This window comes from Nicotiana tabacum, chromosome 22 (assembly GCF_000715075.1).
Source record: "Nicotiana tabacum cultivar K326 chromosome 22, ASM71507v2, whole genome shotgun sequence".
NCBI classification, from domain to species: Eukaryota; Viridiplantae; Streptophyta; class Magnoliopsida; order Solanales; family Solanaceae; genus Nicotiana; species Nicotiana tabacum.
This window is the reverse complement of record NC_134101.1, coordinates 55,096,570-55,168,658: the sequence shown is the minus strand read 5'-3', so window position 1 is coordinate 55,168,658 and position 72,089 is coordinate 55,096,570. Positions and strand designations below refer to the sequence as shown.

The following is a 72,089-nucleotide window of genomic DNA, read 5'->3' as shown; positions in this document are numbered from 1 at the left end:
AATCAGATGAGGATGAGGAAGATGACGATGAAGATGAGGTAAACTTTCTGTATGTTCAAAGAAATCTGAAATCCTATTCTCAAAAGAAGCTTATAACTTTGGCTTATATTTTAATTGATGCTTATCACAGTCTCATTAATGATAAAAATGTGCTAACCATGGAACTAGGAGAAATAAAACACGAGAGATATGATTTAGTGGTGGTTTCGGTTGATCTAAGAGAGACCATTGAGAGTTTAAAAGGGGAAAAGGATATTTTGACTAAGATAATTGCAAACATAGCGTATGAGAGAGATGACCTATTGGTAGTAGTTGTAGACCTAAAGGAAACAATTTAGGAACTAAGAAGGGAAAGTAGGCCTATGAACACTCAAAAGGGAAAGGAAGTTGCAAGTGAGGCACACCTTAGGCTTGAAAATGAGCTAAAATCAGTGAAATTTAGTCTGTGTGCTGAGCTTGAGAAAAACAGACAACTTCAGGAAGATCTAGGCAGAGTGAAGAGTGACCTAGAAAAATTTCTTAAGTCGACTTGGTCCTCTGATGCAATCACTGCTCTGTATACGAACAGTGGGAGGAACAGGCAGGGAATCGGGTTCCAAAAAGAAACAACCCCTTACAACCCACACAGTAAGTATGTTACTATTCCTGATAACTGGATCTGCACTCATTGTGGTAATACTGGGCACTTTAAGGAAACCTGTAAGGCCAGATTTCAGTTTCAACAGAAAAATAAAGTTTTTGCAAAAAAGAGGGTAACTACTGCTAAAGAACCTGGTCCCTTATATAAAACTCGTGTGATGCCTGTTTGGACCAAAAAGGTCTTGATTCATCCATTTCCTCATTACAAGGGACCCAAACTTGTTTGGGTTCCTAAGTCTAACCCTTGATTTTCTTGTGCAGGAAGCAGTGAAAGGAAGCATCCAGCAATGGTACATGGATAGTGGTTGCTCGAAGCACATGACTAGAAGCACAAATTATTTCCTTTCACTCAAAGCCTTGTAAGGAAGGAGTGTATCCCTTGAAAACGGCAAAAGGGGGAACATTCTGGGAGTTGGAAAAATTGAGAAGTTTCCTTCTCACTCAATTGAAAATGTGGACTACGTGAATGGGTAGAAGTATAGCCTGTTAAGTGTTTCCCAAATTTGTGACAAAGGAAACAAGGTAGAATTTGTGTCAAAAATATGCACGGTCACAAACCTTGTGACTGGTGAGGTGGTTTTGGTAGCTAAAAGATACAAAAACATCTATGTTGCTGACTTTGAATCTGTGCAAAAAGGAGATCTCAGTTGTCTGAGTGTTGTAGATGATGATGTTGAACTATGGCACCGAAGATCGGGTCATGGAAGCTTTATGTTGCTAAACAAATTGGTCAAGAAGGACCTGGTTCGCGGCCTGCCCAACTCAAGATTGAAGGATCACAAGGTGTGTGATACATGTGTAAAAGGAAAGCAAGTCAGATCCACCTTCAAGCCCAAAAAATATCAAAGAAGTATTGAAAGATGCTGACTGGATTACGGCTGTGTAAGATAAGCTTCATCAATTTGAGAGGAACAGTGTATGGCACCTGGTTCCTCGACTGATGACAAATCTGTCATAGGAACCAGGAGGGTATTTAGAAACAAACTTTATGAGTTTGGAAACACCACAAGAAATAAGGCAAGGTTAGTAGTTCAAAGGTATAATCAAGAAGAAGGAATCGACTATGAAGAAACTTTTGCTCCAGTTTCTCGAATGGAGGCCATCAGAATCCTTATTGCCTTTACATCTCATATGGAATTCAAATTATTTCAAATGGATGTCAAAAGTGCATTTCTGAATGGCTTTCTGAAAGAAGAAGTTTTTGTCAAGCAACTGCCTGGTTTCGAGTGCCATGAGTATCATGAGCACGTGTTTAAACTTAACAAGGCATTATATGGACTGAAGTAGGCTCCTCGTGCATGGTATGAAAGGTTATCCAGGTTTCTTCTAGAAAATGGCTTTTCAAGAGGGTAAATTGACAACACTTTATTTTTGAAGAAACAGGGGATGAACCTGCTCATAGTGCAACTCTATGTTGATGACATTATCTTCGGAGCAACAAATGACTCTTTGTGTGAGGAACTTGCAAGACTCATGAGAATTGAGTTTGAAATGAGCATGATGGGGGAATTGAATATATTCTTGGGTCTACAAGTCAAGAAAACTCTTAGGGGCACAATGATAAGTCAGCAAAAGTACATCAAAGAGCTTTTGAAGAGATTTGAGATTGAGTGTTCAATGATCATTGATACACCTATTGCCACTGCCACTCGCCTGGACATGGATGAACCTAGTTCTCCTATAAACGAGATTATGTATATAGGCATTATTGGGTCACTTCTATATCTCACAGCAAGTAGACCAGACATTGTTTTCAGTGTGGGACTCCGTGCCAGGTTTCAATCCAATCCAAAGGAGTCTCATCTGAAGGCTGCATAGAGAATTCTGAGGTATCTCAAAGGAACGTAGGACCTGGTTCTCTACTATCCCTCAGAAGATCAAGTTGCAGATATCTTCACCAAATCTCTTAGTATAGAGCACTTTAAAAGAATCGCATGGCACTAGGGTTGATAAAATCAATTTGAGGACCTGGTCCCTTAATGATTGGCTATGAGGGAAATGTGCAGGTAAAATGGCTAAAAAGAGTTTTCAGGCAAAGTCTAACTCATCTCTATACCTCTGCAGGTAGACACGCATGACGATTATAGAGCAAACAAGTAGCCAATGATATCACATTTCAGCTAAAAGGATGAAGTCCACATTTACAAAATCTGTTAGGGAACCTGGTTCCTTTGACACACCGTCCTAGCCATTATGAAACGATCCGTCTACCTGACTTGATACCATGTTACTGACCAGTCCCTCATCCCTCTTAAATGACCTCTCTCATGGTCACTATCATAACTGTTCACATCAAAGCCAAAAATTTCCTTTTTCCTTCAAACCAAACACTCTCTTCCTCCATCAAACACTTACTATCCTCCAACATATCTGAAAATCTGGAAACTCAAATTGCTCCAAGCATCATCCCCACTGTGCCATCACCCATTGAAACCCCAATGCTATAACCTACAATCCCTACACCATCTAGTCCAAACCCTAAGTTAGAGTCACAACCATCTACTGGTTCCTCTCCAACTCAGTCGAGCACTGGCTCTCATAGGAGTCGCAAAACCTCGACTCCTAAGAAATTTATGGCAGCAACTTCTCCTTCTGTCTCGTCTAAAAAAATGGTAGAAGTAGATACAATGGCGGAAAAAGACAATCAGGAAATTTCTAGTCGACCAGTGGAAGAATGTTCTGAGATGCAAGGAGTGGGTTGTAACAGTGATGAATCGGCAAAGACTACCCCGGGTCTTGATTTGAATGTCTCCAAGTCTACAGGTAATGCTCTTCTTATATCTTCTGAGTTTACTTTGGGTTTGGAAGAACAAGAGGTCATAGAGAATATATTGTCAATCGCTACTGGGGGCTATGTAGTTGGTGAGTATGAAGGCGTGTCTGAAACAAATGGGTCTAAGGGGGAAGGTGATAGTCTACTGGTAGAGGAAAGGGAACGGGTGCATGTCAAAAATTTGACACCGGACAGTACTACTGGGGAACTTCCTGAGGGACCTGATCCCTCCACACAAGAGGAGAACTATGCCCCTACTTGGGATGAAACTCCCGGCTCTTCTAAAGAACCCCAGGTCAGTATTGATCCCGCTCCCTCTCATCATTTCTATGCTGAGCCATTGGCCATTGTTTCTCTCGAGATGAGATCTTTGTATAGGGAGGAAAATGAAGGGAGTGAAAATGACTATGACAATGTGGATCTTACGATCTTCATTAGGGCTAGGAGTAGTCAGGCAACTCTCCAAGAGTCAACTTCTAAGAGACCTATCACTAGGTTGCAGAAGAAGGAAGAATTTGAGTCAGTTTTAAGGAAAAGCAAAAAGGAAAAGAAGAAGAGGAGATTGGTAAAAGATGGAAAGGTTGTAAATGAGAAGGTAGTGTATCCTACCCTAGTCGTTGATGTTGATGATGAGTTAGAAGAGGAACCTGGTTCCTTGGCTCGTAAGTCCTCAAAGAAACTTACTGTTCCAAAGTCCAAAAGGAAGTCATATGTGAGTAAAATGGACTTGAGCAAGGTTGAGGATGAAAAATTCTTGTGAGAAAGTAGCTGAGAAATCTGGTGAAGAGTTAGTTGAACAAGTGTCTGAGAAAAAGGCGTCTGAGAAATCTGGTGAGAAAAGAAAAAGTGCAAGACAATCAGTGAAAAGGAAGGCTAGTGCTAGTGAAGAACCCGGTTCCTCCAAGAGGGCCAAGGTTGGTGCAACCCAGGATGCTAGAAGGGAAAAACTGAGAATCCAAAAGGTACTGTGGGGTCATACATATGTCAGGAATGCGCCAATTGGTAGAGATCTGTGAATTCCAACAGTGGACACATTTGTTCACAACTGACAATCCTAAGGTATATGAGGTAGAAGTGCGTAGCTTTTATGCTGACTTCTTCACAGTTTAGGATGACAACATTTGTCTGAAAGTGAACGGTGTTGATTTTGTGATGGACACTAGTGTACTGGGAGCCATTTTGGGCGTGCCCACTGATGGGATGTCATCCATTGAGGGGGTCTGCTCTACAAATTTCAGAAACACCACTATAAAGGATAAAGCAATACATCAAGGGGAACGGGTACACAAGAAGGCCCTCCTTCCAGTGTACCAATTTCTGTTCAAAATGGTGAACAAAGTTCTGCTCCCACGTGCTGAAAGATGCTCCATTACATCATGAGCAGAATTGGTTCTCATGGAAGCACTGGATGGCTACACTACCATAAACATGCCTGGTCTTATGATAGAGCACAAGAAGAAAGTAACATAGTTCAAGGAAGGTAATCATGGGTTGTCTTACGGGTTTCTCCTCACTAAAGTGTTTGAATTCTTCAAGGTTCCCTTGGGACAGGCAAAAGTAGGAACTCACAAGCAATCTTTCTCCAAAACCACCCTTGAAGAGTATGAGTGCATTGATAGGAGTGGAGAGGTAGGCAGCAATTCGACCATTTCTCAATTGATCAACGCTCAAAATAGTGCCACTGAAGAAATAAGGAAACTGAAGGCTCGAAATGCCATTCTCGAAGGTCAGCTCAGTCAGACCCAAGAGGCAACTAGTTCTAGTAGTGCCCAAAGCATAGAGGTTGCCCGCCTGACAAAGAAAAATGTTGCTCTCAGGAAACAGGTTGAGGACCTGAAGGAAAGGTTGTTAACCAAGCAAAGGTCTGCAAATGCTTGTATGGACATCATTCTAAGAACCCTTGCCTCTTCCACTGCCTCCACTGCTCCCCATTCCAGTGCTCCTTAATAGTCATCTTGTTCCCAGTGTCAAGTTCCTAGTGTTCGTCCTCTGTTTTTAGTCTTATTTATGTTTATGACTGGTACCTTTTGTTGTTTTTATTTTTTGGATGTTGGTAACAATGCAACTGCTCCCTGCATAATTTCCAAACATTAATGAAAGTTTCATCCCTCTTTTGCTCTGTTTTTATTCATGACTGTATGCACACATATGGCATGAGTTAACCAAGCTAGACTTCTTTTTGCTTCTTGCTTGCTACTGATCTTTTTATGATGCCAAAAGGGGGGAAAATAATTGAGGGGGAACAAGCTGGGGAACAGATTCAGTGGGAATACAGGAAACTGATCTACCATTCTGGCTCTTAGGGTAAACTTCAATTATAAGTTTGTCATTATCAAAAAGGGGAAATTGATAGATTATATGTATCTCTGTTATATTTTGATGATCTAACAAACTTAATGATAAGAACCAGATAAGAAACGTGTTACACATCCTCAAGTACTTAAAGAACAACAAGTCTCAGCTCGGGGACGTGGTTCAACTCTTCAGAGTCAAAGGAGCAACAGAGAGAACAGATGGCCACCAGTTCCCGTGGTGACTGTACAAGTCAACTCCCCACAGCAATAAAATTACTGCATGTACATGTAACATTACAAAAACAGTGTAGCACTCAACTTTATGGGGAATGACATTTACCTATCTTGCTTGCATCATTCAAGTGATATCACAAATGAGTTATTAACATCAAGCAAAGGTAAAACAAAACACTTGTACATTCAAGAATCGATCAAGCATTTTCTCTCAAGTCTGTGCCAATCTTGCAAGTGATTCTCAAAGGCATCAAGAACAAAGAACAACATAACGAAGGACCAGTTTCATGTATTGAGTCATTACATGTCCCTAGTTGTGTTGCACCTTTGTTAAAGCACTTTACTTGTAATTCCTACTTAGCTTAGTTAGAAGCATTGTGTGGGAAATCTTTGTAAAATGATAAACCTTGTGTTTGTGTGTTGGCTAGAGTTAGTCGAGTTGTATATCTTTGTAATAGAGTTATTACAAAGTGGCTTGTAATAGAGTTATTACAAAGTGGCTTGTAATAGAGTTGTTACAAGTTAGTGAGGTATTAAGAGGTTAATTCCTAGGTTACAATAGGTTGTAATCTGAAGTTTGCTCAGTAGTGAAGTTAAAATCCTACAATGGTAGGTCATAATTTTTAATCCCGTGAGCTGGGAGTTTTTCACGTAAAACTTCTTTGTGTCATTTACCTACTGCAATGTGTGTGTGTTCTGTGGGAACTTATAGAAAACCTGGTTCTTTACATAGTTTGGTCGGCCCTTAGTTTCTATCTAAACAAATAGTTCATTGTTGTAATTCCGACCTCATGAATCAAAGCAACAAACACAAACAATTAAAGCTAATAGGATAGCCAAAAACCTATTGTCCTTAGTGAATTAAGAAAAAAAGAAAAAAATGATAATTCTGTAATTGATTTCCTTCAGACACGAAACAGGGCATGGGAGAACATCCAAAATAATTTACTACTTCAAAAGAAAATCAAATCAATGATATCTTTCCAAGTTAATGTCGATTATTTATCAGAAAAAATAGAAATATTAACCTAAGATAAGGATAAAAGCCATTTAAGTTCATTTTCTATATTAAAGAACTTTAACACAATACATAATCAGAAATGCACTTGGATAAAAAAAATTATTTTTTAATCAGATGTTGAAAGTATAAGAGTGTGTGTGATCAAAATGAAAAAAGAAGGTCAGAATCACAATGTGTAATTCACTATTGTATACAACCATGATCAAAAGTCAAAATAGGGAACTTTATAAGCCTATAGTCCTGAACTTTATATCAATTTCTCAACATTGACTATTTGCTCTTTCAAAAAAGATGTTGATAACACAGCCACTTGCTGTTTAGGAACCTTACATAAGGAAAATAAGTGAAGCAAGCCACAATATCCAGAAAGAACATTCAGAACCTTACACCAAAAAAGTAGCCAAAATAGTAGAGAAGATCAGAGACGGGTTTAACAAGAAAAGTGAGAACTTCATATCTTACCCCTCAAATATGAGTCACCTACAAATCACTATCAAATGGCTTCTCAATTCCCTTGAAGTCGAAAAACAAAATCCTATGTGCAGCCGGAAATCTTCAATTATTTGAACCATCTCTGATATGAAAGTTTAATTGAAGGTTCAAACCGCCGATTTCAAATCCTATCCTAAAATATCAAATTCTTAGATGAAATTATTAAGTAAAAGAAATTACATGCATGCACTAATTTAGGAAAATCTTGTTCCAACTCGGAACCCAGTCCTCATACTACAAATCTGCAATGGAACCTGTATAGGCCAAAATCCGTCTTCAAAATATTTAGCATAATATGGCATTAAAAAACGTTATCGGTAGAGCTCGCTCAAGACGCGGCAAGGTCAATAGAAAAGGAGCCGACATATGCCATGGTCAAGATATCGACGATTGTCGTAATCAAGATGTTAGCAAGAGTCGAGGTCGAGATCGACTATTGATGATAGGACTTGTAATGGCTAATTTGTCAAGATAGAGTATTACAAGGGAATATTCTAGTGAATATTCCTTGCATTTGTACTATTAGAATTTTCTTGGAAAAAGCATCATATATAAATATAAAGAAGAGACAATTATATGGGCATGTAATATTGATTCTCATAAGAACACTTTTGAGAAGATGACTCTTTCTCTTGCAAAAATACAAAGATTACCTTTTTACAAAGATTCTTGTTCATATATTATTCTCCACCTTTCCATCAGATTCGAGGACCGTTTATGTGAATCTCGGATCTATCTGTCATTCATCATTGTCAGGCAAAATACTCGTCCAACTCATCCATTATTGGGTGAATTATTCTTTTTATTTACTTAAATGCTATTTATTTACATTTATTGTTGGCTATATCTCCCTTAATGTTCTTGCTTTAAGAGAATTCAATATTTGTTGTCACCAACCACATACGGAATATGTCCCATATAATATACATATTTGTGCTTAACATCTAGAGTAATTATCTTTAACTAGATCTAACCTCTCATTATATAAATTTAATAGTTTAGCCGGAAATTATATTTTTTGGTCAAACAATTTGGCGCTGTATGTGGGGATCTTCTAGCTAAGTTTTTTAGTTTCTTCTAGATCTACAACCAACACTGATTACCGACGCAAAAAAAAAATACCCAAAAGAAGAACTTTTTTTTTTCTCTCTCTGCATGCACAGATCTAACGTGGCAGGTAACAGAGAAGAAAGAATGAGAATAATGAGTGACCTCCCAACCAACCTCATGGACATCATTCATGAAAGCTCCGAAGCAGTGGACGAGGACACAACGCCCAATGCCTCCCCTAGGCGAGGCGGATCACCCCCTCCCCACTGCAATATCACAAAATTCCTTGGCAAGACAGCCTTCACATCTGTGGGAGAGGAGACACCGCCAGCGATAAAGAACTCCTTGAGGCCTGGCTGACTGATACTCTGACTAGCGTCCTCCATAAACTCGTTCAGGACACGGCCGCAGCAAATGCGAGATCATGTACTGCACCACCAGTGAACGAGCAACATGATCAACCCTCCCCCCACCCGCGACGACAGGTATCACTCACAATTTTGTTAATAATACATGCAATGATGCTCTCATAACCATTCTGAAAAGGATGGAGGAAATAGAAAAATGAGAACAAGACACTTCGGGATCAAATGAGAGAGCACCAAGAAAGGGTCGATAAAATACCGGGCGCTCCTATGTTATTACCGAAGAGAGATGTCAGTCGGTTCGTTGAGCAGTCATACAGTGATAGCGCTGCCTCACATGCCATACCGAAGACTTTCAAAATGCTGCCTTACCTAAAAATATACGACAGCACGACCGACCCCGAGGATCATGTGACTCACTACGTCACTGTTGGGAAAGGAAATGACCTCGCCAAAGAACAAGTGTCCTCCATTCTACTGAAGAAATTTGGCGAAACCCTCACGGGAGGGGCACTAACCTGGTACTCGCAACTACCAACTCGTTCAATCGAAACCTTCGAGGAAATGGCCAATAAGTTTGTGACAGACCATGCCGGGGCCAAGAAGGCCGAGGTAAGAGTGAATAATATCTTTGTTATCAAACAGTCCCCGGGAGAAGGACTGAGGGATTTCCTCCCCCGTTTTAACCGAGTGAGATTGACTTTGCCCAATGTATCAGAAGGAATCGCGGTAGCCGCTTTTCAAAATGGGCTGAATAGAAATAGTTCAAGAGCGACGAGAAAATTATTAAGTTGACTTATGAAATACCCCCAACAACTTGGGGCGAAATACATAATGCATATTGTGCCGAAGTACGAGCAGACAAAGACGACCTCAATGGGCCGACTCATCGACTGACCTCAGTACAAGCAGAATCCAAAAAAGATTGAAGGAGCGATATCATAAGAGATCTGGCGACTTCATGGCTGAACCGAGAACAACATCTCTCATATGTCAGAACTACCGTTGTATCCTCACTTCAAAATGAAGAAGGCACACCCCGATCAAGAACAGGGACTCACCGGAATGAAAGAGGTATGCCCATTTTATTATCCGCTCACAATTTTTGCGTGTCACCTACAGAGATCGTCTACACTTTGGAGAAGCTCGAACGAAAGGTAAAGTGGACACAAAAAATGAGGTCAGACCCGAATGCCAGAAAATCAGACGCCCTCTGTGAGTTCCATCAAGAGCGAGGACAAAAAATTGAAGATTGCATCGCCTTAAGACAGGAGGTCGTAAACATGCTGTGACAGGGACACCTCAAAGAATTACTGAGCGATCGGGGAAGAACCAAATTTGCCAAGGGACGCGAACAACATCAAGGGCCACCGAAGCCGCCCTCGCCAGCCCGCATCATCCACATGATCATCGACAGCGGAGACGACGCTTCTACCAACAGCGTGAAGTTCACTATGACCCATGAGTTCAAATGGTCGATCACCCACGAACAGTATGATGAACTCGAAGAAAGTATCATCTTCGATAAGTCAGATACCAATGGTTTGGCATTCCCTCACTATGACGCGATTGTTATTACTTTACGAATTTTGGATACCGACGTAAGATGGATTATGGTAGACGATGGGATCAGTGTGTGAATTATCCACCCTCGAGTACTCACACAAATGAAACTCGAGGACAAGATAGTACCACACTGCATCACACTAACAGGATTTAACAATGCAGTTGAACGAACATCTGGCGATATCACACTCCCCGTCCTGGCAGGGGGCATCACTCTGGAGACCATATTCCATATTATGGACCAGGACACGGCATACAACGCCATAATAGGGCGATCGTGGATACACACCATGAGGTCCATACCCTTCAGCTTGTACCAAGTCATCAAATTCCCAACTCCATAGGGCATATTCAGCATAAGCGGGGAAAAACACACATCCCAAGAGTGCTACCGCATCGCCCTAGACTGCACGACCATCCAACAAATAAGAGACAAAGAGAAGGAAGCATAGCAATCAACAGGGTCGAGGCCGGTATGCGGCGACATCGAAGACCTCATCAGAGACCACGATGTGTCCGAGGCCGCAAGATTGACCATAGAGGACCTCGACCTCGTTCAACTAGACGTTAACGACCACAACAAGAAAGCTTACATCGGTTACAAACTCTAAGAATCGGGTAAGTTTCACAAATTTCTAATTGCTAACGTGGACTTGTTTGCTTTTAGCCATGCAGATATGACAGGTATCCCAAAGGAGATTGCCATACATAGATTGATCGTCGACACACTTTATCCCTCGGTAAGGCAGGTTCGACGTAGGTTCAACCCCGCAATAAATAACGCAGTGCGTGAAGAAGTGGAAAAACTATTGGAAAATGGTTCCATCAGGGAGTCAAAGTACCCACAATGGGTCGCCAACGTGGTCATGGCGAAGAAGAAGAAAGGTAAGTGGTGGATGTGTGTAGACTTCACCGACCTGAACAAAGCATGCCCCAAGGACTCGTTCACATTGCCCCACATCGACCACCTCATCGACGCGACAACCGGGAATGAGTTGTTAAGTTTCTTGGATGCCTACTCGGGCTACAACCAGATCCTTATGGTGGAAGAGGATTAGGAAAAGACCACCTTCATCACCCACCAGGGGACGTACTGCTACAGGGCCATGCCTTTCGGATTGAAAAATGGGGTGGGAGGGGCAAATTACCAAAGGTTGGTAACGAAGATGTTCAAAGAACAACTCGAAAAAATGATGGAGGTATACATCGACGACATGCTGGTTAAGTCCAAAAGGAGAGAAGATCACATCGACCACTTAAGAGAAGCATTCGCCATACTCAGGCAATACGACATGAAACTGAACCTCGAGAAATGTGCGTTCGGCATGACCTCAGGGAAATTCTTGGGTTTCCTAGTGTTGCAGCCGGGTATCAAGGTCAATCCCGACCAAATCAAGGCCATCGAGGGTATACCTAAACGCTTGACCACCAAAAAGCAAGTCCAGAAGCTAACCGGCCGAATCGCTGCTCTGTCAAGGTTCATCTCGCGATCCTTCGATAGGTGCCACAAGTTCCTCAGCGTACTCAAAAAGGAGAACGGCCTCCAATAGACCCCTAAGTGCGACCAAGCACTAAAGGAGTTAAAGGTCTACCTATTTTCGATGTCGTTGCTCTCAAAACCGGAACCAGGACAGCCTCTTCTCATCATCTCGTTGTGTCCAAAGTAGTTGTAAGAGCAGTCTTAGTCCAAGAAAATAAAGGTATGCAATCTCCCATCTATTACATAAGCAAAGCACTGGGTCGATGCCGAGACAAGGTACACCCATCTTGAAAAGCTGGCTCTGGCCTTAGTCGTAGCTTCACGAAAGCTTAGACTGTATATCCAATGCCACCCCATCTCAGGCGTCACGACTCTCCCTTTAAGAAGCATTTTACATAAACCCGAACTTTCGGGCAGATTAGCCAAATGGGCCATTGAACTAAGCGAGCACGATATTACATATCTACCACGAACGGCGATAAAGTCTCAGGTCCTCGCCGACTTCAGTGCGCACATACTGCCCGAAGTCAAAAAGGAAGTCATCCACGCTCCTTCCCAAATACACGACCTTTGGGTCCTATACACTGACATTACATCTAAGGCGTCGGGGTCCGGGCTAGGACTCACACTCGAAGTCCCAACAGGCGAAGTGATTCGCCAGTCCATAAGATACCCGGACATAACCAACAAAGAGTCCAAGTATGAGGTCGTAATTACAATACTAAGACTAGCACTCCAATACAGGGCAAAGTGGCTAAGGTTGCGCTGCGATTCTCAGCTCGTGGTCAACCAAGTCACAGGGACTTTCCAAATTAAGGAGCAAAGGTTACAAAAATACCATACCAAAATCTGCAAACTATTACCCGAGTTCAACGACTGTCAGCTCGACCAGATTCCCCGAGCATAGAATATCAAGGTGGACGGTCTCACCAAATTAGCGGCAGCCACCACGAATATCACAACCGGAGACCGAAATGTGGTCTACCTCCTCAACTTGTCGATAAACCAAATCGAGGTAAGAACTATAAACCTAACTTGGGACTGGAGCAACTATATTATTACATATTTGCAGGACGGCACACTCCCCAGTGACCAAAAAAAGGCCAAGAAGTTGCGAATGCAAGCGGCCAGGTACAATGTCGTTTATAACGACCTGTACAAAAAGACATATGACGGCCCCCTGGCGAAATGCTTGGGCCCAAATCATACGCGATGCATCCTTGAAGAAGTGCACGAAGGCCACTATGGAGCTCATTCTGGCAATCGAGCTTTAGTCAGGTGCCTCATACGAGCAGGATACTATTTGCCCACCATGAAAAAAGAGGCCACAGATTTCGTGAAAAATGTGAGCAATGCCAGAAGTATGCCCCAATGATCCACCAAGTAGGCGAACACCTATACTCGGTAACTTCCCCTTGGCCATTCATCAAATGGGGAATGGATATCGTGGGCCCCCTCCCGGCCGGACGAGGTAACGTACGATTTCTCTTAATTTTAACTGATTATTTCTCTAAATGGGTGGAAGCAGGAGCATTTGCCCAAATACAAGAACAGGAAGTAATCACCTTCATATGGAAGAACATAATATGTCGTTTTGGTCTGCCCAAAGAAATCAGCTGCAACGACTAACCTCAATTTGCAAGAAATAAGGTCGTCGACTTTTTCGTAAAATGGCGCATCAAAAGAATACTGTCAACGCCTTACCACCCTATGGGTAATGGGCAAGAGGAATCCTCCAACAAGTCAATACTGAACATCATGAAGAAGAAGCTCGAAGACGCCAAGGGACTATGGCCGGGGATATTATCAGAAGTACTCTGGGCCTACCGAACAATGCCAAAAACGAGCATAGGGGAAATGCCATACTCGTTAGTCTATGGGACTGACGCAGTAATACCAGTTGAGGTCGGGGAGCCCAATCTAAGATACTTCCGCGAAAGAGGACTGTCACGACCCCATTTTCCCCTCCGTAGGATGTCGTGATGGCACCTAGTCTTTAAGACTAGGTAAGCCTAACAATTTGCGGAATAACTGAATAAAAACAACTGAAACTCAAATTTAAACATGTGATATAATTCAAACTACGATTCAAAATCAATATATCTCCCAAAACCCGGTAGAAATAAGTCACAGGCTTCTAATAGAAATACTAAGTGTCTTTATACATCAAGTCTAAAGAGAATAAGGGAAATAACATAATAAGGATAGAGGGGGACTCCGAGATCCGCTAACGCTGGCAGATATACCTTGAAGTCTCCACGTGCGTTCCAACTCACTAGTATCTAGTCAGGTGGAAGAACCTGGATTTGCACAAAAAGATGTGCAGAGTGTAGTATGAGTACGCCACAACGGTATCTAGTAAGTTTCAAGCCTAACCTCGGTAGAGTAGTGACGAGGTCAGGTCATGGTCCTACTGGTTTAAAAGAAAAGTAAGGCAAAAGATATAATAATATTTTGAAATGACTGAGAATTTAAACAATAAGAAGTTTCAGAAAATATCAGCACAATAAATAGAGGTACACAACAGGGGCACTCCCGAGGTACCGCCTCCTAGTCCCAAATATAAAAATGCAGTACATGGAGATCTCCCGAGGAACCGCCTCGTAGTCCCAAAGTAAATATGCAACAGGTAATCAAAGGAAAACACAAATTTTCCGCAAGAATCTTACAATTAAAGATTTAATTCAAATCAAGGAAAAATAGGTAATTCAACTAAGCATGTTGCACAAATTGCAAGTAAGAGTTAAGGCACGTAGACATGCGATGCTAGGATAAACATGATCACTACATCTGCTAAGGCAACTCAGTTAATGTATTTTAAAAGAAGACAACTCCGTTAATGTATTTTAAAAGATAACAAATCAGCAAGAATCGAATTTTCCATAATCAGCCTGTGTACGCACTCGTCACCTCGCGTATACGGTGCTCACATATCACAAGTTGTTACAATAGTATCAAATCCTAAGGGGGTTTCCCCCACACAAGGTTAGACAAGTCACTTACCTCAAATGTCGCTCAATCAATCGGTAAAAATGCATTTCCCTCGACTTTCCAACTCCGAACGGCCCAAATCTAGCCAAAAGCAATTACATAACATGAATACAACTACAAGAAACTAATTTAAATAATGAAACTACAACTTTAGCAAAGAATCAAAAATTCAGCCCAAAACGTCGACCCGGGCCCACGTCTCAGAATCGGGTAAAAGTCACAAAGTATGAACACTCACTCAATTACGAGTTCACCCATACCAAAATTACCAAAATCTGACACCAAATCGCCACTAAATTCCTCAAATCAATTCTCCAAATCACTAACCTCAAACTCCTATTTTCCACCTTAAATACATACTAACTAGGTGGAAAAGCAACGGGGAAATAAGATTATTGATCAAAAATAAACACAAGGGACTTACCTCAAGAAATCCCTCGAAATGATCTATAAAATCGCCCTAGACCGAGTTTGCAAAGTTCAAAATGACAAAAATCACGAAGCCCTTCAGTTTTAAACACTGCCATGACTTCCGCTTCTGCTGGTCACTTGACCGCATTTGCGGTCCCACTTTTGTGGAACATGCACCGCTTTTGCGATTAACCACTAGAGCTGGGCCTCCGCTTTTGCGGTCTTCTCCCTCGCATCTGCGCACCCGCATGTGTAAAACACACCATCACACTTGCGCACCTTCCGCATCTGCACCCAACATCTCGCTTCTGCGAGCTCGCTTCAGCGGAGCCATGACCGTATATGTGAGCTCAGTTGGACAGCTCCAATTCCGCTTCTATGGCTCGAAGGCCGCTTCTGCGGTGCCGTACCTGCGGCCTAAAATGCGCAGGTGCGATTACACCAGACGCAACAAAGCTTCAGCTATGCTTAAAGTCAAAGTTTTATCCGTTAACCATCTGAAACTCACCTGAGACCCCCCGGGACCTCAACCAAACTTACCAACAAGTCCTAAAACATCATACGGACTTAGTTGAGCCTTTAAATCACATCAAACAACGCTAAAAATATGAATTTCACATCGATTCAGGCCTAATGAACTTTAAAACTTCAAACTTCTACATCCGACGCTGAAACCTATCAAATCAAGTTCGATTGACCTCAAATTTTGCACACAAGTCATAATTGACATTACGGACCTACTCCAACGTTTGGAAATAGAATGCGACCTCGATATCAAAAAGTCTACACCCTGTCAAACTTCTCAAAAATCATCCTCTTTCCAACTTTTGCCAATTAACGCTAAAATGACCCACGGACCTCCAATGTAACATCCAAACACGCTCCTAAGACCAAAATCACCCTACGGAGCTATAGGAACCGTCAAAACTTCATTCCGGAGTCGTCTTCACACAGCTCGAACTACGGTCAATTTCTATGACTTAACCCTCCATTTTAGGGACTATGTGTCACATTTCTCTGAAACCAAAAACAAATCTTCTCGGCAAATTACATAACCACTAACTGAAATAGAGGAAACAATAAATAGGGTTCGGGGCTAATTCTCTCAAAAAGACCGGTCGGGTCGTTACATCCTCCCCCTCTTAAAGCATACGTTCGTCCTCGAATGAGTATAAAGACATACCTGAAGTGGTGAAAAGATGAGGATAACTGTTGCGCATATCATGCTCGGTCTCCCAAGTCGCCTCCTTGACTGGATGACCCCTCCACTGAACTTTCACTAAAGCGATGTTCTTTGACCTTAACTTCCGAACCTGCCTGTCCAAAATGACCACTGGCTCCTCAACATAAGATAGATCCTTGTCCAACTGGACTGAGCTGAAGTCTAACATATGAGATGGATCGCCGTGATACTTCATGAGCATGGAAACATAGAACACTGGATGAACTACAGAGAGACTAGGTGGCAGTGCAAGACTGTAAGCCACCTCTCCAACCCTCTCAAGAATCTCAAAAGGTCCGATATACCTAGGGCTCAACTTGCCATTCTTTCCGAACCTCATAATACCCTTCATGGGATAAACACAGAGCGAAATTCGCTCCTCAATCATGAATGTAACATCGCGAACCTTCTGATCCGTAAAACTCTTCTGCCTAGACTGGGTTGTACGAAGTCGATTCTAAATCAATTTAATTTTCTCCAAGGCATCCCGAACCAAGTATGTACCCAATAGCCTAGCTTCGCCCGGCTCGAACCAACCCACTAGAGACTGGCACCGTTTACCATACAAAGCCTCATACGGCACTATCTGAATGCTCGATTGATAACTGTTGTTGTAGGCAAACTCCACAAGTGGCAAGAACTGATCCCAAGCACCCCCAAAATCAATCACACACGCATGAAGCATATCCTCCAATATCTGAATAGTGCGCTCGGACTGTCCATCCGTCTGAGGGTGAAATGTTGTACTCAACTCCACGCGAGTACCCAACTCATGTTGTACAGCTCTCCAGAACTGTGATGTAAACTGCGTACCCCTGTCAGAGATGATAGATACCAGTACGCCATAAAGCTTGACAATCTCGCGGATGTAAACCTGAGCCAGCTACTCTGAAGAGTAAGTAGTAACCACAGGAATGAAATGAGCTGAGTTGGTCAATCTATCCACAATCATATAAAACCGCATCGAACTTCCTCTGAGTCCGTAGGAGCCCAACAACAAAATCCATAGTGATCCGCTCCCATTTCCACTCTGGAATTTCCATCTTTTGAAGCAATCCACCTGGTCGATGATGCTCACACTTCACCTGCTGAAAATTTAGGCAACTAGATACATATTCCACTATGTCCTTCTTCATCCGCCTCCACCAATAGTGCTGCCTCAAATCCTGATACATTTTCGCAGCACCTGGATGAATGAAATATCGCGAACTGAGAGGCTCATGGAGAATCAACTCATGCAAACCATATACATTAGGCACACATAGCCTGTCCTGCATCTGTAATGCACCGTCATCTCCAATAGTGACTTCTTTGGCATCACCGTGCTGAACTGTGTCCTTAAGGACAAGCAGATGGGGGTCATCATACTGATCCTCCCTGATACGATCATAAAAAGAAGACTGAGAAACCACACAAGCCAACACTCGGCTCAGCTGAGAAACATCCAATCTAACAAACTGGTTGGCTAAGGCCTGAACATCCAAGGATAAAGGCCTCTCTGCTACTGGTAGATATGCTAAACTGCCCAAACTCTCCGCCTTGTGACTCAAGGCATCGGCCACCACATTGGCCTTCCCAGGATGATAGAGAATGGTGATGTCAAGCAAATCCAACCATCTTCGCTGCCTCAAGTTAAGATCCTTCTATTTAAACAGATGTTGAAGACTCTGGTGATCAGTGAAAACCTCACAAGGAACACCATACAAATAGTGCCGCCAGATCAAGGCATGAACAATAGCTGCTAACTCAAGGTCGTGGATAGGATAATTTTTCTCATGCACCTTCAACTGTCTAGACGTGTAGGCGATCACCCTACCGTCCTGCATCAACACCGCGCCGAGACTAATGCACGACGCATCACAATACACCGTGTAGGACCCTGATCCCGTAGGCAACACTAACACTGGGGTTGTAGTCAAAGCAGTCTTGAGCTTTTGAAAGCTCTCCTCATACTCCTCGGCCCATCTAAACGGAGCACCATTCTGGGTCAATATGGTCATAGGTGATGTAATAGACAAGAAATCCTCCACAAATCGATGGTAATACCCCGCCAAGCCAAGAAAACTCTGGATCTCTATAGCTGAGGATTATCTGGGCCAACTCTACACTGCTTCAATCTTTTTCGGGTCTACCTTGATCCCCTCACTCAATACGACATGACCCAAAAATGCCACTGAATCTAGCCAGAATTCATACTTCAAAAATTTTGCATATAACTTCTTCTTCCTCAAGGTCTAAAGCACAGTCCTCAGGTACTGCTCATGATCCTCTCGACTCCGGGAGTACACCAGAATGTTGTCAACAAACACAATGATGAAGGAGTCAAGATAGGGCTGAAATACACTGTTTATCAAGTGCATAAATATTATTGGGACATTGGTCAGCCCAAATGACATCACAAGGAACTCGTCGTGACCATACCGAGTCCTGAAAGAAATCTTCGGGATATCTAACTCCCGAATATTCAACTGATGATAGCCTGAACGCAACCTTGTTCAACCTTGTCATTTTTGCAAAGTCCAAAATGACAAAAATCACGAAGCAATTCGGTTATAAACAATGCCCAGGACTTCCGCTTCTGCGGGTCACTTGACAGCATTTGCGAAAAATGCACCGCTTCTGCAGTTAACCACTAGAGATGGGCCTCCGCTTCTGCGGTCTTCTTCCCCACATCTGCGCACTCACAGGTGCAGAACTCACCATCGCACCTACGCACCTTCCGCATTTGCTCCCAATATCTCGCTTCTGCGGAGCCATGACTGCATCTGTGAGCTCAGCTGGACAGCTCCAATTCCGCTTTTGCGGCTCGAAGTCCGCTTCTTACATGTGCATAGCTGAAGCTTTGCTGCGTCAAGTAAGGTCGAGGAACGAAGAGATATGGCCTATGTGAGAATGGTCTCCCAAAAGCAGCAAGTAGAACGCTACTATAACAAACGACCAAAGATTAGTCCACTTAAAGTCGGGGACTACGTGTTGAAAGCTAAAACACAAGCAAGCAAAGATCCACGGGAAAGAAAACTAGGAACAAACTAGGAGGACCCCTACAAAATCACGACAGCGGCAAGCAAAAGGTCATTCACACTAGAAACAATGGAAGGAAAGCGACTACCAAACAACTGGAACATTACAAACCTTAAGTACTTCAACTTTTAAAGGACGAGGTCCCTAAAGTCACACTCCTTTTCCCTCACTCAATTTTTGTCCTAATTGGGTTTTCTCGAGGAGTTTTTTAACGAGGCGAGGACGGGGATACTTCAGGATTGTGGTGCGCACAGACAAGGGCATTGGACGACTAGTTCATTGCTCTATCTCTCACTATTTTTCCAGTTCGACCAATGAAGGGACTAGATAGACTGGGACTGAACTACCAGCCAGCACCCGGAAAATATGTAAATCTCTCCAAGAATATGAATAAAGCACAAGCACATGAAGTTTATCCCCGCTCTCCCCAAGTAAAGGTTATATTTTACCTCGTTTGAATTAACACTTATTCAGCCTACAGACTAAATTGATTAAAGGTAGCATTCGACCTCGTTTGAATTAACACTTATTCGGCATATGGCTTCAATTAATTAAAGGTTACATTCGGCCTCGTTCGAATTAATACCTATTCGGCCTACGACTTCAATTAATTAAAGGTTACATCTGACCTCGTTCGAATTAATACTTATTCGGCACACAACCTCAATTAATTAAAGGTTACATTTGACCTCGTTCGAATTAACACATATTCGGCCTACGACCTCAATTAATTAAATGTTACACTCGACCTCGTTCGAATTAACACCTATTCGGCCTATGACCTCAATTAATCAGAGGTTATATTCGACCTCATTCGAATTAACACATATTCGTCCTACGACCTTAACTAAATAAAGGCTACTTTCAACCTCGTTCAACCTACTCAAACAAATTAGTTACAACAAAGGCAATCAAGCAACGAAATCAGGAAAATGCACGAACCTGAACAAAGAAAAGGAATCAGGTACGAATAGAAAAATACTTCATACTTAGAATATTTGTTCTTTACAGAGGCTCGAATTCACGCCTACAAAGAGTATACACAAATTTGTGACTAAACAAAAAATAAAAACTAATCACCACTAGCTTTATCGCCAGACCATCTCCACCTACCTCCTCGCCATCTCTATCGCTAGTAGGATATTCATCCTCATACCAGGCATCCTATTCAATCCGATCCACGCTCATATTCTCCTCCTCGTCATCGGCTTCCGGTGTAGCGGGATCATATCCACAAGAAAACCAAGCCTCACGCGCCTTAGCACGAGCATCCTCGAGGTCGGCTTTTGAAAAATTCCCCACCCCATCAGATTATTGAATAAGTCCAGTTGGGCCTCAGCATGAATCCATTCTTCGTACAAATCCCGCAGAACATCAGGAAAAGCAGAAGTCTGAGAAGAGGACAGATGAGCCAACAACTGCGCCTTCTCGGATTCGAGAGCAACAACCCAATCACTAAGGCTCGAAACCTCTTTTTCAAGATCCCATACCCGCTCATCGAGCCGCTCCTCTCTGAGCCTGGCCATCTCAAGGGCACTCTCCCTCTCAGAACGTAGAACGTGGATCGCAATTGTAAAAGCCTTTGCTCTTCTTACGGCCGACAACTGAGCTGACTCCGTCTTCTCTAAGCTCGCCGCCTTCTTAGCAACCTCACTACTCAAAGCGTCTACTTTGAGTTGGCACTCCTCAAGCTCGGTGCGCAGTGAAACCACCCGAGCCTGAAGATCGGCGCATTGGGCCTCAACCCCTTTCTAACCTCAAGTTCTTCATCTTTATCCCTCAGCGCCTCCTCGAGGATGATGCATTTTCTGATGACCCTCACCAACTCGTCATCCTTTTCCTTCAACTTGTATCGGAGAGCCCGAAAATTATTGTACCCACCAAGCCACCTACAAAGCTCGCGTTGTTTATCACAGTATTCGAGATACTTTCGCTAAATCTTCTGAAAAATGGCCGTACGCCTATCCTCCCGTCGGGCACTCTCGATCTCCAATATCACGGTCTAAAAGAAAGATAGAAAATAAGGAATAAGAACAAAACTGAGCTCAACAAGAAAAAAGAACAAAAAAATCAAAAAGCTTACCCTAAGAGCGAGTCCGGCTATACTCCTCAACAAAGTATCATCCTTCAACTTTTCGAGGGTCTTACCCTCCACATCGGAATAGAGAGGACCAAGAGAAGGGACCATGTCCTCGGTATTCACCAGCAAATCCCCGTCCAAGGGGATCGCAATGGTCCGTGTGGTCCCCTCTAATATCACCTCAAGTCGAGTAAGCCCTTCCCCCATCATCCTCACCTCCTAGACATCCATGTCGAAGCCCGTCTCGTAACCTTCTTTGGCTACGCTTTTACCCTTTGTGTCAACCCGGGACTCGCCACCCAGACGACATCAACGCAGACATCTACAGATCGCCTCTTACGAGGGAGAAAGTTATCATTATTCAGCGACAACTCCTCCTCATCGTCCTCGGCTACTAGATGGCGTAGAGGGGAGGTCGAGATCATTGCCACAGGTAGGGTTGTTCATGGTTTGGTTTGGGTCAGTTTTTCCATTAAAAGAAACCAAACCAAGTAAGTCAGTTTTTCAAATATTGGAACCAAACCAATTAAGTTGGTTTTTTATCGATTCGGTTTTTATTGGGTTTTTGGTTTTTTCGGTTATTTGTCGGTTTTTTCTTAAATATGAGACATACACTACCAAACGCATATTCTGGCGACTACATTTTCAACGTAACAGTATCAAACCAATTGCTCTTTGAGAAATCTATCGTTTACTAAGATATATTGATGATAGTTGACTCAAATAGTGATGAATAACTTAAGCAGTCAATTAAAAATTAATTATTTATAACATGAAATAAATTCTTATACTTAGTAAAAGAAAACTACCAATCAAACTAGAAGGTAGAGAATAATATTATTATAATAGCAAAGAACTAGATTAAAACTACAAATGACTAATATATACTATAAAAATTTTGAAACTTTATATAAAAATATACATATATATAAGTGTAATAATAAATTTAAATAGCTACTTTTATAGTCGGTTTGGTTCGGTTTTTTCAGTTATTTTTTTATTAAAACCAAAACCAAATCAAATTTGATCGGTTTTTAAAATTTAAAACCAAAACCAAACCAAACCTAAAAATATCGGTTTTTTGGTCGGTCTGGTTCGGTTTTCGGTTTGGTTCGATTTTTCGGGTTTTTATGAATACCCCTAGCCACAGGTGTGGTCGACGACCAAGCAGACCTCACCGCAGCAGAAGGAATAGAAGTTGCCTTCCTTTTACAAAACGCCCGAGCTGGAGCCCTGGACCTCCTCAAAGACCCTCGAGCAGAAAAAGAAAAGCCAAAAACTTTTTTAGAAGACTATCACCTCTTGTGAAAAATCGTGCCGAATAGATGACAGCGTTGTCAAAATGATAGAGATAAAGGATAGCAAATGCCCGTGTATAAATAAACACATATAGGCGAACTCACCGATCACGGAAGGCGCGGGCCCGAATTTCTTAATAAAAACCAGCCATTCATGAATCCCCACTGTGTGAGGTAAACCTTAGCTGACCCAGTCATGGATGTCCCCAACCAAAGGAGGGGGCGAAGTCTCGGCTGTACAAAGAAATGACGAAATGTCAGATCACAACTAAAACGGATAAAACAAATGCTAAAAGAAAATACTTATGGGCGTTATTCCAAGCCTCAGGAAACTCGCTCGCGTTGGCTATCACGTCCTAGGTCTTGATGAAGAAATAATAGAGCCAGAACTGACGATTCATCTTATCATCCATCTTCACCACCAAACTTTTACTTCCTCGGCGGTGAAGATGCAGCATCGTCCCCCTATAGAAACTGGGTGCAAAGAGATGCATCAGGTGGCGAAGAGAGACCCCACGGCCAGCCAACTTTGCATATTTCGTCAATGTGCGGATAAGATTATAGACGTAGGGGGAAAGTTGAGCCGGGCAGACGCCGTAGTAACAGCAAAACTCCTCCGCCAATGGAGAAGAGGAAAGGAATAACTAACATAGAACGGGTATGTGTAGAACGCGCAATATCCCGAGCGATGTATCTGTACAACATCGCGGCCCACCGGAATCAGATCGATGTGAGCTGGGATTTTAAACTTTGACCTGAACTCAACAAGGTTGAACTCGTTTATCATCGACTCTGAGGCCTCAGAATCGTCTTCAGGTAATTTCGAAAAATTAGATTTATTCTCAGTGCGAGGAATTATTTCCTCTACTGTAGGAAATCTCTCGTCTTCAAGGGCAATGGAAACATCATTGCCATGAGGAGACATACGCACCGCCGAAGGGGTAGGACCAACCGCCATGCAAGAACCAGAAGGTGCGTTAACCATATTCGTGAGAAAGGAGATTTTAAGCACATAAGGGTTGAAAAATAGTAAGAATCAGTAAAACTGTTGAAGAGCTTCGAACAATGGAGGGAGAAAAAGATACAAAGTATGCTGAGTATTAGAAGCTTCGTAAATGTTAAAACGTTGCCCACACATCCATATTTATAAGGATACATGCATCGGAACCGAGAAATCATGCCATCATTACCCAGCGCAGGTATGAAAACGACACAAGGCGTCGGGAAAACACATCATAATGACGCATGATGTCGTGACGTCATTATGAAACAATGCATCTCCAAAGTTTGCATCCCACGAAGGGTCATGTTACCACCTCGCCTAAAGCGCTGCTACCCAGCCCGCTCACCTCATTTCATCGACTACGACATACAGAATCTGCTCACCAAGGTCGTCTAAGCTCGGCCTTAATAAGCGGAGGGACTAACTGTATAGGCTAAAATCTGTCTTCAGAATATTTAGTGTAATATGGCATTAAAGAAAGTTATCGGTCGAGCTCGCCCAAGACGCTACGAGGTCAATGGCTGAGGTGCCGACATAAGTCGTGGTCAAGATATCGACAGTTATCGTAATCAAGATGTCAACAAGGATCGAAGTCGAGATCGACTATTGATGATAGGACTTGTAACGACTAATTTGTCAAGATAGGGTATTACAAGGGAATATTCATTTGTACTATTACGGTTTCCTAGGGCATATGCCTTTTATATATATATATATATATATATATATATATATATATATATATATATATATATATATATATATATATATAGAGAGAGAGAGATAATGATAGGGGCATGTAATATTGATTCTGATAAAAACACTTTTACCTTTGGAACAAACACAAAATTACCTTTTTTACAAGATTCTTGCTCATATTGTTCCCCACTTTCCATCTGATCCGAGGAGCGTTCATGTGAATCTTGGATTTATATTCATCATTGTCAGGAAAAATATTCGTCCAACTCATCCATTATTGGATGAATCATTCTCTTTATTTACTTAAATATTATTTATTTACATTTATTGTTGGCTATATCTCCCTTAATGTTCTTGCTTTAAGAGAATTCAATATTTATTATCACTAACCACATACGGAATCTGTCCCATCTAATATGCATCTTAGTGCTCAACATCTAGAGTTATTATCCTTAACTAGATCTAACCCCTCATTATATACATTTAATAGTTTAACCGAAAATTATATTTTTTGGTCAAACAGAACCCAAATGGAAGAAGGTGAAATCATAAATCAAAAGCTAGTTGGAAGAAAAAATACAAAGAATGAGAACAGTACAAACCTTACAATATATTACACCCGTGTTGGTAGTAGAACCAATTTTCTTTTCTTCTTTTCTATCAGTACACTAAGAGCCCGTTTTGACATAAGAAATTTTTCCCTTTTTTCCAAAAATTTTTTACTTTTTTTCGAAATCAGCGTTTGTTCATAAAATTTCCAATTTTCACTTGAAAATGCATTTTGAAAATTTTTGAAAATTTGAAAAACTCCAACATCAGCAGCCAACATCTGCACACAAGGTGCATAAGTGTAGTATGAGTACAACTGATCCCATGTACTCAATAAGTAACAAACCTAACCTTAGGTTGAAAGTAGTGACGAGCTAAAAGAAAGGTCGGTCCAACACTAATATTCCACAACAGTTCATAACAACATAATACAATAACAAAATAATATCTCAGAAATAAAAGGCTCAGTCTGTTCACAGTTCCGAAAAAATAGGCATTTCTTTTCAAGTATCTCAGTAAAAATCCAAATCTTTTACCGAAAAAAGCCAAAATACGAGCAAGTTTGAAAACTGTGATTTTTCCCAAAAACTCCTTTCAACAAATAGTAAGATGTTTTTTTTCCATATAGCATGAGGAAAGTACTTCTCTATGCCTACATGTCAAGATGCAGGTAAAATCACAAATGTCCCCAAAATTGGGTAGCAGAAGGAAATGCACCTCTATGCATGTATCTCAAGTACGTATGTCAAATACAATGCATCTCGATGATGAGCTCATGTACTCACACTCTCAGAGTACTCAATCTCACTGTCTTGCATTTTCTCTCACTATGCTCGGCACACTCAATCACTTAGCACTGTACAATACCCGCTGCGACGTGCAGCCCGATCTCTGTTTATAGTCGACTGCGCTCACTGGGGTTTGTAGACTCCGAAGGGGCTTCTTTTAGACCAAGCGTATGGACAACTCACGTGCCATAATATCAATACCTGGAATCGCACGGACAACTCACCCGAGCCATATACAATTTAATCAATATAATATGATGCGGCGTGCAGCCCGATCCCAAAATGTCACTCTTACGTAGGCCCTTGACCTCACTCAGTCATCAATCTCTCCAGTCTCACTCACGGGCTCACAATGTCATGAAACTAGCCCGGCAACAATGATATGATGTATCAATAAATAACCGAGACTGAGATATGATATGAATGCATGAATATGACTGAGTACGAAAATATCAATGAAATTAGTGAGATGACAGTAAGAAATGACCATTGTGGGTCCAAACAATATCGGCATAATGCCTAAACATGATATCTAGCATGATTGACAACTTAACTACTTTATCGCATGGTGAAAACATGGATATCAATAAAGTAGGGCAACTATACAGTGCCATGGGAACAATAGAGTCCCAATTCACATGGTGCACGCCCACACGCCAGTCACCTAGCATGTGCGTCACCTCAATACCAATCACATAACATTTATTTCGGGGTTTCATACCCTCAACACTAAGATTAGAAGAGTTACTTACCTCGAACAAGCTAATTACAACACCGAGCAAGCCAAGCGATGCTCTAAAATGCCATCCAGCGCATTTCGACCTCCGAACGGCTCAAAACTAACCAAAAACAACTCAAATATATCAAACAATGCTAAAGGAACCAACACCAATCGAAAAAGATCAAATCTTGAATCAAAAGCCCAAAATCGGCTAAAAGCCCAACCCGGGCCTGCACCTCGAAACCCATTTTTTTTCTTTAAAATCCAACAACTTATTCAATTACGAGTCCGACCATACTAGTTTCACTCAAATCTGACTCCAATTCAATGTTCAAAACTCAAGAATTCATATTATGAAACGTTAGGCCAAAACCTCCAACTTCCTCTATAAAATTCACAATCCAATTACTAAAAACGAAGGTAGATTCGTGATATAATATCGAAAAATGAGTAGAGAACACTTACCCCAGTCCAAATGATGAAAATTGCTCCACGAATCGCCTCAATCTGAGCTTGGAAATGTTAAAATGAAGCCAAAATCGCAAACCCTTGTATTTATCATTTTGCCCCAGCACTTTCGCACCTGCGGCACATTAGTCGTTTCTGCTGCGCCGCATTTGCGACCAAAATACGCTTCTGCGGAGAAGCACCGGAGGTATGCCTTCGCACCTGTGGTAAAATACTGCATCTGCGCACTCGCAGGTGCGCGCCCAAATGTCGCTTATGCGCTTCCAACTGCTTTTGCGCTTAACTCACCGCATTTACGCCTCCGCAGATGCGAAGGAATCTCCGCTTCTGCGAAACCCTTCTCCCAACAATATTTCCTCTCTTGCGACCCCTTCGTCGCTTCTGCGACCCTCGCACCTGCGCAAACCAGCCGCAGGTGCGGTCACACCAGAACTAGCAATATAAACATTGAAGTAAATGATCCAAAATCAATTTGAAACATGTCCGAGCCCCTTGAGACCCCGTCCAAACATACCAACAAGTTTCATAACACAATACGGACCTACTCGAGGCCTCGAAACACACATGACAACATCAAAACGACGAATCACGCGTCAAATCGAAATCTATGAACTTTGAACTTCAAACTTCCACAACCGATGTCGAAACCTATTAAATCACGTCCGATTGACCTCAAATTTTGCACACAAGTTACATTCAGCATTATGGACTTGCTCCAACTTCCAGAATCGGAATATGACCCTGATATCAATAAGTCCACTCCCGGTCAAACTTTTCAAAAATTCAACTTTTGCCCTTTCAAGCTAAATTCCACTACGGACCTCTAAATCAAAATTCAGACGCGCTCCCAAGTCCAAAATTACCCAACGGACTTATCGGAGCCATAAAAACTCCTCTCTGAGTTCCAATTCACAAAAAGTCAAACTTAGTCAACTCTCCCAATTTAAAGCTTCAACAATAAAATTTATTCTTCCAATTTCGATTCCGAATAACCTAAAAACCAAAACCGACGATTCACACAAGTCAAAATACATCAAACGAAGCTACTCATGCCCGTAAACTACCGAGCGAAGTGCAAATACTCAAAACAACAGATCGGGTCATTACATTGTGGTCGTGATTGAGGAAGGTGGTGGTAGTTGATAATAGTGGCAATACCGGTTATGGTTGTTGATGGTGATGGGGTAGTTAGTTGTGGTAGTTGAGGTGGATCAGTTTGTGGTTGTGATTGAAAATGATGGTGGCAGGGTAGTGGGATAGTGGGTGGCGGTTTGTCATTAATGCTGGCAGCTATGATTGAGGATGGCGGTGGTGGTGACATGATGATAGTTGATAATGGTAGGCGGTGGTGACAATCAATAATGAGTGTGGATGATATTATCTTAATGAAATTAAGTCTTTATTATATAACTTAATTATACAGACCTATTCAGACTCATTAAGTGGTTGTGAAGTTAAAAAAACAAACACGCTTATTGATTAAGATCTGAATGATTAAGATTCAGACTTTAAAAACAAACACACTTAATATCTTAGATTTAAAAGATTAAGATTCAGACCTCCATTAAGTTTAAACAAATGAGGCCTTAGTCTCGTTAGTCTAGTGAGCTAAAGTTGTCAGTAACAAGAATTTATCCAACTTCCTTTAAAGACAACTTAACCCACTAAATTAACGGATAACAAAATTTAAAGAGTAACATTAAAAAAAGGTCATACTGTGCAAATAACCCGTAAAAATTGCATGGGGCATCCTATTTGGTCGCCCCTATTTAACTTATACCCATTTTATTTTTTCGTTTGCATCTGTACCCATTTTTTTTGTTAAAAGCATTTTAAAAATACGATTTTCCCTTTCTTTAATAAAAGACTATTGACAAACTACAGGACAAAAACTTAAGCATGTTTAGGCTGAAGTTTTAGCAAATAAACTAAAAAACTTCAGCTTGTTTAGACAGAAGTTTCGGATAAAACTCAGGACAAAACTATAGACTACGTTACAAAACTTTAGCATGTTTTGGTATGAAGTTTTAGCAAATGCACTAAATAACTTCAGCATGCATTAGCAAAAACTCTTTAGAAAATTATATACTGCAAGACAAAAATTTCAGCATGTTTAGTATAAAGTTTTAGCAAATGAATTAAAAAATTTCAGCATGTTTAGTCTAAAGTTTTAACAAATGAACTAAATAACTTCAGCATGTTTTGTCTGAAGTTTTAGCAAATGAACTAAATAACTTCAACATGCATTAGTAAAAACTCATCAGAAAATTACATACTACAAGACAAAAACTTAAGCATGTTTAGTCTGAAGTTTTAGCAAATGAACTAAAAAATATAAGCATGTTTAATCTGAAATTTTAGCAAATGAACTAAATAACTTAAGCATGTTTAATCTGAAGTTTTAGCAAATGAACTAAATAACTTAAGCATGTTTAGTCTGAAGTTTTAGCAAATAAACTAAATAACTTAAGCATATTTAGTCTGAAGTTTTAGCAAATGAACTAAATAACTTCAGCATGTTTAGTCTGAAGTTTTAGCAAATGAACTAAATAATTTCAGCATATTTAGACTGAAATTTCGGATAAAATTCATGGCAAAACTGTAGACTGCAGGATGAATAACTTCAGCATGCATTAGCATGAAGTTTTAGCTTCAATGTGAAACAACTTCATGCTACATTAGCATGAAGTTTTAGCTTCAAGGTGAAACAACTTCATGCAAGTGTGATTCTGAAGATGAATCTGGACAAGCTTCTGATTTTTTTATAAAGTTGCTGAGAGGAGAAGAGGAGATCGTTTTATATCTTTTGTCAGGAGTGTAATTGTCATATTATTACGAATTTTTTGTGAGATGGCTATCAAATCAATAATTTTAAAAAATAAGATACAAGTTAAAATGTGACACAAATATAGGGTACGGTTACAAATTCCCAAAATAACCCTAAGCAAATTGCCGTTAGCCCACACTACAGGCCCATCACCATTGCGATTTTGTGAGCGGCCCAAAACCGAACTCAAGCATAAAACCCTAGTCCCCTTCACTCTTCTCCATATAAAACAAACTTCCTTCCCTAAGGTTTATCATTCTCTCTTATGATCTAGGGTTTCACAGTTTCAGTTCATCCATTAGTAAGCTCTGCCTCTTCTAATTTTGCTTTCAGATACAATATTTCTTACAAATCCTTTTATTTTCTAGCTGAAATTTCTTTAAATTTATTTTTGCTGATATCCTTTTGGCCAATGATTAAAATTCTTTTATAGACAAGCATATGTCTGAATTTTATCATGTTGTTAGCCTAATCTTCTCTATGAGGCCAATAAATAATTTTATATCTTTTTATTTTTCACTTTAATCCTTTTATTATATTACTGGGTCATATGATGATTAGAAGCATAGTTCAAATGAAATCTTTTATGATTTTAAAACTTCTTTTTAGTCTTTCGCTCCTATCTGATGACTCATTCATTAGTTTCACTTAGGCTAAATAAAATGTAGAATATTTAGAAAGCTGATTTTGTTATTAGGTAAAAACAATTTGTTAATTTTTTGACATCGAAATGGTTCATGGACAGTGACGACTTATAAAAACAATTATTATGTGTGTTTCTGTTTGATTTAAATAATTAAATTTATGATTTTATAGTTAAATTAATTTTCACCATTATGGTGCTGTGATGAAAATTTCTTGTGTCGGAGACTTTTGGTCTGTGATGGTTTACACAAACCTCTAAGAAGTTCTGAGCACTTGTAACGTTTTTAAAACTATTTTAATATTTATAATAAATATTAAATTTCAGTATTTTTCAATTAGTGCTAAGTGTTTCAATCGAAATTAGTAAAATGTGCAGATATACATTCAATTTTATAATTTAAAAACTTGATTATCAAATACTATTACAATTTCAACAATACTGTTTTTTTATTTGTTTATTTTTGTAATTAGTAATTATTTCTTGAGGAGGAAAGAAGTGATGATAAAATTCATAAGTCTGTCAATCCACTGAATACATTATTATGATGTAAAGAGTGAATCCCGACAGGTTCTGATCTCTAATTATCCTCATTTTAACTGTCTTTTATTTTTGTTAGAATTAAAAGTTTTATGGGGCAAATGATGAATCTTATTATTTCGTAAATGGGTAATTTGCGTCTGATTTTTTCATTGATGCTATCACCTTGGAGAACTGATGCCCTTATAATCTTTTAAAACCTATTTTTCAATGAAAGCTTTTATATTTGCATATCATTTGCTTAATTTTGATAGTAATTTGGCTATAGTTATAGTTTTGCAACCCAAGCAATGACAAATTTAGTGCTAGGTTTAAATAGAATCATGACTATTTGAACCAATAGTTTTAACAGTATAATAAGCTTAAATTAAATCAATTTAAATTTTGAATTTTACCAACATCTTTGTATATTTCACTTGGTTTTTTAGATATTTAGTTCATCTCTCCAAACTCCACTAAATTTGTATGTATTATATGAATTTATAATTTTAAAAATACAACGTTAAGAACCTAGGAGATGGGGAGAGATCAAGCGAATCTTTGAATAGAGGAGAAATCCATTTATACACTCTCCGATCAACTTGTTCATTAAGGACTTTTCGGGCCCTTAGGAAACAATGATTGATATGGGTATTTTACCATAATATCCCTATTAGTTGATACTTGGTAATTGAGAACAAATTTCATACGTAATCATTACAGCCAATATTAAATTCTAATGTAATCAATTTAGTTTAAAAGCTTGAAATTGTTTTGGAGCTAAACAATTGAGAACATCTTGATTCCAAACAATTTAGAAAATTCTATTGAGGAAAAAATATTTCAATTATATTTTTAAGCATTTGTTAGTTAAAATTCGCTACTAACTTTTTAAGAACCTCGATAAATGAATCATGGGTAAAACTAAGAAAAACTGTCTTCTCTTTAATAAAAACGACGTGTAAAAGTGAATGAGCGAATGGTTAGTTCCATCTAATTTTTTAATTAATGACCTATGTACATTTCTTGTTGATCCTAATATTTTTAAAATGTACATAATAAGAAGTATCCTTCAAATTTTTCATTTGGACATCATATTTGGTGTATAATATTCCCTTACAAAATACTTATGTTTATTTTTACTTGTTCACTATTTTATAAAGTAAATTTTATATGGTATAACTAAATTATACACTATATTTAAACTACTTTTAATACATAGCTACATATTGGGTTTTATAGCAAATGGTCTATCCCAGGGATTTTTAACCCTAAAGTAACTTTTCCCTCTTTTCCTCCTTTCATCTTTGTACTATAGCCTAGCCTCTTCCCCCTCCTCCTTTAAACTTTTTCTCTCCTTTGTACTCTTTTATCTCAAATTCTTTAATCCATATAGCCCTCGTCATTACCTCCACCAGCGCCGTCATCTTTGGCTGGAATCCATGGCCAACCGACCGGATTTCTTAGATCCGAGTGTATTTTCTCATATAAGTATATTTTATTTCTTGCGGCCTAATTAAATACTACAAATTACACATTATGGTCAGATTTTTATTCACCTGATCGAATATTGGTAGATACAATATAATAGTATATTCTCATATCTGACCGGATTTTTATTCATCTCCATTTTTAGTTTTAATACAATGCATACAATGTTTTGCTTGGCCGGTAGATGTTTTCTCCAACGAACTTTCTTCTCTTCTTTGCTATTAAGTCACATGTAATGATACAAATACATTGTATGTTGTACAAAAATATACTCAAATTCGAGTGTATTATGTATTTTTCAATGCAAATACAATTTATTTTTGTATTTTTGCATGTATTTATATATTTCGAAGGTCATTTTTTGTGGCAGATTCTTGTATTTTTTTGAATTTTTATTGTTTGAAATTTGAACACAACCAAATTAAATACAGTAAATTGAATACATTGTAAAAGAAGCTATGAATGAATATAATAAATTGAATACATCTGAATATCGCTCTTTTTGTGATTTTTTGTTGTTTGAATACAGTAAAAATGGATACAATGTAAAATAGTTAAGAATGAATATATGAATTGAATACATTGTATACAACCGAATTGAATAGAACGGTGTACACCATATTTTTTGATTTTTTGTTATTTGAATACAACTGAATTCAATATGGTGAAATTGAATACAATGTAAAATATATAAGAACGAATACATCCGAATTGAATACAGTGGATACAACCGAATTGAATACATCAACGTATATCCCATGGAAAGCAATTAGTAGCTACGAAATATAATTAACTAAATTATAGCTATGCCCAACAATAAATCTCCAAACAATAGTGAGGTTTGGACTATTCTAAAAATATATTTTTATTTTTACTTATCATTTTTAACATATCAAGATAAGACATTTTCATTTTTTGTTTTACCGTTAATTCATTTAAAGACTTCTTGAAAAGTCAAGTAAGTTTTATTTCTTTTTTGTTTTCTTTTGGTAAATATATTCATGTCGGAAACATTAAGATAGTCATTACATTATTCATGCAAGTCATTGTGATTCTAGGGATTTATAATAGGAAAGATCTCATATACAATCTCTGATCCAAAAATCTCTCTCTCCTACTTCATCTCAACATATGGGAGGTCGGCTCGGGAAAAAGTAACTGACAAGGAATAACTATATATCTACTAGTTAGGTGCAAGAGGGAGGCCATTAGCTCTTAGAAAGATTATTAATGAGTCCGCATATGTGAACTCATCATTCATCTCATTAAAGGCATGACAAGGAATAAACAGCTACAACAATATATTCAAATGTCTTTTGACAGTTTTAGATTGTGGTGCTTTATAATCAAGGGCGAGAAGGTTTTGTGATCTATCCCCCTTCTCGGGTCCTCATAAATCGCTATTTTAGTATTCGCCTCTTTTTTTCTTCTCGGAGTCCACCATATGTTGGATTGGAGAGTAGTGTAATTGGTGACTATCCAACACAGTTAGGGGGATATTTTAGGTCTATAGATTGCATTCAAAATGAAATCACGCCCTCTATGATCATGGCTTACTTCTAGCTTACCAACAAGGGCTAAACCAAGTGGAAGTTAATTTTGACGCTTTCCTTGCAACACAACTAACATTTATGGTATACTAATATTCAGGGGCGGCTCAAGCGCACGAGGGGCCTAAGGCGAAAGTTTAATATGGGCCTAAATATTTATAGGAACGTTATAATATATATTTTTATTTAAAATTTATTCTTCTAGAAATCTAGCTATTGGTGCCAAGATGGTTTTGAATAACCGGATGCATATTTTCTTGTTGACATATTTATATTTTTTTTTAAAATTAAACAATATGTACAGAGTAAAATTAATAAAATAATAAATAACAAACGAAAATAACACTAGAGAAAGTTGATTCAAGAAGTTTGAAAACTTTGATTCCAAAATATCTAGTTGTTGGCTCGTTGGAGTCTTGGAGAAAGAAAGAAATCTAATAGAAATAATTAAGAAGATGAGCATGGATAAAGAGGAATGAAGAAGATATATCTTTGGAATATGAAGAATGAAATAAAATTGAAAAGTTGGGTTGGGATTACTTGGGAAGAAGAGTAAAAAATAGAGTTGTCAAATCAAATCAAATCAAAGTGACAACTATTTTTCTATTATTTTAATCTTTACTTTATTAATATACATAAAAAAAATTCTTTCTTTTTACATAAAAAGTACAAAAACACTTGCCTTACCCCATACACTGTTAGAGCCGGCCCTGCTAATATTATAAGTGATGCAAGTTCTTGCTCACACATACATGGAGCAATATATGGTGGCTGACACACCGCACCATTGTTCGACAGATAGTAAAGCCAGAGCGTGATGGCAAGAAAAGATCGAATGTTTCCCTTGGATTCGCCCAAGACAGGTCGAAGGGTAGCTGCACTCACCTCCTTTCGTTATCACAACACTGAAAATTTCATAGATTCAGGATCTTTGTGTTAGACATGTACCATTGGCTTCGAAATAAACTTTTGTACTAGCCCTGCACATAGGCCTGGCAAGTGGGCAGGTTCAGGCCCGGGACCGGCCCAGGATCGCGGGCCAAACGGCTAAACGGGCCAGGACCGTTTGGTCCGGTTTTAGCGGGCCTGGTCCGGTCTCGTGGGCCGGTCCTATGATTGGGCCCGCCAAGCCCGGGACCGTTTGGCCCGTCAGGGCCCGGGAGCGGACCGGGACCGGCCCGGTCCCCTTAGTGGGCCTAGCGGGCCCAACGGCTATTTTTTTTAATTTTTTTTTAAACGCTGGACTGTAAAAAATAGCCGTTGGGTTGTAAAAAATAGCCGTTGGCTATTTATGAAATAGCCATTTAACCCCTCAACTTTGTTTTAATCCCAAACTTTTTATAATTATACTTTTTTCCTATTTTCAACTATAAATACCCCATCATTATTTCATTTTTTCTTACAAAATCATCAATCTATCACAATCTCTCTCTAATTTACTTCTACTATTGCTTACTTTATTGTTACAATTTGTGAAACAATTGTGAAGTTGGTGAATTGAAGTCTTCAACGATAATCAATTTCCAACAAGTTGTTCGTCAATTCGGTAAAGTCGTTCCAACCCTTATGTTTTAATATTATAATTTTATTTGTTTTATTTACTTTTCTTGATTAGTTAAGATGGCTTATTCCTTAAAAAATATGTTTAGTAAAAATAAGGGAAAATCGAAGAGTGGTGAATCTAGTGGCCAATATGTTCCTCCTCCACTTCCCCCGGCTCCACGACCCAAACATGTTACCCGTCCTACACCTCCTATTCTTGATAGCGATAATAGTTTATTACAATTTACCGAGAGTCAATTTTTCCATAATATAGCACCCGGTGAACAATTAAACCATGAATATATGAATGCTCTTTATGGTAATCTAACTATTAATGAAAATGATGATGAAGAAATAGATTTTGATGAAACGCAACCGGATGATGATACACCCACTAGTCCTGCTCCTGAAGTTAACCCAACTAATAATAATCTAGATGATCCCCCATCTGACCCTCCTATTAGTGCCCCTACTTTTTCTAGACAACCTCCTAAACGGGCAGAAACATCTCTTGTTTGGCAATTTTTTACTCAACTAAGAGAAAAAAATAAGGCTAAGTGTAAAACTTGTGGCAAAGAGTTAGTTTTTCAATATGTTGGAAGTCGGGGGGGAGGGGAAGTTTGGCTAGACACATATTGCTACACCCTCAAGATAAAGCTAGATAATTTCGTATGAAAGCTTTGGCTGAGGGGACAAGTGCACCTAGTCAGGCTGACCTTAGTACCGGGTCAAATCAATTTCAACCGGGAATTAACATTGTTACCGGTGGTATTTTATATTATGATCCAAAAAAAGATCGGGAAGAATTGGCAAAAATGGTCACTGTTATGTGCTTACCCTATAGTTTTCCTTCTAACCCCCACTTTGTGCATTATATTAGAAAATTTTTTAATCCTACTTATAAAGGTTTTCCTCGCACAACCGTAAAGAGTGATATTTATAAATATAAACATGAATATGAACAATATTTGCGCTATTTATTTACTCATATAAATTATCGTCTTGCTATTACAACTGATATTGGTAGAAGTGGTAATGACTGTGATTACCTTACTGTTACCAGTCATTGGATTAATGAGCATTGGATAATGCAAAAGCGCATTAATGCAAAAATATTTTTTCCCTATTCCCCCTATTTATGGTATTGCTGCATTGTTAAATCCTACTATGAAATTAGGAGGTCCTCAATTTTGGTATGAAATTGTTTATAATGGTTTAGCACTTGAAGATGAGGAGTTGTCTAAACTTGCGAACGCAATAGCCTCAATTAAAATAAATGTTCAAACTATTTATAATGCTTATCAAGTTGCATTAGATCATGCTAGACCAAATGTTCCAACTCCTTCTTCTTCTAGTTCTCAATCATCTAAAAGAACTGCGGGAGTAAGAGCACTTAGTGCTTGGGCAGGGTTCAGGGGTTCTCAAGGTTCTAGTACTAGTGATTTTTCACAACTAAATGAGCTTGAAGTTTATTTGTCACATGGAATTGAGGAAGTGAATCCCGACGGCTCATTTAATATTTTGGAATAGTGGAAGGACAAAGAAAAATACTTTCCAATTCTTTCAAGGACGGCCCTAGATATTTTAACTATTCAAGCTTCAACAGTGGCATCAGAGAGCGCTTTCAGTCAAGCAAGACTTCAACTCGGTGATTATAGAGCGTCTATGAGGGAGAGCTTGGAAAAATCAGTACTTTTCAGAGATTGGATCCGTTCGGAAAGAAGAAATTTTGGACTTGCTGAATCACAACCAGAGGTAGACGAAGCTTATGAAGAAATGCTAGCTGAACTTGCGGAGGATGATGCTTCGCCTGGAAGCGGTGATGAGCAAGCTTCATTTCCGCCACCACCAACGGAAATTCCTCCGAACCTTGAAGGATTTATGAAATTTGTAAGAGATACCATGTAAATTAATATGTAACTTGTATTTTGGCACATCTTGATTAGTTTCTTTTTCTTCTCAATGGTGGTATTAGCACCTTGTTGTGCTCATTCCATAGGGGGGAGGAAGACTAAGAAAGATATTGCCATGATTTTTAATGCTATAATAAAAATATAACGCATTGATTTGAATATCTCTTTACAATATTTTTGTTCTTTTAATATCTTAAGCTATACATATAGTATAATATAGTATAATATAGTATATATATATATATATATATATATATATATATATATATATAAGCTTATATATATACTATATTATAGTCTATACTATATATACATCTCATAAGATATATAAACTATATTCGATATACTATATATACATCTTAAGATATACTATATATACTATACTATATATACATCTTAAGATATACTATATATACATAGTATACTAGATATATATAGTAGATATACATGTATATATAGTATATCTTAAGATGTATATATAGTATATAAATCGAATATAGCTTATATATAGTAAGATGTATATATATTATAGTATAGTATAGTATACATATAAGCTTATATTTATACTATACTATAGTCTATACTATATATACATCTCATAAGATATATAAACTATATTCGATATACTATATATACATCTTAAGATATACTATATATACTATACTATATATACATCTTAAGATATACTATATATACTATACTACATATACATCTTAAGATATACTATATATACATAGTATACTAGATATACTAGATATATATAGTAGATATACATGTATATATAGTATATCTTAAGATGTATATATAGTATATACTATACTATACTATAAATATATATATATATATATATATATATATATATATATATATATATATATATATATATATATACTATATATAAGCTTATATTTATACTATACTAGAGTATATACTATATATACATCTTAAGATATACTATATATACTATACTATATATACATATTAAGATATACTATATATACTATACTACATATACATCTTAAGATATACTATATATACATAGTATACTAGATATACTAGATATATATAGTAGATATATATTAAGATATACTATATATACATCTTACTATATATATATATATACTATATATAGCTTATATTTATACTATACTAGAGTATATACTATATATACATCTTAAGATATACTATATATACTATACTATATATACATATTAAGATATACTATATATACTATACTACATATACATCTTAAGATATACTATATATACATAGTATACTAGATATACTAGATATATATAGTAGATATATATTAAGATATACTATATATACATCTTACTATATATATATATATAGCTTATATATCTTAAGATGTATATATATATTAAGATCTACTATACTATACTATATATATATAGTATATCTTAAGATGTATATATAGTATATTTTAAGATGTATACTATGTATATATAATATACAATATAATAGTATATTCTCATATCTGACCGGATTTTTATTCATCTCCATTTTTAGTTTTAATACAATGCATACAATGTTTTGCTTGGCCGGTAGATGTTTTCTTAAACGAACTTTCTTCTCTTCTTTGCTATTAAGTCACATGTAATGATACAAATACATTGTATGTTGTACAAAAATATACTCAAATTCGAGTGTATTATGTATTTTTCAATGCAAATACAATTTATTTTTGTATTTTTGCATGTATTTATATATTTCGAAGGTCATTTTTTGTGGCAGATTCTTGTATTTTTTTGAATTTTTATTGTTTGAAATTTGAACACAACCAAATTAAATACAGTAAATTGAATACATTGTAAAAGAAGCTATGAATGAATATAATAAATTGAATACATCTGAATATCGCTCTTTTTGTGATTTTTTATTGTTTGAATACAGTAAAAATGGATACAATATAAAATAGTTAAGTATGAATATATGAATTGAATACATTATATACAACCGAATTGAATAGAACGGTGTACACCATATTTCTTGATTTTTTGTTATTTGAATACAACTGAATTCAATATGGTGAAATTGAATACAATGTAAAATATATAAGAACGAATACATCCGAATTGAATACAGTGGATACAACCGAATTGAATACATCAACGTATATCCCATGGAAAGCAATTAGTAGCTACGAAATATAATTAACTAAATTATAGCTATGCCCAACAATAAATCTCCAAACAATAGTGAGGTTTGGACTATTCTAAAAATATATTTTTATTTTTACTTATCATTTTTAACATATCAAGATAAGACATTTTCATTTTTTGTTTTACCGTTAATTCATTTAAAGACTTCTTGAAAAGTCAAGTAAGTTTTATTTCTTTTTTGTTTTCTTTTGGTAAATATATTCATGTCGGAAACATTAAGATAGTCATTACATTATTCATGCAAGTCATTGTGATTCTAGGGATTTATAATAGGAAAGATCTCATATACAATCTCTGATCCAAAAATCTCTCTCCCCTACTTCATCTCAACATATGGGAGGTCGGCTCGGAAAAAAGTAACTGACAAGAAATAACTATATATCTACTAGTTAGGTGCAAGAGGGAGGCCATTAGCTCTTAGAAAGATTATTAATGAGTCCGCATATGTGAACTCATCATTCATCTCATTAAAGGCATGACAAGGAATAAACAGCTACAACAATATATTCAAATGTCTTTTGACAGTTTTAGATTGTGGTGCTTTATAATCAAGGGCGAGAAGGTTTTGTGATCTATCCCCCTTCTCGGGTCCTCATAAATCGCTATTTTAGTATTCGCCTCTTTTTTTCTTCTCGGAGTCCACCATATGTTGGATTGGAGAGTAGTGTAATTGGTGACTATCCAACACAGTTAGGGGGATATTTTAGGTCTATAGATTGCATTCAAAATGAAATCACGCCCTCTATGATCATGGCTTACTTCTAGCTTACCAACAAGGGCTAAACCAAGTGGAAGTTAATTTTGACGCTTTCCTTGCAACACAACTAACATTTATGGTATACTAATATTCAGGGGCGGCTCAAGCGCACGAGGGGCCTAAGGCGAAAGTTTAATATGGGCCTAAGTATTTATAGGAACGTTATAATATATATTTTTATTTAAAATTTATTCTTCTAGAAATCTAGCTATTGGTGCCAAGATGGTTTTGAATAACCGGATGCATATTTTCTTGGTGACATATTTATATTTTTTTTTAAAATTAAACAATATGTACAGAGTAAAATTAATAAAATAATAAATAACAAACGAAAATAACACTAGAGAAAGTTGATTCAAGAAGTTTGAAAACTTTGATTCCAAAATATCTAGTTGTTGGCTCGTTGGAGTCTTGGAGAAAGAAAGAAATCTAATAGAAATAATTAAGAAGATGAGCATGGATAAAGAGGAATGAAGAAGATATATCTTTGGAATATGAAGAATGAAATAAAATTGAAAAGTTGGGTTGGGATTACTTGGGAAGAAGAGTAAAAAATAGAGTTGTCAAATCAAATCAAATCAAAGTGACAACTATTTTTCTATTATTTTAATCTTTACTTTATTAATATACATAAAAAAAATTCTTTCTTTTTACATAAAAAGTACAAAAACACTTGCCTTACCCCAACACTGTTAGAGCCGGCCCTGCTAATATTATAAGTGATGCAAGTTCTTGCTCACACATACATGGAGCAATATATGGTGGCTGACACACCGCACCATTGTTCGACAGATAGTAAAGCCAGAGCGTGATGGCAAGAAAAGATCGAATGTTTCCCTTGGATTCGCCCAAGACAGGTCGAAGGGTAGCTGCACTCACCTCCTTTCGTTATCACAACACTGGAAATTTCATAGATTCAGGATCTTTGTGTTAGACATGTACCATTGGCTTCGAAATAAACTTTTGTACTAGCCCTGCACATAGGCCTGGCAAGTGGGCAGGTTCAGGCCCGGGACCGGCCCAGGACCGCGGGCCAAACGGCTAAACGGGCCAGGACCGTTTGGTCCGATTTTAGCGGGCCTGGTCCGGTCTCGTGGGCCGGTTCTATGATTGGGCTCGTCAGGCCCGGGACCGTTTGGCCCATCAGGGCCCGGGATCGGACCGGGACCGGTCCGGTCCCCTTAACGGGCCTAGCGGGCCCAACGGCTATTTTTTTTAATTTTTTTTTAAACGCTGGACTGTAAAAAATAGCCGTTGGGTTGTAAAAAATAGCCGTTGGCTATTTATGAAATAGCCATTTAACCCCTCAACTTTGTTTTAATCCCAAACTTTTTATAATTATACTTTTTTCCTATTTTCAACTATAAATACCCCATCATTATTTCATTTTTTCTTACAAAATTATCAATCTATCACAATCTCTCTCTAATTTACTTCTACTATTGCTTACTTTATTGTTACAATTTGTGAAACAATTGTGAAGTTGGTGAATTGAAGTCTTCAACGATAATCAATTTCCAACAAGTTGTTCGTCAATTCGGTAAAGTCGTTCCAACCCTTAAGTTTTAATATTATAATTTTATTTGTTTTATTTACTTTTCTTGATTAGTTAAGATGGCTTATTCCTTAAAAAATATGTTTAGTAAAAATAAGGAAAAATCGAAGAGTGGTGAATCTAGTGGCCAATATGTTCCTCCTCCACTTCCCCCGGCTCCACGACCCAAACATATTACCCGTCCTACACCTCCTATTCTTGATAGCGATAATAGTTTATTACAATTTACCGAGAGTCAATTTTTCCATAATATAGCACCCGGTGAACAATTAAACCATGAATATATGAATGCTCTTTATGGTAATCCAACTATTAATGAAAATGATGATGAAGAAATAGATTTTGATGAAACGCAACCGGATGATGATACACCCACTAGTCCTGCTCCTGAAGTTAACCCAACTAATAATAATCTAGATGATCCCCCATCTGACCCTCCTATTAGTGCCCCTACTTTTTCTAGACAACCTCCTAAACGGGCAGAAACATCTCTTGTTTGGCAATTTTTTACTCAACTAAGAGAAAAAAATAGGGCTAAGTGTAAAACTTGTGGCAAAGAGTTAGTTTTTCAATATGTTGGAATGTTGGAAGTCGGGGGGAGGGACGAGAAGTTTGACTAGACACATATTGCTACACCCTCAAGATAAAGCTAGATATTTTCGTATGAAAGCTTTGGCTGAGGGGACAAGTGCACCTAGTCAGGCTGACCTTAGTACCGGGTCAAATCAATTTCAACCGGGAATTAACACTGTTACCGGTGGTATTTTATATTATGATCCAAAAAAAGATCGGGAAGAATTGGCAAAAATGGTCACTGTTATGTGCTTACCCTATAGTTTTCCTTCTAACCCCCACTTTGTGCATTATATTAGAAAATTTTTTAATCCTACTTATAAAGGTTTTCCTCGCACAACCGTAAAGAGTGATATTTATAAATATAAACATGAATATGAACAATATTTGCGCTATTTATTTACTCATATAAATTGTCGTCTTGCTATTACAACTGATATTGGTAGAAGTGGTAATGACTGTGATTACCTTACTGTTACCAGTCATTGGATTAATGAGCATTGGATAATGCAAAAGCGCATTAATGCAAAAATATTTTTTCCCTATTCCCCCTATTTATGGTATTGCTGCATTGTTAAATCCTACTATGAAATTAGGAGGTCCTCAATTTTGGTATGAAATTGTTTATAATGGTTTAGCACTTGAAGATGAGGAGTTGTCTAAACTTGCGAACGCAATAGCCTCAATTAAAATAAATGTTCAAACTATTTATAATGCTTATCAAGTTGCATTAGATCATGCTAGACCAAATGTTCCAACTCCTTCTTCTTCTAGTTCTCAATCATCTAAAAGAACTGCGGGAGTAAGAGCACTTAGTGCTTGGGCAGGTTTCAGGGGTTCTCAAGGTTCTAGTACTAGTGATTTTTCACAACTAAATGAGCTTGAAGTTTATTTGTCACAGGGAATTGAGGAAGTGAATCCCGACGGCTCATTTAATATTTTGGAATAGTGGAAGGACAAAGAAAAACACTTTCCAATTCTTTCAAGGATGGCCCTAGATATTTTAACTATTCAAGCTTCAACAGTGGCATCAGAGAGCGCTTTCAGTCAAGCAAGACTTCAACTCGGTGATTATAGAGCGTCTATGAGGGAGAGCTTGGAAAAATCAGTACTTTTCAGAGATTGGATCCGTTCGGAAAGAAGAAATTTTGGACTTGCTGAATCACAACCAGAGGTAGACGAAGCTTATGAAGAAATGCTAGCTGAACTTGCGGAGGATGATGCTTCGCCTGGAAGCGGTGATGAGCAAGCTTCATTTCCGCCACCACCAACGGAAATTCCTCCGTACCTTGAAGGATTTATGAAATTTGTAAGAGATGCCATGTAAATTAATATGTAACTTGTATTTTGGCACATCTTGATTAGTTTCTTTTTCTTCTCAATGGTGGTATTAGCACCTTGTTGTGCTCATTCCATAGGGGGAGGAAGACTAAGAAAGATATTGCCATGATTTTTAATGCTATAATAAAAATATAACGCATTGATTTGAATATCTCTTTACAATATTTTTGTTCTTTAATATCTTAAGCTATACATATAGTATAATATAGTATAGTATATATATATATATATTATAGTATAGTATAGTATACATATAAGCTTATATTTATACTATATTATAGTCTATACTATATATACATCTCATAAGATATATAAACTATATTCGATATACTATATATACATCTTAAGATATACTATATATACTATACTATATATACATCTTAAGATATACTATATATACATAGTATACTAGATATATATAGTAGATATACATGTATATATAGTATATCTTAAGATGTATATATAGTATATAAATCGAATATAGCTTATATATAGTAAGATGTATATATATTATAGTATAGTATAGTATACATATAAGCTTATATTTATACTATACTATAGTCTATACTATATATACATCTCATAAGATATATAAACTATATTCGATATACTATATATACATCTTAAGATATACTATATATACTATACTATATATACATCTTAAGATATACTATATATACTATACTACATATACATCTTAAGATATACTATATATACTATACTACATATACATCTTAAGATATACTAAGTATACTGTATATATAGTATATAAATCGAATATAGCTTATATATAGTAAGATGTATATATATTATAGTATAGTATAGTATACATATAAGCTTATATTTATACTATACTATAGTCTATACTATATATACATCTCATAAGATATATAAACTATATTCGATATACTATATATACATCTTAAGATATACTATATATACTATACTATATATACATCTTAAGATATACTATATATACTATACTACATATACATCTTAAGATATACTATATATACATAGTATACTAGATATACTAGATATATATAGTAGATATACATGTATATATAGTATATCTTAAGATGTATATATAGTATATAAATCGAATATAGCTTATATATAGTAAGATGTATATATATATTATAGTATAGTATAGTATACATATAAGCTTATATTTATACTATACTATAGTCTATACTATATATACATCTTAAGATATACTATATATACTATACTATATATACATATTAAGATATACTATACTACATATACATCTTAAGATATACTATATATACATAGTATACTAGATATACTAGATATATATAGTAGATATATATTAAGATATACTATATATACATCTTACTATATATATATATAGCTTATATATCTTAAGATGTATATATATCTTAAGATCTACTATACTATACTATATATATATATAGTATATCTTAAGATGTATATATAGTATATTTTAAGATGTATACTATGTATATATAATATAGTATATATATATTTTAAGATGTATATATATATATATAAGCTTATATATATACTATATTATAGTCTATACTATATATACATCTCATAAGATATATAAACTATATTCGATATACTATATATACATCTTAAGATATACTATATATACTATACTATATATACATCTTAAGATATACTATATATACATAGTATACTAGATATATATAGTAGATATACATGTATATATAGTATATCTTAAGATGTATATATAGTATATAAATCGAATATAGCTTATATATAGTAAGATGTATATATATTATAGTATAGTATAGTATACATATAAGCTTATATTTATACTATACTATAGTCTATACTATATATACATCTCATAAGATATATAAACTATATTCGATATACTATATATACATCTTAAGATATACTATATATACTATACTATATATACATCTTAAGATATACTATATATACTATACTACATATACATCTTAAGATATACTATATATACATAGTATACTAGATATACTAGATATATATAGTAGATATACATGTATATATAGTATATCTTAAGATATATATATATATATATATATATATATATATATACATATAAGCTTATATTTATACTATATTATAGTCTATACTATATATACATCTCATAAGATATATAAACTATATTCGATATACTATATATACATCTTAAGATATACTATATATACTATACTATATATACATCTTAAGATATACTATATATACATAGTATACTAGATATATATAGTAGATATACATGTATATATAGTATATCTTAAGATGTATATATAGTATATAAATCGAATATAGCTTATATATAGTAAGATGTATATATATTATAGTATAGTATAGTATACATATAAGCTTATATTTATACTATACTATAGTCTATACTATATATACATCTCATAAGATATATAAACTATATTCGATATACTATATATACATCTTAAGATATACTATATATACTATACTATATATACATCTTAAGATATACTATATATACTATACTACATATACATCTTAAGATATACTATATATACTATACTACATATACATCTTAAGATATACTAAGTATACTAGATATATATAGTATATCTTAAGATGTATATATAGTATATAAATCGAATATAGCTTATATATAGTAAGATGTATATATATTATAGTATAGTATAGTATACATATAAGCTTATATTTATACTATACTATAGTCTATACTATATATACATCTCATAAGATATATAAACTATATTCGATATACTATATATACATCTTAAGATATACTATATATACTATACTATATATACATCTTAAGATATACTATATATACTATACTACATATACATCTTAAGATATACTATATATACATAGTATACTAGATATACTAGATATATATAGTAGATATACATGTATATATAGTATATCTTAAGATGTATATATAGTATATAAATCGAATATAGCTTATATATAGTAAGATGTATATATATTATAGTATAGTATAGTATACATATAAGCTTTTATATATATATGTATATCAAATATACTATATATACTATACTATATATACATATTAAGATATACTATACTACATATACATCTTAAGATATACTATATATACATAGTATACTAGATATACTAGATATATATAGTAGATATATATTAAGATATACTATATATACATCTTACTATATATATATATAGCTTATATATCTTAAGATGTATATATATCTTAAGATCTACTATACTATACTATATATATATATAGTATATCTTAAGATGTATATATAGTATATTTTAAGATGTATACTATGTATATATAATATAGTATATATATATTTTAAGATGTATATATAGTATATAAATCGAATATAGCTTATATATCTTTATTACTATTTTTTTTCTCTAACTTCTATAAAAAAAAATTAAAAATAGAAAGTTTCTGTTGGGCCCGTTTAGGCCCGTTTGGGTCCGGAACCGGACCGGGACCGGCCCACTAAACCCAGGCCCGTTAGTTCATGGTCCCGGTCCCGGGCTGGTTCCAGCAATAAGCCCGCGAGGCCCAGGACCGTTTAGGACCGGCCCACTTAGGACCTGGTCCGCGAAGCCCACTTAAGACCGGACCCGGGCCACTTGCCACCCCTACCTGCACATGATGAGAATAACATGTTACATCCCCTTGAATTTTCCTTTTATATTGACTCATATCTATGGGTTTCCCCCTAGCTCATAAAGCCTTACGAGTTTATACAGTGTCTTTGCAGTTTACTGTTTCTTGTATGACTACTCATTTTAGTTAATATACTCTATGCTTTCTTGTGGCCGACCGAAAAAGAAAATTTTCCTAAGAGACTTATCATTTAAATATATATATATATATATATATATATATATATATATATATATTTGACTAGAAAGTTTTTCGTTTATGTGATTCAATAATATATATACTTAGATGTTGAAGACTGTACTTCATTTTGACGTTTCTTACTATATCTTAATTATATTTTTAAATATGGATTAGTAGTAATTCGATAGGGGTAGTATAAGGTCAAATAAAGATGATCTTTTCCTTTGACTCTAAACAATAGAGATATGTTTACTAAGTTTCGGATTTTGTTATTCCACTGTAAAGGTAAAATGTGAGATAAGATTATGATTGAATGAGGTTTTGAATTATGTCGTGTGAAGGCATTGAAAGATTGCAATTAAAAAAAATAAGGCAAAATTTCATTGGTGTTAATTCAAGTGAAAATTTATTGTACAAAAGTCAATATTTTATTGTGTGTTACTTAAAAATCATCTAAATACAGGTTGATTGCATTCTAATTTTTGTGATTCAAAGATATTCAACTAAAGCTCGATTAGCTCAAAATAAAATAGACCAAAATTTTATATTTTGCATCCAGTACCTCATGCGGCATGTTAATAGATGGTAACTCAACTTATTAAACACTTAGAGTCGTTTGGTATAAATGTATAATGGTAGGTGTCACAGGCGTGATTTATGTCCGTCAAAACCAGCCTGTGCGGCAGCCAAGCCCAACATTTGACTACAGCCTTCTCACAACACTCGGCCAAAATTACAGCAACTTTGGACTTAGAATATGTTTAGGCAGCTTTCAACGTAGTAAGTTTAGGACTGATTTAGACAACGAAATTTAAGTAAGGCAACAAAAAAGAAGAAGAACACAAGGCACAATATACAGGAAACTCTTTTCCCAACTTTGTATTTAATTCGAGCATACAAAGAAACTCAAACTCGAAGTACAACCATGTACAAAAAGATCGCTCTTGACCTTAGGCGTTTTCACTCTTGAAAACAGATTTAGGACTTTCTTAACTCTCAAATGTGCTCCCACGCGTTTTATCTTCTGCCCACAAGCATAAGGATGCTGCCAATTTATAAAACATGAGACAACCCTTTGCTTTACACTTGTCGCACTTAGGCTTCGACACTTGTCCCACACAACCCACTATTTTAGCCTAGTGTAGTTAACATCTCCCAACTACTAGGATCATGTAGATCATGCAAATAATAATGGAAACATGGCCCAAAAAATGTGCTAACAAAATCTGCCAGCTTTTAGCAAAATCCAACTACTGCCCATGTGCGCAACATATGTCGTGTAACCGCCCTTGACTTGGTCAATCTGAAGCTTGTTGTCCATGTGCGTGCCTTGGCTTTAATCATGCGTCAATGCCTTGTACTCAGGTGCATTGTAGCCGCATTTTGCCCATGTCATTGCCCACGCACATGGACCTTTGTCGCGCCCCATTGTCATGATAAGTCTGCCTTGCGCGCATGTCTTTGTTGCGCTTAGCCTACCTTTGCCCACTTCGTTTTTGCCTTGCCTTGGCATAATTGCCTCATGCCTTGATGCCTTTGTCATGATCACGTGTCACCCTCAGCCCACATCTCATTGTCAACCCCTTGCCTCTCTCAAAGCCTTGGTCATCACTTACCTGTTTTCCTTTTTGCCTTGGTGTTATTCGTGCACCTTAGCTTGGCAACACTCTTGCCGCCCCATGACAATGCTCTCGTTGTCAAGTCAAGCTCAGAGAGGCAGAGCCCTAACAAACCAACGCCTCTTGGCCTCCTTTCTCATCAGCCACAATTGCATTTACCCCAGTCACTTGTTTGTCACTGGTCATCGCCTCCAATGCAACTCTCTTATCTGTGGCAGTCATTGCATTCAACACTGCCTTCTTTGGGCAGTTCCTTGCTCGATGTGGCCCATTACAAATGAAACAGCCACTAAACTTGCCGCCCTTCTCCTTGATCTTTGAAGTTTCAGCCTCTTGCTTTCCCTTACCCTTGTCTTCATTAGCATCGTTATTCTCAAATTTCTTCCACTTCTTTGCCTTGTCCTTCTTTCCGTCGTTGGATTTTGAAGTTGAGGTGTCTTCATCCAAGTGAAAATCACCCAATGCATTAGCCACAGCTACATCACTTGCGAGGTTTTGAATATTCTGCCTACGTAACTCCAATTGCACCCACTATTGCAGCCCGCTCATGAAGTTGTGCAATTTGTCTTCTTCCGACATATTGCTGATGCTTAACATTAAAGACGTGAATTCTTTGACATATACTCTAACTGATCCGGTTTGCCTCAAATTTTTCAGTTTGTCACTAGCAATCCAAGACGTAAAGAAGGACAAGGCAAAAAGTGGAAGAAATTTGACAAGGCACACGAATAACATGAAAGTACAGCTCCATATCCCAAAGAAAATTCTCCAATTCACGTGCACTCCTTGCACCACCAAATGCCTTAGGCTCAGAAATTTTTACCTTGAGACGATCATCACCACGTTGAGGAGCATCCTCGCCCACAGCACGTCGCAGCACCACTGTCTCACTTTTCAGATCTGCATTCTCTTGACTCAGCCTTGCCAATTCTGCCTCAAGGTAGGCAAGCTTTGTCACGAGAGTATGAAATTCCTCACCTTCAGGGATATTTATGACCAATGCCTTCAGTTTCGTTAGCCTTCCCCACAGTTCGTTGTTACCACCGGTCATGTTCTCGAGCAAGACTACGAAATCTGCCACTGCCCGTCGTGTTTCCGTCACGAACCTGCTCCGCTCTAATACCAGTGGTCACAGGCGTGATTTCTGTTCGTCAAAACCAACCTGTAAGGCAGCCAAGCCTAGCACTTGACTTCAACCTTCTCACAACACTCGGCCAAAATTATAACAACTTTGGACTTAGAATATTTTTAGGAAGCTTTCAATGCAGTATTTAACTCGAGCATACAAAGAAACTCAAACTCGAAGTACAGCCGTGCACAAAATAATCGCTCTTGACCTTAGACGTTTTCACTCTTGAAAACAGACTTAGGAATCTTTCCTAACTCTCAAATGTGCTCCCACACATTTTTCTCTTCTACCCACAAGCATAAGGATGCTGCCCATTTATAAAACATGAGACATCCCTTTGCTTTACACTTGTCGCACTTAGGCTTCGACACTTGTCCCGCATAGCCTACTATTTTAGCCTAGTGTAGTTGACATCCCCCAACTACTAGGATCATGTAGATCATGCAAATAATAATGGAAACATGACCCAAAAAATGTGGTAACAAAATCTGCCAGCTTTTAGCAAAATCCAACTACTGCCCATGTGTGTAACATATGCCGTGTAACTGCCTTTGACTTGGTCAATCTGAAGCTTGTTGTCCATGTGCGTGCCTTGGCTTGAATCAAGCGCCAATGCCTTGTACTCAGGTGCATTGTAGTCACATTTTGCCCATGTCATTGCCCACGCACATGGACCTTTGTCGCGCCCCATTGTCATGATAAGTCTGCCTCGCACACATGCCTTCGTTGCACTTAGCCTGCCTTTGCCCACTTCGTTTTTACCTTGCCTTGGCATCACTGCCTCATGCCTGGATGCCTTTGTCATGATCAAGTGTCACCCTCAACCCGCATCTCATTGTCAAGCCCTTGCCAAGCTGCCCTGCCTCCCTCAAAGCCTTAGCCATCACTTGCCCGTTTTCCTTTTTGCCTTGGTGCTACTCATGCACCTTAGCTTGGAAACACTCTTGGTGCCCCATGACAACGCTCTCGTTGTCAAGTCAGGCAGAGCCCTAACAGTAGGATACATCGGGGTATTTTATGGATAAATTATTCTATCTTTTATATAGGGTAGCTAATCCAATCATCTTAGTATAAAATCATTTCGTGATTAGATAATATATAAGGAGCTCTAACTTCTTATGCCCCCTTATCATTTATTATCCTTAACCGTATTAGTAGCAAAATGAATAAAAGAAAATAATTATTCACCCATATTATCCATTAAAAAATGAGTTGGATGATGAAATTTTTAAAAATGGATTAAATATGGATAAGAGCCATATGATCCATTTAGAAAATAGATAATTAATGGATAACTAATGTGTTTAACTTGTACATTTATAAAACCTCAAATGAGAGTTTATTCAAGTTTGGGAGACTAGAAATTCTCCAAAAAGTGATCATATTCAATAAGCCATGAATTATCTGCCGCGTTAACCTATTTTTTATCCGTATGAAATATGAGTCGGGTCGAATAATTTATCCGTTTTGCATTACCCGTTTACGACCCGTCTTATACCCGTTTGCCACCCCTGGTTAACCGCTTCTTTCTTTATAATCGACAGGAGCCCTAACTTGATATGCACGTCCAAAATTCATTGGCCCTAACCTGCGAAAACAATGTCAACCATTTCGTTGGATTTAGTAGCCGATTGACTGTGTCTTATGTTTCAGGTGCGTCTCAAAATCTTGGTGTGCTCTTATTGATAGTCCTGAGTTTGCAAAATTGCATCTAAAACATTCACCCAAAACCAACTCTAATTTTTGGGTTCTCCTTAGAGAGACCGAGTATTTTGGATATAAAAAGCGTTGTTTCTACCCTCTAAATATTGATTCTCTCAACTCTCGAGTTGTTACCCCCAGAGAATTGACCAACCCTTTGAGGTCTAGTGAATTTGATACAAAGATAATTGGTTCTTGCAATGGGTTGCTGTTGATATCAAATACTGTGGATGAAATTGCCATATGGAACCCATCTACTGGAAAATACAAGAAATTACCAGTACTGAGTGTTGATAGAGAAGAAGATGGTCATATTAGATTTGGTTTTGGATATGATGTTGTCAATAATGACTATAAGGTTGTTAGAATTGTGCAGTTTGTTGGTACTGAAAAGGGTTCTCTTTGCTCTGATGTTAGGGTTTATAGTTTGAAATCAAATTCTTGGAAAGGGATTGATAAGGAATTTCCTTATTATGTACGAAATAAGGAGGAACCAGGTGCATATTTAAATGGTGCATTGCATTGGGTTGTTAGTAGTGAGATAAAGATACCATTGCAACAACTGATTGTTGCGTTTGATCTTGAAACTGACATGTGTCGGATTGTACCGCATCCCCCATATACTAATGAAAGGTTCAGCGTGAAGTTGGAGGTGTTGGGAGGCTGCCTTTGCACATTTCACTCCTTTTGGGATGATTTTTTTTTATGACGAATGGGGGAATTTGGATCGAGGTTTGGACCATATGGACATATGGGCAATGAAGGAATATGGAGTTAAGGACTGGTGGACTAAGATTATGTCAATTGAACGGCCAGATAAGGATATTGGACGTCTTTTTGTCCCACTCGCATATTCTAACAGTGGAGAGGAAGTTCTGCTGGAACAAGATAATAAACGGTTTGTATGGACAAGTATTAAGAATGGAAACACAAAGATTGTTGATACTCAATTTGGCATATTACACGGCTTTCTACACTTCAATAGTTATGTCTATTTGGGAAGCCTGGTTGAGCTCGGTTCCAGTGATGACACAAGTTACCTGAAGAAGAAACAGTTCAGTCAAGATAAAGGAGGACAAAGGAAAACCTTAAGAAAGAGGTCAATTATTTGGTTGATTTGTGGCTATGTTTTATCCCTCTTTCTTTTAGCAATTTGACAGTTATATGCATTAGTATATCTTTTACAATTAGAGCTTTAGGATCAGTTCCCTGTTGTTCACATTTAGGTGAAGTAGCTAGACTGATTCTATATGACTTTCTTTAGTATATTGTGGATATTTGTTTAGTTTTCTTTTCACTTCTCTTTTTCTTACACACACACACACACACATTCATGCAATTTAGGGAGATTTAGTTATAAACTTTGTGCGTTTCCTATACTCTTTTCTTTCATAGCTAAATGTCTGTTTTATCTTTTATTTATCAGAGGAGATGATTTCCTTTCAAAGGGATTCAAGCTGAAGCTTTGAGCTATATGTAAGGTGAAGATTTTGACAGGCAAGGTATCTTCTGTTTTTTGCTATATAAACAATCACTTGGTACGAATGACACGGAGGCTCTATGTAATGTAATTACTTCCTCACTTCTCTTATGAAATTGTCTTGGTCAATTTCCGGTTAGTAGTCGTTGCTCTTGATGATGTAAGTTACTATGTTATGTGATTTTGTGTCACGCCTCAAACCTTGGAGGAGCGCGGGACACAGCACCTGGTGTCTTTAACTTGTGACCGAGTGAACCAATATTTCTTTCATTCTTAGATTTAGACCATGCATGCTCCATGACAAAAGAAAATTCTCAAAAGAATTTGGAACCATAAATTTTCGGCATAATAGCTCGTAAATCTTTCGAAAACTTGGTACTTGATTAGTATTAGGCATCAACAAGTAAGCCGATGAAATGATGGGAATCAGTTATAACTTAGTACTTGATTGGTGCAGTACTCTAGTTTTTTACCAATTGTGCTTGTGGATTTGGGTCATAATTATGTCATATGTGCTCATCTACTTCCCAAAAGGAAAATTTAGGTCCACATTTAAGAGTACCTGAATGAGTTTCTGTTTTGGCAGGATGTGTGGCGTTTTAAGCATTGAAAACAGTTTTGTGATTGGTATTTTCATCAGGGAATTTTTTTGTGATTGGTATTTTTATCTGGGAATTTGAAACAACATAGAAGCGGGAAGATGGAGAGTAGTGCATTTCCTCTTTTACTCTAACCTCCGCTCTCTCTATCTCCTCTCATCTCTTTTCTCGAGTCTTGTAAAGAGTAGAGACTCAACTTTTGGCATCTGCATATAGTTTATGTAAAACTAAACACTGATGCAAAGACTTTGATGGAGTTTATTGCTGTGTTTTTTTCTTTCTTTTGGGATATGCTTATATAAATTTCTAGCCTTTTAATGTAAATTTCTTGCATTTTTGGTTAGCTAAAGTATTACAAGGTGACCGAAGCTATTAAGATGATCTTAACGTATATTTTGTCAAAAGTGAGTGTGATGTCATTATTGACAAATCTGCTAGTAGTTATCATTGTCCAAAAATACTCCTTCTTGAGTTGAATTTTATCGTTTTTGCTCTTTTCCCAATGCTCCTGCAAGTAAGCCCTTTTTATCAGTTTTCGGGAATACCTTTAAGTATTTTTGAGATAAAACTAAAGTAAAAGAGTGCAAATAAGTAGTCAAAATCCCTACTTATCAGTTACGACATCCTAGTGAGGAAACTTTAGGTTGTGACAAGTTGGTATCAGAGCCCTAGGTTCATAGGTGCTATGAGTCATAAGCAAGTTTAGTAGAGTCTTGCGGATCGTTACGGAGACGTCTGTTCTTATCTTCGAGAGGCTACAGAATTATTAGGATAGTTTCACTTCCTTCATTCCTATCGTGCGAGTTTATTGATCTCAGAGTTTGAACCCTTGTCATTCCATTCTCCCACAAGTGATGAGGACACGAGCTGTAGTTACCGATGACGCTGCCCCCAGAGCCGATGTTGCTAGGGGACGGGGCAGAGGCAGAGGCCGAGGAGGAGAACATACTAAAGCTAGAGCTCCTATAAAAGCAGCTATTGAGGAGCCTCTAGTAGCTCCTGTTGTGGGACATGTATCAGAGGCACCTGTTGTGACCCCAAGACTTCAGGATACTTTAGCACAGTTCCTGAGCATGTTTGGTATATTGGCTCGGGCGGGGTTGATTCCGGTTGCACCAGCTACTTCACAGATCGGGGTAGGAGCTCAGATTCCCGTTGCCCATAGTCCAGAGCAACTAGTCCACATTGGTCAGGTTCCAGGTGTCATGCCGACACAACATGTTACCCCAGTTCAGCATGTGGTTAGGGCAACAAAATATGAGGAAGAACAACTTAGACTTGCGAGGTTCAAGAAGCATTACCCTCCTACTTTTAGTGGTTTGGCTTCAGAGGATGCGCATGGGTTCCTAGGGGAATGCTACCATATTCTCCGCATTATGGGTATTATGGAGACGAGTGGGGTTGCTTTTACTACGGTCCAGCTTAAGGGAGCGGCATATTAGTGGTGACGAGTGTATGAGTTGGGTAGTGCGGCCGATACAACTTCACTTTCATGGGTTCAATTTTCAGGGATGTTCTTGAGAGAGTTTGTTCCCCAGACCCTTCGGGATGCATGGCGCATGGAGTTTGAGCAACTGCGCCAGGGCACTATGTCGGTGTCAGAGTATGCCATTAGATTTAGTGATTTGTCCAGACATGTACATGTTTTGGTTTCTACAGTCAGAGAGCGAGTTCGCATGTTCATTGGGGGGATCGATCATGATATCCGGTTCAGCGTGGCTAGGGAGTTGGAGTCGGGTGTTTCATTTCAGCAGGTAGTAGAGATCGCCCCCGACTAGAGGACATACGGGGTCAGGAGAGAGAGAGAGAGCAAGGAGGCTAAGAGGCCTTGTAGGACGGAGGGATCTATTAGTCCCTATTTTGGAGGTAGAGTACGGCATGTAGAGGTTTTGTGGGTCAATCAGTTCAGTTGCATTTCAGACTTCGCACGGTGTTCCAAGTACCCATGGGTCTCAGGGTACCTATACTGGACAACTTCCACAACCATGTCAGTAGAGAGGTTTCTTTGAGTGTGGAGATACCATCCATATGGTGAGAGGTTGTCCCAGACTCCGGACAGATAAGTCACAGCAAGGGAATTTAAGCTATGGGTTCTGCTCCAGTTGCTGATATTCCTGCAACGCTAGCTTGGGGTACAATCAGGCGAGTAAAGGGCGCCCAAGAGGGGGGGCCCGACTCGTTGATTTGCTTTCAATGGTAGGGCTGAGGCCGCTACACCAGATAATGTCGTACAGATATGGTTTCGACTTGTTATAGGGGAGCATCATTCGTATTTTGGTTCCGGTTCTGCTTATCGGGGAAAGTCCTTCTATTTTACTTCACATATGGGTGAGTTTCGTGATTTTGTACTCTATTTATGTGTTTACCCCTGTTGGGAGATTCTATAGTGGTGGCCCGTGTCTATCGTTTTGTTTTTATTCATTATTGAGAGTTATGAGACTAGAATTGACTTTCTGTTACCCAGTACGGTAGGTTTTGATGCAATTTCTGAGTGTTTGGTTACGATTTGTGATTTAGATGCTCTACTAGGGTGGGAGATCAGTATTTAGCGGAATTGAACTAGTGGAAGGTTTTGGTTGGTATGATGTGCATTCTACTTGCAATTCGGAGCTGAGCATGGGATTCTCGCTTCTTCATGCGATTTGATATGTTTGAACCGAGCTACGGTCCGTGGTGGAGTTATATCAGGATGAGATCCTTGTGATTTATTCATATGCTTCGATTCCCCCTTTGTGAAATTGATTCGTAGTCTGATATTGATAAGGAGGGGTGCTTGTCGGGCTTGTTTGATAGTTCTCTTATGTGTTTCTCCCTACATATTATATTCAGTCATATTCGTGATGTGCTTATTGAGCTTTAGCTTGCGAGGTGTGTGCCCCGGTGGCGTTGGATGTGACTTGTTGATTCGGGTGAATAGTTATGAGGTCTTCATGTTTCTTGCATCCTTGTCATTATTGTGAAGGTTTGAACCAGGGTTCTAACGGATATGAGGCTAATTGCCGGTACTAGATTTGATTATGGGCAGCTACTGTGGCTGGAGTTGTTGTTTAGGGCATGTGTGTGATGTGTTATGTCGTGTGGCTGTACGTTGTGGGTGTAGGCATAAGTTGTTGCAGCGGTTAAGGTTGATACCGTGTGTTGATGCGGGAATCGGGTCCTTGGAGAATGATTGAATGGTGAAAATGTTGGTTCTAAGGTCATCAGTGTGGGTGAAAGGGATAAATTTAAGTTGAGATGGTGTTGTCGGGCCTATGTGGATTGGGGTGACGTGGGATCACCCGTGGGTGTATGTATGGTAGTTTACTCAGTGATTTGATGACTTCAGAATGGGTCTTGACCAGTATTTTACAAGGCGTTTTCGGGGCGAGCCCTGGGGTGAGGCGCACCAAAAACGCCCCGAGGCGATGGTGTGGGGCGAAAGTGTCAAGAGGCGTACACCCAGCAATTCGGGACGTATGCCCGGGTGTTTGAGGTGCATTTTTTTATTGAGGCGTAAGTCCCAGATACTTTTTCAAATTAAAACAAAATTTGTTGAATAAGTCCTTCATATAATACCCAAATTCTCCAAAGTCAGATTGGTAATTACTCAAAAGGTTTAAAAAGGAACTCAAATGTGTTAAATTTAAAAGTCAAGACCTTTTTTATTGATTGAAGTCCTAATTCATGGTCTTTCCCAATTCCTTATCTTCTCCGCTAGTTTGCTAATATCTCCTAAAAGCAACAATTGTTTTTTAAAAATACAAAGAGAACTCCACTCACCTTCATAGCAGCAAATTCAAAGTTTAAATTGCATGTTAGTCATCCTTTTTGTTCCTCCATGTAGAAAACTTTATTCTTTTAGACTCAAGTTACTTGTGCTTGTAAGTAGCGTATAATAGATTGTTTTGACTAGTTTTTTGTGGGGATGGAGCGCGCGCGCACACACACACACATATATATATATATATATTTCACATATTTATGCAATTTACCTGTTTATAAATATTTACTGTCATTATATTATTTTATAAAATATTAAAAAATAAATACCTATGGGGCTTATGCCCCATGCCTCAGGGCTTATGCCTCGCTGAGGCATATGTAAAACGCATCACCTTACGCCCACGCTTTTTAAAACACTTGTCTTGACACGTTCGAGGACGAACGTTTGTTTAAGAGGGGAGAATGTAACGACCCGAACGGTCATTTTGAGAATTAACATCTTGTTCGGTGGCTTAAGGTCTCGAGCAGCTTTGTATTATGTGTTATGACTTGCGTGTGTGGTCGAGTTCGATTTTCGGATGATTTGGGATCAATTTGAAAGAAGGATTCTTGTTTTAGAAGATTAAGCAGTAAGGGTTGACCGAAAATTCATTTTTGTGTAGACGACTCTGAAATGGAGTTTTGATGATTCCAATAGCTTCGTATGGTGATTTTGGACTTAGGCGTGCGTCCAGATTTGGATTTGGAGGTCCGTAGGGTAAGTTGAAGTATTTCGGCAAAAATTAGAAAGTTGAAGTTTTGGATGGTTGAGAGTTTTGACCGAGAGTTGAATTTGGTGATATCGGGGTCGGAATGTGATTCTGAGAGTTAGATTAGCTCTGTTATGTCATTTGGGACTTGCATGCAAATTTTGACGTCGTTCCGGGTTGATTTTATATGTTTCAACGCGAGTTTTGGAAGTTGGAAGATTTGAAAATTCATGAGTTCGATTCGAGGTGCGATTTATAGGTGTTATTTGATGTGATTTTAGGCCTCGACTAAATTCGTATCGTATTTTAGGATGTGTTGGTATATTTGGTTGAGGTCCCGGGGGCCTCGGGTGTGTGTCGGATAGGCTATGGACCATTTCTTCATGCTTTTGAGTTGATGGTTTCTGGTGTTGCTGTTGCTTTTCGCGATCGCGAAGATGAAGCTGTGATCGCGAAGTGATTCTAGGAAACTCAGCATTTTTGCTTATCGCGAACGTGACAGTGGGAATGCGTTCGCGAAGGTTCAGCTGGTTATTATTCGCGATCGCGTAGGGTGTTCCGTGTTCGCATAAGGGAATTGGAGACTGGTGGAATGTTACTCGTCGCGTTCGTGAAGGTTGGCCAATCTGTTCATCGCGTTCGCGAGGTGTTTTCCGCGAATGTGTAGCTCATTTCATTGAGCGGTGATTTTTGTGTTCCGCGATCACGAGGTATGTTCTGCGATTTCGTAAGAGGAATGCCTGGGCAGAGTTATAAGAACTCTATTTCGAGGGTTTGGCCATTTTTATCATATTTTGAGTTGTAGGCCTTGGATTTTAGCGATTTTTGAGGGGTTCTTCACGTGTTTGTTTGGGGTAAGTGTTCTATACCCGGATTTGATTTTATTTCATGATTCCATCTTTGTTTTTACCATTAAATTAGTGGTTTGAGTTGGGAAAAATGGGATATTTTGAGAAACTCTTTTAAAATATAAAATGAGGATTTGAAGGGCGAATTCATATAAGAATTTGGTAATTCTTGTATGGTTGGACTCGTTATCGAATGGGTGTTCGAATTTTATAATTTTGGTCGGGTTCCGAGACGCGGGCCTAGGGGTTGACGTTTTGGTTGACTTTTAGTTCTTGTTAAATATTGAAGCTTTATTATCCGGAATTATTTCCTATGAGTTTTATTTATGACTTGAAGTTATTTTGGCTAGATTTGAGCCGTCCGAGGTTATTTCTCTCGAGAAGGTCATTTTAGAGTATCGGTCTAGCTTCTTTGAGGTAAGTATCTTGCCTAACTTTGTGTGGGGGAACTACCCCTTAGGATTTGAGTCATTTGTGCTAATTGTGTCATGTGAAGGCCGTGTACGCGAGATGACGAGTACGTGCTTGGGCTTATTTGTGGAAATTTGACCGTTTAGGGCTCTTAGGTTCTTATGTCCATTAAATATAAAGTTGTTTTGTCATGTTAAATCCACTATTTACTAAATTCACCCTTACGTGTCTTAATTGGAATTAATTGCTTCATGTTCTACCCTATTGCCGATTAAACTCTTACGTGCCTTAACTGAAGTTGTTGCCCCTTTTTATCGTCATGCTATCCTTTCTGTAATTGCTTAACCTTAATTGAAATCAATATTATCTCGTCTGTAATTGGTTAGCCTTATTTGAAGTTTGTTATCCCTTTCATTGTTGACGTATTCTTATTTGGGGTCATTGATTCATGCTATCTCTTGTTGTCGAATTGCACTTTCGTGGAATCATTGTTACAAATTACCTCTCCCTTGTTGAATTATTCTTGTTGAGACTATTATTTCCCTGTTGTGTCTTTCTTTATGAGTAAGTTCTTCTGTTTCTTTGTGTTCTGAAGTTCTTGTATTGATTTACTTGTCGTATTCTCGTGTTATTATTGTTGTTCCTGTTGTATTTAGTGTTATTGAGTGACCTATCGCGCACAATGCACACCTCAAAACAAGGTATAACACGGTCGATTGCAATTATAGTAACCCAACGAAGAGTCGGGATCGAATCCACAGGGAGCTAGATGGGAGTTAGGAGTATATATTCTAATGCGTGAATTTGAACTATCTTAATTTGCACTTCCACAAAATGGTTTTGTTTCTATTTCTATTTTAAAACTAAGGATTGCAAAGTAAAGAAATAAGACTAGGATAATTGTTTTTGTTGTTTTTCAAGTTTGTAAAAAGCCTAGGGCTATGACCTTCACCTAGGTGTTCGCCTAATGGGATAAAAACCTTAATACTTGTTTTGGTGATTGGGGTGTATTATAGCTATCAACTCTCAATTACCCTTTACTCAATACCTCGCGGTCAGAGAGTGGTTTTGCCCAATTTGACTTTCTCAAGTCCAAATGGGTATCACACAAAACGATTGATAAAAGCTCAAGTCGGGTTATTACTATCTCTAGGTTGAACCCTTTTGATTGGGTTCATCAATCTCTCGATTGACCTAATTTCTTGTTAGCCAAGATTTCCTAAACTAAGTCTCTCTTTCTTAAGTAGAGACTAAGTCAATTAGGCATGAGCCAATGTTTGTAACTATTAATTCCATAAATTAAAGCATGAACAAGGCTAAATAACAAACACCCAATCATAAACAAATACTCAATTAGATACCCATAAGGTTTACACGCTAGGGTTGGGTCACAACCCTAGTAAAAATCTAGCTACGATCATGCTTGAAATTGAAGAAATAGAAGAAGAAATACTAATTAAACTCATACTGTAAAGTTAAAATGATAAAATCTATAGTAAAATACTCCAAAATATAGAAAACTTACAAAAGAGGCAAAGAAAAACGGCTATAGGACTTGCTGATGTCAAAAGTTGACCTAATTGTATGAAACTCGTCTATTTATACAAGGCTGGAAATTTCGGACAAAAAGGCTCTTCGGGAGGTTCTGCGGTCGCACAATTCCATGTGCGGTCCGCAGAATTCTTCATCTTGCAGGAGATGGGGTTCTGCGGCCGCATAATTCTGAACTGCGATCGCGAGGCAATATTTCTGCGGTCCGCAAATTTAGCATTGTGGTCGCAACCTGGTCTTCTACGATCCGTATCTTTACTTCTGCGGCTGCACAATTCTTGTGCGGTCCGCAATTCTGAAGAATGAGATTTGCACATTCTCTGAAGTTAATCTCAAGCTCTTCTTTTGCGGTTGCACAATTCCTATGCGGTCAGCAGTTTGCTAGAATGTCTGCTGGGATTTCCTTCATTGTCTACGACCGCAGATGGAATTTTGCGGACCATAATTTCTTTTGCAACCACAAAATTCCTTTTGCGGACCGCACTTTGTATGTTTCTGTACCCTTTTGTTTCCTTGAGCTCGGACTACTCCCTTTTGAGTCGGATTTCATCTCGGGAGTCTAACTTTCAACATTCCTGCAATTTTACACTTTTCATTAGTTTTGGGAACACAATTCAATACTTTTAGACTAAAATAAAAGCAAAAAGGCGCTAATAAATAGTCAAAATCCCCACTTATCATTGAGTCGAGGGCTATGTGGTTGTGATATTGAAACTGTTTTGAGAAAATATTGTGGCATGTGGGCACACATTGTGAAAGTCATTTATTTGAGTTGTTATGTTTTTGGCGTACGTGTTTTGTTGAGAGAATTCTTATGTTATTTGCACGAGGTTTCTGCTGTGCGGTTGTTATTGTGTTTGCACGAGGTTTCTGTCGTGCGATTGTTATTGTGTTGCACGAAATTTCTGTCGTGTGGTTATTGTGTTTGCACGAGGTTTCTGTCGTGTGGTTGTTATTGTGTTTGCACGAGGTTTCTGTCATGCGGTTGTTATTGTGTTGCACGAGGTTTCTGCCATGTTGTTATTATTGATACGCATGCGGTGGTATAAGGTATGTGTGTTCAAACGCATGCGGTAGATAAGGTGGACTTGAAATGCGTGGCTTGTAGGGAAACTACTAGAAGCCATGCGATGTGATAAGGTGGGCTAAAACACGGGATGTTATTTTGAAAAAATGATTTTCAAAACTAAATATAAAGGCTCCTGCAGTGATATAAGGAAAGTTGTGATTCATTTTTACGATTTGAGACTACGAGGCACGACCCAAAATGACCGGCGTGATGGCGCCTATCGTGGAACTAGGCAAGCCACAACTCAAGAAATTTCAACACAGTAAAACACTCTTTTAGAAATAATAGCGGAACAATTTATATTAAAGAAAAGCCATTTAAAACCAGATTTTAACCAAAATACGGTATAATCTATTCCAAAATCGGGGTGTCACTGAGTACATGAGCGTCTAAAACTAGAATACAGTCCACAACAGTATCTAGAGAATAAAACTGAAAGTGCAGATAAAATAAGAAAGGGAAATCAAGGCCCGCGAATGCCATGCAGCTACCTCGATAGTCCCCGAACTCTGATGCCTCAATCAGCAGCCGCCGCCGTGACCAAGAACGCCTGGATCTGCACATAAGGTGCAAGGAGTAACGTGAGTACATCCAACTCAGTAAGTAACAAGTCCAAACTTTGGACTAAAAGGTATTGACGAACTCAACTGGTACGGATAAAATGAAAATAACTGTGCAAAAACGTAGGCATGCTCTCAAATCTCTCCAGTCTCACTCACGGGCTTACAATATCATGAAAACTAGCCCAAAACAATGATAGGATGTATCAATAAATAACAATTGAGACTGAGATATGATATGAAATGCATGAACATGACTGAGTACATAATATCAATGAAATCAGTGAGATGACAGCAAGAAACAACCACTAGGGGTCCCAACAGTACCGGCATAAAGCCTAAACATGATATCTAGCATGATTGACAGCTCAATTCCTTTATCACAAGATGAAAACATGGATATCAACAAAATAGAGTCACTATACTGTGCCATGGAATCAACCAGGCCACAATTCTCATGGTGCATGCTCGCCCGCCCGCCACTTGGCATGTGCGCAATACCAATCGTAAAGCACATAGTTCGGGGTTTCGAACCCTCAAAACCAAGTTTGAAAGCGTTACTTACCTCAACTGCGCAAAATCCTACTCCGAAATGCCTTTGCCCCTCGAATTAGTCTCCAAATGCCCCGAATCTAGCCACAAGCAGTATGAGATAATTAATATAGGCTAAAGGGATCAATTCCACAAGAAAACAACTAAATTATAGCTCAAAATTCGAAATCGGCTCAACCCGGCCCTCGAACCCACGCCTCGAAATCCGTCAAAAGTCACAAAACCCGAAAGCCTATTCACTCATGAGTCTAACCATACCAAATTTATCAAAATCCGACACCATTTGGTCATCCAAATCCCCAAAATCCACTCTTCAATTCTCAAGCCCTAAACCCCCAAATTTCACTTCAAAATCTCACTAATTAGGTGGGGAAATCAGTGGGGAAACAAGTTTTATGATCCAAAACGAGTACAAGAAGCTTACCTCAATAATCACCTCGAAAAGCTTCTCCAAAATTGCCTAAGTCCGAGTCCAAAATGTTGAAATAAGATTAAAATCGCGAACCCTTGCTTTTAAACCTTCTGCCTAGATTTTTCGCATCTGCGGACCTATTGTCGCGCCTGCGATGCTGCACCTGTGGAATTTCCCTCGCAGGTGCGGAAAAGACTTAAGGGCCTGGGTGCGCATCTACGAGCAAAGGGGCCGCACCTGCGCGCCCGCTCCTGCGACCAAGGGGCCGCACCTGCGACCCATACCGCTCCTGCGCACAGACCAACCGTAGAAGCGAGGCCACTTCTGCGCAATTACCTCTGCGCCTGTGAACCCAGCTTGGGCTGCCAAATCCCGCATCTGTGCTCCTTCATCTGCCCGTGCGAGTACGCACCTGCGGGCTCCCCACCGCAGGTGCGAAACCACTAGATATGAGAAAGCTTCAGCCATTTACCTAAGTCCAATTTCAAACCGTTAAGCATCCGAAACACACCCGAGGCCCCCGGGACCTCAACCAAATATACCAACAAATCCGAAAATACCATACGAACTTAGTCGAGCCCTCAAAACACGTCAAACAATAACAAAAATACGAATCACCCTCCAATCCAAATTAATGAACTTCAAAATTTCCAAATTCCACAAACGACGCCGAAACCTATCAACCCACGTCCAATTGACCTCAAAATTTGCACACAAGTCATATTCAACATTACGGACCTACTCCAACTTCCGGAATCAAAATCCGACCCCGATATCAAAAAGTCAACCCCCCGGTCAAATTTTCCAAAATCTGACTTTCGCCATTTCAAGCCTAAATTAGCTACAGACCTCAAATTCACAGTCCGGATACGCTCCTAAGTCCAAAATCACCCAACGGAGCTAACGAAACTCCATTACGGAGTCGTCTTCACATAGTTCCGACTACGGTCAAAATCCTAAGACTTAAGCTACTATTTTAAGAAAACACTTCGAAACCAAAACAAGACCTCCCGACAAGTCACATAAGTAGAAACAGACACGGGGAAAGCAGAAAATAGGGGATCGGGGCTATTACTCTCAAAACTACGGACCGCGTCATTACATCCTCCCCCTCTTAAAATAATTGTTCATTCTCGAACGAGCATAGAGACATACCTGAAGTGGTGAAAGTATGAGGATAACGGTTGTGCATATCATGCTCGGTCTCCCAAGTCGCCTCCTCGACCGGCTGACCCCTCCACTGAACCTTCATGGAAGCAATGTTCTTTGACCTTAGTTTTCTGACCTGCCTGTCCAAAATAGCCACTGACTCCTCAACATAAGATAGATCCTTGCCCAACTGGACTGAGCTGAAATCCAACATATGAGACGGATCGCCGTGATACCTCCAGAGCATCGAAACATGGAATACTGGGTGAACTCCCGCTAGACTAGGAAGTAAAGCAAGCTCATAAGTAACCTCCCCAACTCGCCGCAACACCTCAAAGGGACCAATGAACCTTGGGCTCAGCTTGCCCTTCTTCCCGAACCTCATAACGCCCTTCATAGGCGAAACCCGGAGCAAGACCCGCTCTCCAACCCTGAATGCAACATCGCGAACCTTCCGGTCCGCATAATGCTTTTGTCTGGACTGGGCTGTGCGTAGTCTATCCTGAATCACCTTAACCTTCTCCAGAGCATCCTGAACCAAGTCTGTACCCAATAATCTAGCCTCACCCGGCTCGAACCAACCCACCGGAGACCTACACCTCCTACCATACAGAGCCTCATACGGTTCCATCTGAATGCTCGATTGATAACTATTGTTGTAGGCAAACTCCTCTAGTGGCAAGAACTGATCCTACGAACCTACAAACTCCATCACACATGCACAGAGTATATCCTCTAATATCTGAATAGTACGCTCGGACTATCCGCCCCGTGAGGGTGAAATGTTGTGCTCAACTCCACTCAAGTCCCCAACTCATGCTGCACGGGCCTCCAGAACCGTGATGTAAACTGCGTACCCCGGTCATAGATGATAAATACCGGTATGCCATGAAGCCTGACAATCTCGCAGATATACACTCGAGCCAGCTACTCGGAAGAATAGGTAGTCATTACAGGAATGAAATGAGCTGACTTGGTCAGCCTATCCACAATCACCCAAACTGCATCAAACTTATGCTGAGTCCGTGGAAGACCAACAACGAAATCCATAGTGAACCGCTCCCATTTCCACTCCAGAATCTCTAACTTCTGAAGCAATCCACCTGGTCGCTGATGCTCATAGTTCACCTGTTGGCAATTTAAGTACCGAGCTATATACTCCACTATGTCCTTATTCATTCTCATCCACCAGTAATGCTGTCTCAAGTCTTGATACATCTTCGCGGCACCCGGATGAATAGAATACCGCGAACTATGAGCCTCCTAGAGAATCAGCTCACACAAACCATCTACATTGGGCACACATAGCCTGCCCTGCATCCTCAATGCACCATTATCCCCAATAGTGACCTTCTTAGCATCACCATGCTGGACCGGTTCCTTAAGGACAAACAGATGGGGGTCATCACACTGACGCTCCCTGATACGATCATAAAGAGAAGATCGAGAGACCACATAAGCCAATACTCGACTCGGCTTAGAAACATCTAGTCCAACAAACTGGTTGGCTAAGGCCTGAACATCCAATGTCAATAGCCTCTATGCTGCTGGAAGATATGCTAAGCTCCCCAAACTCTCCGCCCGGCGACTCAAGGCATCGACCACCACATTGGCCTTCCCGGGATGGTACAAAATGGTGATATCATAGTCCTTAAGAAGCTCCAACCACCTCCGCTGACGCAAGTTAAGATCCTTCTGTTAGAACAGATGCTGCAAACTCCGATGATCAGTGTAAATCTCACAACAGACCCCGTACAAATAGTGTTGCCAAATCTTCAAGGCGTGAACAATAGCTGCTAACTCAAGGTCATGGACAGGATAGTTCTTCTCATGGGGCTTGAACTGGCGTGAAGCATAAGCAATCACTCTACCCTCCTGCATCAGAACACACCCAATACCGATCCGCGAGGCATCACAATACACTGTGTAAGAACCAGAAGCTGATGGTAGAACTAGAACTGGAGCCGTGGTCAAAGCAGTCTTCAGATTTTGAAAGCTCTCCTCGCACTCCTCTGACCACCTGAAAGGAGCACCCTTTTGGGTCAATTTAGTCAAAGGCGATGTAATAGATGAGAAGCCCTCCACAAAACGACGGTAATAACCAGCCAAACCGAGAAAAATCTGAATCTCCGTGGCTGAGGACAGTCTAAGCCAACTTTGAACCGCCTCTATCTTCTTCGGGTCTACCTGAATACCTTCACTGGACACCACGTGTCCCAAGAACGCCACTGAACTGAGCCAAAACTCACTTGGAGAACTTTGCATAAAGCTTCTCCTCCCTTAACCGCTATAACATAATCCTCAGATGCTGGGCATGCTCCTCCTGGCTACGAGAGTACACCAGGATGTCATCAATGAATACAATAACGAACGAGTTAAGATAAGGCTGAAACACACTGTTCATCAGATGCATGAACGTTGCTGGGGCGTTGGTCAGCCCAAAAGATATCATAATGAACTCGTAATGGCCATATCGGGTCCTAAAAGCTGTCTTAAGAATATCTGAGTCCCAAATCTTCAGCTAGTGATACCCTGACCTCAAATCATTCTTAGAGAACACCCTCGCTCCCTGAAGCTGGTCAAACAGATCATCAATACGTGCCAAAGAATACTTGTTCTTGATTGTGACCTTGTTCAACTACATGTAATCAATGCACATTCTCATAGTACCATCCTTCTTCTTTACAAATAGAACTGGTACAACCCAAGGTGACACGCTAGGCTGAATAAACCCCTTATCAAGGAGTTCCTGAAGCTGCTCTTTCAATTCCTTCAACTCCGCCGGCGCCATACAATACGGTGGAATAGATATGAGTTGAGTGCCCGGCACCAAATCAATACCAAAATCAATATCCCTGTCAGGCCGCATGCCCGGCAGGTCTGCAGGAAACACATTCGAGAAATCTCACACCACCGGAACAGAATCAATAGCAGGGGTCTCTACACTAACATCCCTCACAAAGACCAGATAAGATAGACAACCCTTCTCAACCATCCGTTGAGCCTTCAAGTATGAAATCACTCTACTGGGAACATAGTCTATAGAACCGCTCCACCCAACCCTTGGCAACCCCAACATCGCCAACGTCACGGTCTTAGCGTGATAATCTAGAACAACATGACATAGAGACAACCAATCCATACCCAAAATCACGTCAAAATCGACCATACTAAGCAACAAGAGATCCAATGTAGTCTCTAGACTCCCAATAGTCACCATACATGACTGATATACACGGTCCACAATGACAGTATCGCCCATCGGTGTAGACACATGAACAGGTGAAACTAGAGACTCACAGGGCATATCCAGAAAGTGAGCGAAATACGAGGACACATATGAATAAGTGGATCCAGGGTCAAATAATATAGAGGCATCTCTATGGCAAACTGAGACAATACCTGTAATCACAGCATCAAAAGAAATGGCATCTGGTCTGGCAGGAAGAGCATAGAAATGGTCCAGGCCGCCCCCGATCAGTCTCCCCCTCTCGGGTGACCCCTAGCTGACTGAGCTCCGCCCCTAGCTAGCTGGGCGGGTGGTGAAGCAACTAGTGCTGAAGTCGAAGGCTGGCTCCTCTGCTGAGATGAACCTCCTGAAAGGCGGGGACAATACCTCTTGATATGACCCAAATCTCCACACTCAAAGCAACCTCTCTCTGCGAATGACGGTGGGGACTGAAGGGAACCCCGTGCACCGAAATAACTGCTAGAAGGTCCTAACACAGATGAACCCTAAGCTGATGGTGCATGAGACGAACTCTGAGCTGGTAGTGCACTGAATGGCGACTGGCCCTGCTGATAACGGTGTGACCCATGGCCAGATGATGCACCACGATGAATTGAGCGAGCCATCTGAGCATGTCTGAATGGACGACCCCTACCGTGCTGGAATTGACCCCCAGAAGGAACACCGCCAAATCTACCCTGCCCATGAGGCCTCTTGGCCTCCCTTTCAACACGTTCCTGGCTGCGAACCATCTCAATATGACGAGCAATATCGACAACTTCATCAAAAGTAGCACCATACACTCTCTCTAGTCATAAGCAATCATAGTTGAAAAGTGAGGCCATCTATGAACCTCCTGATCCTCTCCCTGTCTGTGGGAACCAACCAGATAGCATGACAGGCCAACTCTGAAAATATCATCTCATACTGCGTCACGAACATATCACCCTGACGAAGCTGCTCGAACTGCCTGCGTAGCTCCTCTCTACTGAACTGAGGCACGAACTTCTCCCGAAAGAGAACGGAGAACTGCTGTCAGGTAAGGGGTGCTGCGCCGACCGGCCTACGCCTCTCATAAGCCTCCCACCAACTGAAGGCAGCCCTAGAGAACTAAAAATTAGTGAACGAGACCCCACTGGTCTCTAGAATACCGGTTGTATGGAGTATCCTCTGACACCTGTCCAAGAAGACCTGCACATCCTCTCCCTCTGCACCACTGAAAGATGGAGGATGGAGCCTCCCAAACTTCTCCAATCTACGCTGCTCATCCTCGGGCATAGTAGGAACCACATAGTCCTGAGCAGCTGCAACCGGCTGGGCTGGTGGTGCCCCCGGTGTCTGGAGTCCCTGTACCTCCTACTCTGGTGTGCGGGCGGCGGGAGTCTGAGTGGCTCCCTCAGCCCTAGAAGTGGCTGCTGCTGTCGAAACAGATACCGCCTGAGCAAGGCCGGTGCATACGGTCAGAATCTAAGCTAAGGCCTCCTGAAGGCCTGGAATAACGATTGGCACAGCTGGTGCCTGAGCTGGTCCCGATGGTGCATCCATAACTGGGACCTGATCTTGATTTGGGGAAACTGGTGGATCTGCAGGTACTGCCCTAGCTGTTGTGCGGGCTACACCTCTGCCCCTATCGCGGCCTCTATCGCGACCTCGGCCTCTCGTGGCCTTGGCTGGTGGTACTGGTGGTTGTCCATCATGCCCCGTAGGAATGCCTGGATCTGCACACAAGGTGCAGGGAGTAACGTGAGTACATCCAACTCAGTAAGTAACAAGTCCAAACTTTGGACTGAAAGGTAGTGACGAACTCAACTAGTACGGATAAAATGAAAATAACTGTGCAAAAACGTAGGCATGCTCTCAAATCACATGGGCAACTCGAACAGTAAAGTAAAGCAGATCCGAATAGTGTAATGAATATAACTCTGTTATATCTACATGCCACTGCTCATACTGTAAGTGATGCACCATGCTGACAGACTTAAGTGCTCACACTCTCAATATCTCAACCACTCGGTACTGTATATGGCCCACACGGCCCAGGGAAGATCAATCCCAAAACTTATACAACACTGACCATAGGTCACCCAGTACCGAGGAAAGGCCAATCCAGCCCTGTGGAGAATATCCATCTCCAGGTATCAAGTACTTCGGACAAGATCCATGTCCAGGGAAGATCCATCCCTCAATAATATCAACCGCGCTCACTGGGGGTGTGTTACAGACTCCGGAGGGGCTCCTACAGCCCAATCGCTATCATAAAATCAGTATAACTGCTGTGGCGTGCAACCCTATCCCATAATTTTCACTCATAATCAGGCTCTCAGCCTCACTCAGTCATCAATCTCTCCAGTCTCACTCACGAGCTCACAATATCATGAAAACCAGCCCGAAACAATGATATGATGTATCAATAAATAAAAACTGAGACTAAGATATGATATGAAATGCATGAACATGACTGAGTACATAATATTAATGAAATCAGTGAGATGACAGAAGAAATAACCACTAGGGGTCCCAACAATACCGGTATAAAGCCTAAACATGATATCTAGCATGATTGACAGCTCAATTACTTTATCACAAGATGAAAATACGGATACCAACAAAATAGAGTCACTATACTGTGCCATGGAATCAACCAGGATACAATTCTCACGGTGCACGCTTGCACGCCCGTCACTTGGCATATGCGTCACCTCAATACCAATCGTAAAGCACATAGTTCGGGGTTTAGAACCCTCAAAACCAAGTTTGAAAGCGTTACTTACCTCAGCTGCGCAAAATCCTACTCTTAAATGCCTTTGCCCTCGAATCAGTCTCCAAATGCCCCGAATCTAGCCACAAGCAGTACGAGATAATTAATATAGGCTAAAGGGATCAATTCCACAAGAAAACTACTAAATTATAGCCCAAAATCCGAAATCGGCTCAACCCGACCCCGGGTCCATGCCTCGAAATTCGACAAAAGTCACAAAACCCGAAAGCCCATTCACCCACGAGTCTAACCATACCAAATATATCAAAATCTGACACCATTTGGTCATCCAAATCCCCAAAATTCACTCTCCAATTCTCAAGCCCTAAACCTCAAAATGTCACTTCAAAATCTCACTAATTAGTGGGAAACAAGTTTTATGATCTAAAACGAGTACAAGAATCTTACCTCAATAATCACCTCAAAAACCTTCTCCAAAATCGCCTAAGTCCGAGTCCAAAATGTTGAAATAAGACTAAAATCACGAACCCTTGCTTTTAAACCTTCTGCCTCGATTTTTCGCATCTGCGAACCTATTGTCGCACCTGCGGAATTTCCCTCGCAGGTGCGGAAATGACTTAAGGGGCTGGGTCCGCATCTGCGAGCAAAGGGGCCGCACATGCGCGCCTGCTCCTGCGACCCATACC

General features: G+C 38.9%; 1 protein-coding gene and 4 non-coding genes across 6 annotated transcripts; all 5 read left to right on the top strand.

Annotated features, from left to right (window-relative positions):
* The first annotated feature begins 30,533 nt into the window (after positions 1-30,533).
* LOC142176900 (small nucleolar RNA snR60/Z15/Z230/Z193/J17) lies at positions 30,534-30,627 on the top strand. Its single transcript, XR_012705704.1, has one exon. It is a non-coding gene; the product is annotated as a small nucleolar RNA snR60/Z15/Z230/Z193/J17 (small nucleolar RNA).
* A 204-nt stretch (positions 30,628-30,831) lies between these two features.
* Positions 30,832-30,910, top strand: LOC142176911 (small nucleolar RNA U61). Its single transcript, XR_012705714.1, has one exon. It is a non-coding gene; the product is annotated as a small nucleolar RNA U61 (small nucleolar RNA).
* Positions 30,911-31,128: 218 nt separating this feature from the next.
* LOC142176913 (small nucleolar RNA snoR14) lies at positions 31,129-31,216 on the top strand. Its single transcript, XR_012705716.1, has one exon. It is a non-coding gene; the product is annotated as a small nucleolar RNA snoR14 (small nucleolar RNA).
* Positions 31,217-31,267: 51 nt separating this feature from the next.
* LOC142176907 (small nucleolar RNA Z101) lies at positions 31,268-31,361 on the top strand. The gene has a single exon (XR_012705711.1). It is a non-coding gene; the product is annotated as a small nucleolar RNA Z101 (small nucleolar RNA).
* Positions 31,362-52,197: 20,836 nt separating this feature from the next.
* LOC107806995 (F-box protein CPR1-like) lies at positions 52,198-54,801 on the top strand. Of its 2 annotated transcripts, XR_012705556.1 has the most exons (3): positions 52,198-53,472; positions 53,800-53,875; positions 54,440-54,801. XR_012705556.1 is itself a non-coding variant. In XM_016631268.2 (2 exons), exons 1-2 carry the CDS (start codon positions 53,117-53,119, stop codon positions 53,840-53,842), a joined length of 399 nt encoding a protein of 132 aa, XP_016486754.2. In that variant the 5' UTR covers positions 53,092-53,116; the 3' UTR covers positions 53,843-54,094. The 2 variants fall into 2 exon arrangements, 1 of the variants encoding a protein (XP_016486754.2); XM_016631268.2 differs by lacking the exon at positions 54,440-54,801 and having other exon boundaries at positions 53,092-53,472; positions 53,800-54,094.
* Positions 54,802-72,089: the final 17,288 nt, after the last annotated feature.

Bases quoted from the DNA above. Each gene is read 5' to 3' on its own strand.
- LOC107806995 (XM_016631268.2), top strand. From the start codon at position 53,117: ATGGACATATGGGCAATGAAGGAATATGGAGTTAAGGACTGGTGGACT. The intron at 53,473-53,799 runs GTCAATTATTTG...TTTATTTATCAG, and splicing joins AGGAAAACCTTAAGAAAGAG to AGGAGATGATTTCCTTTCAA.